The sequence below is a fragment of the Dama dama genome, chromosome 32 (assembly GCF_033118175.1).
Source record: "Dama dama isolate Ldn47 chromosome 32, ASM3311817v1, whole genome shotgun sequence".
Taxonomy (NCBI): domain Eukaryota; kingdom Metazoa; phylum Chordata; class Mammalia; order Artiodactyla; family Cervidae; genus Dama; species Dama dama.
Window position 1 is genome coordinate 20,625,600 of NC_083712.1, and position 60,948 is coordinate 20,686,547.

Genomic DNA, 60,948 nt, shown 5'->3' on the forward strand with positions numbered 1-60,948 from the left:
TTTCCAGCAAAACCTCCTCTTCCACAAAGATGAAGAAAATTAGACTCACAGTTTCATCTCCTTGCTTCATATAGCCTGTTCTTTTTTTTTTTTTTTAATTAAAAACACCAACTGTGGCGAACATTACTTTTAAGACCACCGAGGAGCCTCTGCCCTTGTACAGCCTGGCCCTCCATTCGGGCAGCCAGAGCCCCACTCACTCGCCTAGGCCTCTGCAAGAAAAACACGTTGGCAGACTGTGAGGCCAGGTCTCCCTTGGTGCTCCCCTGGGCTCCTCCGCGTGTCGTGTGTTGGAGCGCAGCGCTGAGATGGCAGCTGGGGCCGGGGGATGGCAGGGAAGAGGTGGCCCAGACCCAGACCGGAGGGCCCTGTGAAATTCTGACAAGTGAGCTGTGAGGTCAGTGCAGTTGACGCTCTAAGCCAGCTGGGAAGGTGGAGACGCAATCTGTTCCATACGGCGAACATCTGGAAACAGGATGCTCTGTCTGCCAGTTCCAGAGACCACTCCTCCACCAAGCAGTATTTCTAACTGTTCCTTTTCTGTGCCTTTTTTGCACAAAACTCCCTGAGGCCAGCTGGCACAGTGATAGCTAATAGTCCCTGCGTTATGCCTGCTGCAGCACACAGGACAAGGAGGCTTTCCAGTTCATTTCTGGAAGTCAGTATCACCTTAACACCAACATTTGTCAAGGGCACGCACACAGACGAGACCAATACTGTTTAAATGGATGCACAAATTCTAAGTACAATACTAGCAAAAGTATACGGAACAAAAGTGAACAATGGAACAAAGCCAAAGTTTCACATGCACCGTTCCCTTTGCAGGGCACCCCGGATGTCCTCTCTGGCTAAAGTTCTAGGGTGGACAAGGGTGGGGAGATCCTTCCATCATTGACCTTGGGAAAGAATGGGCCTGATGAGCAAGCATGCTAAATTGCATCAATCCTGTCTGACTCTGTGACCCCATGGACTATAGCCCTCCAGGCTCCTTGGTCCATGGGATTCTCCAGGCAAGAATACTGGAGTGGGTTGCCATGCCCTCCTCCAGGGGATCTTTCCGACCCAGGCATCAAACCAGTGTCTCTTAAGTCTCCTGCATTGGCAGGCAAGTTCTTTGCCACTAGCATCACCCAGGAAGCCCCCGATGAACAAGGGTGGATAAACTGAGCATCAGGGAAGCCTCCCCAAGCAGAAAGGTGGTCTCGATGGTTCACCCTTTAACTGCAGCATAAGGGGATTGCAGTGCTGCCTTGACAGGGCAAGCACCATCTTTTCCATCCTCTCCCTACACCTCTCCCACCTCGGGAGGAAAGAAAAGCTGAAGTGTAGGTGAAGAGCTCATCCAGATTAAGGCATGCCATCTTTCTGGATGAGAAGACTCAACACTGGGGTATGGCCATTCTTCCTAACTTAATTTCCACGTGTATGGAGGCAGCGATGGGAGCGATGCCAAGAAACACCTGGAGCTGCCAGCAGTGGGAAGGGGCAGGTTCAGGCCATGGATCTGCCAATTCCAAGCCTTTTACAACTTGTCCCAGGATCAGGGATCCTGGCAGGGGCAGCTGAAAGGTTCCTTCCTGTCTCGCCCCACAGGGACCTGCCTCACCTTTTGGAGAAATCAATTTTGCTTCATTAATAAACCTGAGTCAGCCTAAGACATTTGAGTCTGTATTCTGTCATGCCTTTCCCCCAGAAGACAAAATTTTGTAATGTAAATTATGTACATTTCATCACTGGATAAAAAAGCCTGGAGATGCTTCTGTTGGCCACACAGGTGCCAAGCCCCAAGCAGGAGACCCAGATTTGTTCTGCCTCTTAAGGAGACCAGTATTTCTCAAAGTGTGGTAGACGGAGCTCCTGAAAGCCTAGTTTATTTATTTTTTTATTGGCTTATCTGGCTGTGGCAGGTCTTAGTTGCAGCACCAGATCTTTTAGTTGCGGAATGTGGTATCCAGTTCCCCAGCCAGGGATTACACCCAGGCCCCCCAAATTGGGAGGTCAGGATCTTAGCCACCCAACCACCAGGGAAGTCCCTGAAAGCCTAGATAAAAACTCAGAATCCAGAGGCCACGCCCAGATCTTCTAAATCAGAATCTTCTTTGGGTGAGGCTCATGAAATTTTGAGAAATTTTCTCATGTGTGTTTTACAAACACTCAAGTTTGAGAACCACTTCATTAACACATCTGTGACATCCCTTCTCAACTCTAAACATGTGACCTTGGGTGTATTCCTGGGTCTACCACTGCCTGTCGACTGAGCCTCCAAGGTCTTATGTAGAAGATAGAGAAGTCATATGTGCTATTAGGTATGTGTCTAACATCTTTTTGAAATCCTGAGATCAGAGAGGCCAGATAAACATGGCTTTCACCTGCAAAAGGGGCTTCCTTGGTGGTTCAGCAGTAAAGAACCCACACGCTAGTGTAGGAGACATGGGTTCAATCCCTGGATTGGGAAGATCCTCTGGAGGAGGAAATGGCAACTCACTCCAGTATTCTTGCCTGGGAAATCCCACAAACAGAGGAACATGGAGGGCTACAGTCACAGAGTCGGACACCACTTAGAGACTAAACAACAACAGCTGCAAAAGGCCCAGAGTCTGTATTATTAACAGTAGACATATTTATTGCACATTCACAAAGTGCTGCATACTGGGCCACGAAATTCATGTGGATTATCTCATTTTATCCTCATCACAACCCTGGGAGGGGGTACACAGGAGGCAGGCGGGACTTGGGAAGGTTAAGTAACTCACCCAAGTTCTAACAGCTGGTTTCTGGTAGGTCCACTCACCGTTCCCGTCACATCTCCAGCACCATCCTCACTCTGCCCTCTGCTCACCATCTCCCCTTGCTCTGAGCCAAGACCATGCTCTCCTTCAAGGTCCAGACCTAGCCCTTCTCCCCAAGGCACCCTGGTGTCTCTGTCACCTTGGAAGTCCTAAGGTGCCTGCAGCATCCATCTGGCGTTTTTAAGTATTTTATTACATTTTTAAAATGCATACTCTTGCTTCCATGCTTCAAGTAAGCTCCTTGAGAGCACAGACAGTGCCTCAACCGTCTTTGTGACCCCCACGGCCAACACAAGGTCTCACCCATCGTAGACAGTGGTTGGAAGGCCATCTCGGTGGAGCTACCTGTACAGTCCACCAACGTGCCAAGGAGTGATGACCAATATTCATGATGGTGACTAAGAGTCTGTAAGAAAATGGTAAGTTGAGAAAAATGTTTGTAAATGAAATGACCGATAAGGCATGACTATCCAAAATATATAAACATACCACTCAACATCAAGACAAAAAAAAAAACAACCTGATTTTTAAAAATGGGCAAAAGACCTGAATAGACATTTTTTCAAAGAAGTCGTACAGATGGCCAGCAGCCACAGCAAAAGAGACTCAACCTTGCTGATCATTTAGTTCAGTTCAGTTCAGTTCAGTCGCTCAGCCGTGTCCGACTCTTTGCAACCCCATGAATCGCAGCACGCCAGGCCTCCCTGTCCATCACAAACTCCCGGAGTTTACTCAAACTCATGTCCATTGAGTCAGTGATGCCATTCAGCCATCTCATCCTCTGACGTCCCCTTCTGCTCCTGCCTCCAATCCCTCCCCAGCATCAGGGTCTTTTCCAATGAGTCAATTCTTCACATGAGGTGGCCAAAGTATTGGAGTTTCAGCTTCAGCATCAGTCCTTCCAATGAACACCCAGGACTGATCTCCTTTAGGATGGACTGGTTGAGGGAACTGCAAATCAAAATCACAATGAGATATCACTTCCCATCTGTCAGAACAGCTATTACCAAAAAGACCACACATAACAAATGTTGGTGAGGGTGTGGAGAAAAGGGAACCTTTGTACACTGTTGCTGGAAATGCAAATTGGTGCAGCCACTCTGGAAAAAAGCATAGATGTTTCTCAACTAAAAATAGAGCTACCCCAAAACCCAGCAATTCCACTTCTGGGCGTCTATCCGGAAAAAACAAACAAACGAACCAAAAACACTAATTCAAAAAGATACAGGCACCCTAATGTTCATAGTAGCATTACTTGTAAATATCCCACCCTAGGGATGACTTAAGAGGGAATATGGGTTTCCCTGGTGGGTCAGTGGTAAGCAATCTGCTTCCCAATGCAGGAGATGCAGGAGACATGGGTTCAACACCTGGGTTGGGAAGATCCCCTGGAGGAGGGCATGGTGACCTACTCCAGTATTTTTGCTGGGAGAATTTCTTCGGCAGAGGAGGCTGGTGGGCTCCAGTCCTTGGGTATGCAAAGAGTCTGACACGACTGAGCGACTGAGCACACAAGAGGTAATATATGCAGATACGCAGTTGTTATTTAGTCAGTACACTTAATCCGACTCTGTTGCGACCCCAGACTGTAGTCTGCCAGGCTCCTCGGTCCATGGAATTCTCCAGGCAAGAGAATTCCCACTGGAGTGGGTTGCCATTTCCTTCTCCAAGGGATCTTCCTAATCCAGAGATCGAACCTGTCTCCTGCATTGCAGGCAGATTCTTTACCACTGAGACACCAGGGAAGCCCAATATATGCAGAGTCCCAGTCAAAACTATACTATGTGTGTTTGTATATTGTTATGTTTATGTGCTCATAAATTCATTCATATGAGTTAAGACAGTCTCTTGGCCTATTGCTGAGTAGATGTCTGAGGAAAGGCTGTGCTGGGCTGGGCTTGGTCGCTCAGTTATGTCCGACTCTGCCCCATGGACTGTAGCCCGCCAGACTCCTTTGTCCATGGGGATTCTCTAGGCAAAATACTGCAGGAGGTTGCCATGCCCTTCTCCAGGGGATCTTCCCAACTCAGGCATTGAACCCCGTTCTCTGGCATTGCAGGCGGATTCTTTACTGTCTGAGCCATGAGGGAAGCCCCTGAGGGAAGGGAAGACAACCTGTCCTGTCATCTCTGTGGGTAAAGATCAGGGCTGATTCTGATCCTGTTGAACTTTCTTGGGGAGTGAAAATAAGTAACAGTATAAAGTGTAAAGATCTGATAGGGTGAATGGTTTTGTTAGATGCAAATACAGCAATAATAAAACCGAGGAAGAGACAGAGCTAGTTTTTGCGAGAAAGAGAGTAGCACAGTGAATAGAAACTAGCTTTTGATATCGGAGAAGGCAATGGCAACCCACTCCAGTACTCTTGCCTGGAAAATCCCATGGACGAAGGAGCCTGGTAGGCTGCAGTCCACGGGGTCGCGAAGAGTCGGACACGACTGAGCGACTTCACTCTCACTTTTCACTTTCATGCATTGGAGAAGGAAATGGCAACCCACTCCAGTGTTCTTGCCTGGAGAATCCCAGGGACGGCGGGGCCTGGTGGGCTGCCGTCTATGGGGTCGCACAGAGTCGGACACGACCGAAGCGACTTAGCAGCAGCAGCAGCAGCAGGGTTACGTAGTTCCCCCTCCCGCTGCTTCCCACCAGCTAACCCAGAATAGTGAGAAAGACCTGGAAAGGCGGGGGTGAGCCCCAACCTGTGCTTTGGAGGGTTCTCCGCTGGGCGGCGCGGCTCCTCCGCGTTCCTGCTTCGGGCTCCCTCAACGCTGGGGCGCTGGCACTGGCCGCGCGCAGAACCCTCCAGGCTTCAGAGGAGGCGGCACCGCAGTGGCTTAGCAGACAGACTGAAGCGCAGAAATAACTGAAGCCGGGAGCAATCGGCAACTTCCCTGGATTCCTGAGAGCCAAGCAAGAACCGAGAAGGGGTGAAAGTCTCGGGCTTGGAGAAGGAAATGGCAACCCACTCCAGTATTCCTGCTTCAAGAATCCCATGGATAGAGGAGCCTGGCAGGCTACAGTTCATGGGGTTGCAAGAGTCGGACGACTTAACAACTAAACCGCCACCAAACGATCATATTTGGATTAAAGTTGTTATTTCACACACACACACACACACACACACACACACACACACACACACACACACAAAAGGAAGCTTCCACAAGCCTCACCCATCAGAGGGCAGACAGAAGAAGCAAAAAAAAAAAAGGAAAAAAAAAAAAAGAAAGTCTCGGGCTGCCGGGGAGGGAAGCTGAAAGATCCGGGAGTGGGGTTCTATAGACCGTAACGCGACATACTTCACACTTGCGGTTATATTTTACAGTCAGCCTTGGGGTTACTGAAGCTCCTTCTCAGATGTACTAGAAGAGAGCTCTCTGTCCCCAGAGAAAAATGGCCTGATACGGTCAAAGCGAATGCAGTATCATATTATTACTCTGGAACAAAATAAATAGAATGGCATGCCTTATATTTCTATCAGGCTTTTGTTTTGGGGGACATTTCAGTACAAAACACTTAGCCAGCATTATCTTATTGCTTGACCATGCTTCTTTTGTAAAAACAAAAACAAAAAAAAAACCCTTAGAATATTCAAAACCTATGTCTTGCTTACACGAAAGACTTAAGAAAGAACGCTTGTCGGGAATGGAAAGTCAGTTGCTAAATGAAAGAGCCCCCCACCCCACCCCCTCCCAAGGAAGGATTGCAACAGAGCTCCCAGGCCCCTCTGCACTCTCCCCCCTGAGCCCATGCGGGCCCCATTCTGGAATCTCCCGAGGGAGGGCTTTTTCTGAGCCAGGCTGCTCAGGCTGGAGCCAGAAAGGGAATCACACCTTACGTGGCAGCTGTCGCTCCAAACAGATTTTTTTGCCTTGTGTTGTGAGTGGGTCTCCAACTTCTTGCCTTTTGAGCCACTGTGAAGTCCCCACACGATGTTCACTGTAAATCAATGGGTTCCGTGGAGGTGACAGTTTCTTGGTGTCTGACTCAAGGACCTCACGAGATGACAGGCTAACCCCTTCTCAAAATCCAGAGCTGGTAGAAAGAATGCCAGCCTGGAAATCAAGTGCTAGGCACTGCTCAAGGGCCTCTCTGATCCTGTCTCCTGATCTCTCCTTGTTCCCCCAAACGAGGAAAACTGGCATCAGCTATAGAAACCGCAAGAAATAGAATTCCATGATGTCAGAAGAGAATTAAAGTAATTCTTCAAATTTGTTCAAACGGATATATTACATCTCCTCTCTTGGAACCAATAACTAGAGAACTATGACCCTTGTCTTTCAAAGAAAAGATAAAAAAGAAAGGAGGACAGTAGGTCCGGAGCCACCCAGGCAATGATATGGCCAGTCTGAGCTGCAGGACAGTCCAACCCTTCAATCTCCTCATGTGACTCCAAGCTGAAGCCTAATGTCTGACTCCTGTCACATGTTTACTGAAAAGTGCACTCAGATTTTCTGCACAAAAAATGAGTAAATTCATGGCTATGGAGGTAATAGAACTATGTTCTTTTCCCTCCCTGCTTGCTAGTTCTAGTGTCATAATGTCATAAGGCAGTGATAAAAAGTGCATTCTGATCCTCTTAAGCTTGAGCTTGGAAAAATAAATAAATGTGAATAAAAATTGGGCCACTCTCTTCACTCTGTATCAAAGCCCTGTGGAATCAATATCACCACACCAAGCCCTACTGAAATCAATGGAGTAAGCTCCTGAATTCATTTCCATGGGACTTAGCGTTGTAAAAATAATTGGATTGTGCAGCTCTCCAATACTTCTTTCAAGAAATAGAGAAAATGTGGCTTTGCTGGGGGCGGGGGTGGGGGGTGTGAAAACTCATCGAAGTGCTGGTAGGTTTCACCCTGCGTTCGGTATTGTCTGGTCAAGAGGAGCTATAATCAAGTCTCGAATGAGCCTAGCAGTACTACCCTCAATGAGGTGTTTAAAACTGCCTTGCCTAGTGAGAATGAAAACACTTCTTTTGTTCCCATCTTCAAAATTAACTGCATGGTATTACCACTATCAATGAGGTGTTTAACATCAAAATTGCCTTCCCTGGTGAGAAGAAAAACACTTACTTTGTTTCCTTCCTTAAAATTAATTGAGGTTTTTAAAAACTCATCTTTATTCAACCAACACTTGTATAGAAGGGGAGATGGGAAGAAGATGGGATTTTTAAGTGTTGCCTTTGGTAGCCCATCAAAGGCTTCCAGCACATCCTTTCTGTTTAGAACACTTGCTGAACACTTTTCTGCCCCTCAGCTTTATCCCTACCCCAATTATATATTATAACATTGGTCTCATTGGTATGATCCTTGGTAGGGAGTTAATAGGTACTTGCTAGAATGAAAGAATGAAGGGTTGAATCCATTGACCCAGATATTCCTTATAAGCTTGCAGATTTTTCCACACTGCTACTCTACTTACTCAGCAGGGTTAAATAAATTGCTGATTAAAAATTTAAAAGTAGTCTCTAACATTAACATCTGAGGGGTCTTGGTAGATAGGTCAAGGGGAGCCTTACTGACTGAAACTGTCTGCCCTGACCAGGCAAGATGGTAACCAGTTGTATGAGTTATTTTACAACAGGAGGTCCTGGTGAGGAGTGCAGAACTAATAAGCTACCACCAAACTGAAGAATTCGGGAAGGGTCAAGAGGAGAGAGGAGACGCCAGTCCCTGTCCTACCAACCTCCCAGAATCCTCCTCACTGGAATCCATCTTGGCTGAGCAATACGCACACACCCAGGGAGGACCCTGAGTCAGAATGATTGGCCAGAGACAACCGGGAAGCTAATCCCACCACCATAAAACCTGAAACTGGACCCACATGGTAGAACAGTCCTCCTAGGTTCCCTTACCCTCCTGCCTTCCACCTGGGTTCCCCTTCCCAACAAAGCCTCTTGATTTGTCGGTACATGTGTCTCCTTGGACAATTCATTTTCGAGTGTTAGACAAGAGCCCACTGTCAGGCTCTGGAAGGGGGCCCCCTTCCTGCACCAGATATAGCTAAAGATGCTTCCTTTGCCCATTTTCCTCAGGAATTCCAGAGGTGGCTCTGACTTCTGTTACCATTTGGCCAGTTTGTGATGGGGGGTGGGGGGTGGGTAGCTGTGGTCCCTGCCTTTTGCAAGTTGCAACAGAATGTAGAAGGCAAAAGAAGTATTATCAACGTGATCTCATTTATTCCTTATAATTCATATGTACCATTATCCTTGTTTTAAAATTAAGAAAACAAAGACTTGGGGCTTCCCTGGTGGCTCAGTAGTAAAGACTCCAGCTGTCAATGCAGGAGACACCGATTCGATCCCTGCTCTGGAAAGATCCCTTATTCCTCGGAGCAACAAAGCCCATGCTCCACAACTACTGAGCCCGTGCTCTAGAGCCTGGGAACCACAACTACTGAACCCATGTACACAACTACCGAAGCCCCTGCCCTAGAGCCTGCGCTCCCCTAGAGAAGCCACGGCAGTGAGAAGTCCGAGAACTACAGCTAAAGAGTAGCCCTTGCTTGCCGCAATTAGAGAAAGCCCTCACAGCAACGAAGACCCAGCACAGCCATAAAAAAATAAATAAAAATGCTTTAAAAAAAGAAAACAAAGACTTGCCGAAGTTAAACAATTGCCCAAGGCAGCCATGGCGATATATAATGGGACCAGAATTCAACCCCAGGAATGTCCTATCGCCAAATGGTTGTTCTTAACCACTAAGTTAGGCGAAGTACCAGCCTCTCATTTGGCATCCTGGATCCCTCCAGGAATGTACCTTTCTACTTCCTCCCCTGCCCATGGTTTCAAGGCAACCACGCATTCATGTATTGGAGCCCAGGGGATAATGAAGCACACATTTCAGTGGTTCCTCTTCCTAGTTGTCAAATTGCCCAAGAATTAAGTGGAATACTGCTGTCCTATTTTAGTGCCTGGACTTAGCAAATGTTGATTTAGTTCCTATTTCTTTTCAGCCACTACACCTTGACACTTAATCAGAATAAATTAGACTTCACCAAGGAGCAATGGCAACCCACTCCTGTATTCTTGCCTGGGAACTTCCACATACAGAGGAGCTACAGTCTGTGGGGTCGCAGAAAGTCGGACATGACTGAGCACTTAGCAGCAGGGAGCAATACGTGACGGGGACAGCGTCCTAGACCAAAAGTCACCAGGCCGACTGTTTTCCCTAGGTTCTCATTCCTATTTTCCCATTAACCCACTGCTTGACCTTGGGCAATTATTCAACCACTCTCACCGTCAGCTTCCTCACGTATGAAATAAACACGATCTCATCATTCCCTTCTGGTGCTAACTTTCCATGATTCCAAAGAGCCAGGATCAAGTTTATTATTTTATGAGAGCTTGACCTGTGCTTCTTCAAGTACCAACTCTTGTCTGATCTCTATCTGTATCTCACTCCTAGATTTAAACCTAAGGCACAAGGAAAGACGGTCACAAACGTATGGGAGAGTACAGGTAATAATGACCTCCTCTTATCAGCATTAGGAAGAACATGAGGACTAAAAAGATGGAATTTTTTTCCGGAAGGATCTATATGCTCTTTTGTCCATAGGATTCTCCAGGCAAGAATACTGGAGTGGATTGCCATTTCCTCCTCCAGGGGATCTTACTGACCCAGGGATCAAGCCTGCATCTCTTTGTCTCCTGCATTGGCAGGTGGGTTCTTTACCACTAGCACTACCTGGGAGGCTCGGTATTACGTAAGGAACTATACTAATTGCTATGAAAAGGTTTTATCGCTTTGGCTAAAATGTGGAGGAAAGGAAGTAATCTTATAAAAGGGCTTCCCCAGTAGGATTGTCTTGTGCCATCTGAAACTATTATCATCCTTTCTTTAAAATATTTTCTGGTATTTGATGATCGTACAGTGCATACAGCTGTTACTCCCACTTTTTTGAGTGTGAATTCTTTATTTATTGATTTTGTTATTTCCCTTGCATGATATTGATCCTACTCAGATGTTTTATTGTTCTCAGGGTGGACACATGACTCAGACCTGCACAACCTGAATACTTCACATTCCTGGCTAGACTGTTTGAGGAATAAAAATATGACTTAACAGAATGAATGAATTCCCAAAAGGACCTCCGGATGATCACAGAAACTACCAGGAAAGGCTCTTTCCAAAGCCTTTGCTGAGCTCTGGCAGATGTACACGCTATGGGCCGCTGGAAACCATCTTGCCATTATGCAAAAGGAGCTTATCTGAGATTGAGGCTAACACAGAGAAAGCAAAGTCTAGAGATGAAAAGAAACAGGCTTCCTGATTACATTGAGTACCTGAATCCCAAAAGTCTACTTCTTGAAATGTCGGTAATAAAGCCAATAAATTCCCCTTTTTTGTTTAAGCAGAAGCTGTTTTAACTCATAATTATTTTTGTCACGTGCAACTAAAATTAATCAAACTAGAATTTGTGAACCCAGAGAGGAAGCCCACAGTTACCCCACTTCTTCACATCAATAGATACCCAAGAGGCCCTTCTAAAATTGAGGTTATTGGTATGCCACAGGAAAAGAAAGCAGAGTGCTATCATGTCTTATCTGACTTTCATCTTATACGCTGATTTTTAGAAACTAACCCTCATGAAAGATGTAACTTCACAATCCTATTTAATTCTCACAGCAGCAAACACATTTATTGACATGTATTAATGTCGAGGCTTAATGCAAAAACAAAATGGCACAGATCCTACAGGAACACTTTAGAATTCTCTACCTGCTGCCAGTGCACCACTAGGGGCTAGATTTTCCCTTCAAGCTAGATTTTTCTGAATGTCCAAATATCTGCTATGTGGCCTCTGCCCCAGAATGTTCTTACCTTACATGGGAATCAAGAGCTAACCATATAAAGCTGAGAGATTAAGAAATTAAAGATTAAATATAATATTTAATGTGTGACAGGTGGCCAACAGAAGAATACTAAATATATAAAAAACACTGGGCGAGGGAAGAGACTGTGTAAGTGATACAAATTTATCATCTTTCACATTCAGAAGTGAAATGAAATGCATAAAGTTGAAAAATCAAGAAATAATGTAAGTTTGGGCTTCCCAGGTGGCACTAGAGATACAGAATCCACCTGCCAATGCAGGAGATGCGGTTTCCTTCCCTGGGTTGGGAAGATCCCAGTATTCTTGCCTGGAGAATTCCATGGACAGAGGAGCCTATCAGGCTACAGTCCATGGAGTCACAAAGAGTCATCAGACATGACTGAGCGCGCGCATACACACACACACACACCCATACAATGTAAGCATATTATGTGCAGTTATGAAAATAGCCACCCAAAGAAACCAAGACAGAGACAGATATTAATGATAATCTCTCTAGAGGGTGACCAAGCTGAGAAGGGAGGGATGTTTTCACTTTCAATTCTCTTTAGACATTTCCTTTTTGTATGTATGTATGTATAATTTACAATTTTTAAAAAATTGACCAGAACTTACCTGTTTATCTAGGCAGCTTGCTCCCTGTTCTCCAAAATGTCCATTTCAAGCATTCTCTACTCCATCACACAGACTCCATCTCACCTCCCGTCTCCAATCTTTACAAACTTTTTTTTTCTTTTAAAATGGAGGCAAGGTTTCTCCATCTACCTGAGGTTAATCTCTCCTCCTCCATGTTGGATCCCAGACCCTCTGATTTCTTCAGAAATTTTCTTTTAACCCACTTTTCGACAGTATCCTCAAATCCTCTCTCCTTTAGCTCCTCCCAGTCAGCTGGTACACATACTGAAGCTACTCTCATCTTAAATTTAAAAACTGCCTGGATCCATGACCCTCTCTAGCTTCCTCTCTCTTCTCTCTTTCACAGCCAATGTCTCCGCTTCCTACTCCTGAGGTTACTCCAAGACAGAGTCTGCCTCCATCACTCCACCAAAACTAATTTTGCTAAGCCAGTGGTTCTAGTCTCCAATGTGTGCGTTCTGTGTGCTCTGTCATGTCAGACTATTTGTGACCCCATGGTCTTTAGCCCACCAGGTTTCTCTGTCCATGGGATTTTCCCGGCAAGAATACTGGAGTAGGGATCGAATCCATGTCTCCTGCATTGGCAGGCAGATTCTTTACCACTGAGCCTCCTGGGAAGCCATAGGATCATTAATACCAGTATTCCTCTTACTTGATTTCTCCACAGGGTTGACCTAAAACAATAAAACAGTCAGTTATTTTCCTAGTAGAAATGGATTTACTCAGGCACAGCAAAGAATTGCAATTTAGAACATGCAAATCCACAGAAAAAATAGGCAAGTCCAAAAACCGAAGGAGAGGAGGGCTGTTTTATAGAGGAGAAGGAATTGGGTGGGGCTAGTATAAACAAAGAGTCCATTGGAGGAAACTGGGAGTTTGAAGTGTAGTGGCTTTTTAAAAATTTTATTTTTAATTGACGGATAATTGTGTTACAGTATTGTGTTGGTTTCTACCAAACATCAACATGAATTAGCCACAGGTTTACCCATGTCCCCTCCCACTTGAACATTCCTCCCACCTCCTTCCCATTCCACCCCTCTAGGTTATTACCGAGCCTCCCGGCTTGAGTTCCTTGGCTGATTTTCAGTCTCTCATTGACTAGGTTGTTGCCTGGGGAGGAGAAATTCATCCCCCAGCTGGGTTGTAAAGTAATAGCCTGCTTCCTGTTGAAGATGCAAAGACACTTGTTTTCTTACTGGGTCAGCAATTAACCTTGAGTGTATCGGCTTGAGCACACTCCCTTCTGGCCTCCCCACTTCATCTTATTTATTTATTTATTTATTTTTTTTTTTTAAGGGACTGGTGGGATGGCAACACTTTATTAGGCTGGGCCAGCCAGGAAGCAAAGTGGACTGAGCTGATGCATGCCCAGCATCTGTGGGGGATGGGCTCCAGGGCCCAAACTTGGTCTCAGTGCTCCCCACTCAGGGCTGCACCTTAGGTCTGGAAGTGTTCGTGGGCTGATATGTGAGTAGTCTCACGGACATGGTGTCCACGGGCCACCTCTAGCCCCGGCTGCTGGGTGATCTCCACGGTGTGGTCATTAGCGAGCTGCAAGGAGGCCAGCATGGAGCGACACACTTCAAAAGCAGGCTGGCCTGCCAGCAGCTTTGCAAAAGGATGCCGGTGGTTGAGTGAGCTGAACCTCGAGACCACCTGGTCCCCACAGGTGTGGATGTCAAAGGGCACGTGCTCCTCCTGCTCCTGGAGCAGGCTCTGGATGGTGTCCTCCCAGTCCCGGACGTGCTGTTTCAGCTCTGTCTCCTGGATGAGCTCCTGCTTCGAGGTGGTGACGAAAAGCTCCACGTTCTTTTGGACCAGCTCTTCACAGCGCAGGGACACTGGCATGGCTGCCGCTTCCGTGTCTGCGTCTTCCCCGGGCTCTGTGGAAGTCCTCTGCTGCTCCCGGGTCTTCGGCGGAGTCCTTCCGGCAGTCTTCCTCCACAGGCTACGGAGGTGGAGCCGTTGGAGGTGGCGCTGCTCAGCCGCCTTCCTTCTCTGCAGCTTCTGGAGTGTCTCCAGCTGCTCCTTCACATGCTTCCAGCACAGAACCTCCATGGCTGCGAAGGAAGGGCCCTTTCGCCAGGGCCTCCTGCTGTCGGCGTGGTCAGCATAGGCGGCCGGGTACCACTGGTGGAAGTCCTGCAGCTTGACGGCATCCTTCCTCTTACGCTTCTGTCCTGGCGCCTTCTCCACGCGGGGGGCACGGAGTAGGGCCTCCCTTTCCGGAAGGGCTCAGAATACAGGGAGTCGAAAGGCTCCAGGCCCTGCCAGGGGCCTGGGGTCTCCTTCAGCAAGGATGCAGGCTTCAAGGCCTCCTTCCGCTCCCGGAGTGGGCAGCAGTCGGCTCTGGGCTCCTGGGGCTCGATGGGGACCTCAGGGGCTGAGGCCTCAGCAGGCTCCGCGGTCCGCTCTGCATTCTCTTCAGCCTCTTCCGCACCCCCGCTTCTGGGCACCGGGCCCTCTGGAGAGGCGCCTGGCTCCTGGGAGATGCTGAGCACCGGGCCGGGACTCCCACACGCAGAGACTTCCATGGGCTGCTCCTCAACACTACCAGGCTCCTGCTGGTTCCTTGGCGGTGGACACTCCCACCGGCTCCAACAAGAACGTTATTGTTGGGGAGGGGTTCATCCTAAAATCCTCGCCCTGCCGGCTGTGCAGGGGGTCACTATTCATCTCGTCGGGGGCTACCGGGGCATCGGGCAGGAGGTGGATGGGGGTCTCACTCGGGACCTGGTCACCCCTGAGAGCCGCGTTAACACAGGAGTCAGAGAGGTCATCCACCGACGGGAACTTACGCGCCGCCTCGTGGGGGGCCCTAGAGCTGGTCTCCCCAACGGTCCCATCTTCCGGCTCAGAGAAGGGCTGTTTGGCCCGCTTCTTGTTAGAGATGAAGTCGAGATCCTGGTGGACCGGGGAGTAAAGGTAGTCCGCCTTCTGACTGTAGATACAAGCAGAGCCCCGCATCAACTGTGCTGCCTCAGTGAAGTTCATTGTGGTTTGGCCTCTGTCAAAAGAAAGGCAGATCTGGTCCAGCTCCTCGAGTTATTCGCCCAGCTGGGCCACCACGTCCACCTCCCAGTTTCTGCTGAGGTAGCGGGTGGGTGGCAGGAGATGGGCAAAGAAGCGCCCCAATGTCCTCCATGTTCGGGAGGGGCTCGATCAGCCCGGGATCGCAGCGCCGGCTTCTTCGAGAGGGGCCAGTGTGCTCAGCCCGCCACTAGGTCTGGAGCCATTTTCCTCCACTCCATTTTAAATGAAGTTTCTCTTTATTAGTTCACGGGACAGCTTCTGACACAGGGGACTATGCTCTACTTAAAACATTCTCGTCATTGACTTTCAGGACACACACACATCACCACTGTGATTATGTTATCAAAAGCTCGGCCTCCCGGTACACCAATGCTGAATCAAATCCTGGAAACAGAGTTTTGGGAGAAGTAAAAAAGGGTAGATAGCTTTATTGCTTTACCAGGCAAAGGGAGACAGACTAGACTTCTGCCTCGAAAAACTGTGTCTCAACCCTGGAGAACTTGCTGAGGGGGTTGAACAGGAGTTCAAAAGGTGGGGGGGGGGGGGGGGGGTGTCTCTGACAAGATTAGGGCCTGAGCACAGTTTGTGTGTGGGTGTGTTAGTTGCTCAGGCTCCTCTGTACATGGGATTCTCCAGGCAAGAATACTGGAGTGGGTTGTCATGCCCTTCTCCAGGGGATTTCCCAACCCAGGGATCGAACCTGGGTCTCCTGCATTGCAGGCAGATTCTTTACCGTCTGAGCCCCCAGGGAAGCCCTTAATCTTGTCTCACGTGGTGGCCTCCTAATCTTAATAAATTTGTCTGATCCCTTTAATCTCAAGTCAGGTGATTTCTTGATCTTCTCTGTGCTCACTTCTCTCCTAAAGGCCAGCCCAACCTCGTTCAAGGGCACTAGTGGACTGTCTTTTTCCAAAGGTCCAGGTAGAGCCTCCAAGCCAGGCTTTAACAATATGTGAACCGTGAACTTCCAGATGTTCAAGCTGGTTTTAGAAAAGGCAGAGGAACCAGAGATCAAATTGCCAACATCCGCTGGATCATCGAAAAAGCAAGAGTTCCAGAAGAACATCTGTTTCTGCTTCATTGACTATGCCAAAGCCTTTGACTGTGTGGATCACAATAAACTGTGGAAAATTCTGAAAGAGATGGGAATACCAGAACACCTGACCTGCCTCCTGAGAAATCTGTACACAGGTTGGGAAGCAACAGTTAGAACTGGACATTGAACAACAGACTGGTTCCAAATAGGAAAAGGAATACATCAAGGCTGTATATTGTCACCCTGCTTATTTAACTTATATGCAGAGAAATGAAATTTTTATATATATATATATATATCATATATATATATATAAGAAATTTAACTTATATCATGAGAAATGCTGGGCTAGAGGAAGCACAAGCTGGAATCAAGATTGCTGGGAGAAAAATCAATAACCTCAGATATGCAGATAACACCACCCTTATGGCAGAAAGTGAAGAACTAAAGAGCCTCTTGGTTTTTCCTTTGATGAATTGTCTGGCATGGGGGAGATAGCAAGTATGATTCCACACCTAGATATCTGGACATTTTATTATTATTTTTATTTAAAATTTATTGGCATGTAATTGCATTACAATGTTGTGTTAGTTTCTCCTGTATAACCACGTGATTCAGCTATATGTATCCATGTGCCCCTCCCTCTTGAGCATCCCTCCGGAGCCTCCCTCCCACACAGGCTCATCACAGAGCTCCACTGAGCTCCCAGTGCCATATAACCTCTCCTTCCCCCGTGAGTTCACAAGTCCATTCTCTTGTCTGCATCTTTATTCCTGTCCTGCAAATAGGTTCATCAGTATCATTTTTCTAGAATCCATATCTATGCATTAATATATGCTATTTTTCTCTTCCTTTTTAAAAAATACGCAGATTCCACTTCGCCAAAGAGGCTAATGACTTACATTTAATGACTTCAAATTATATGTGTGTGTGTGTATGTATATATAAACTTAGTCTGAGAAATAAAAATGACCTTTCAATGTTCCCAGCTATTCAAAAGTAAATTACTTTTATTTGTAATATAGAGAAAACATGATTGCTAGTTTGGGGTATTTAATAACTTAGTAAATTGAATTATTTGTGGTTTTCCTCAAATAACATAATTTCATATTAGCTTTACTGTAGAGCGCTCAGTCTCTAAGTCATGTCCTCCTCTTTGTGACCCCATGAACTGCAGCCCACAGGCTTCTCCTGTCGATGGGATATTCCAGGCAAGGATACTGGATAGCTGGACATTTTAAACTAAGAATTATTATTATTATTTGCCCTGTAGCATTCCAGTCATGTTGTTTTGAAGGGCACTCAAATAGAGCCTGGATTTCAAAATTGATTGTTGGAATTATAATAAAAGCATTTTGGGGATGAAAGCTGGTGTATTTGTTATTTGCAGGAGCCAGATGCTTGACCTAAAAAATATGTCTTTTTTTTTTTTTTTTTTTTTTAAGGTTTACTTTGCATATGAAGATTCAGGGCATAGACCATGGACCACGAAGTTAACAATAATAGCATATATCATACTAAAAAAAAAAAAAATACCTTCTCACGATAAGGAGACAAAATACTGGACTAGAGGAAGGAAGGATTCAGAGAGAAAAGGAGAGAAGGGAATTTGTGAAAACCAATGACGGTAGGGTGGGCTGAGGGGGAGAAACTGCCAGCTCTGCCTCAGTTTAGTTCCGTTCAGTCGCTCAGTCCAGTGGGACTCTTTGCGACCCCCTGAACTGCAGCACGCCAGGCCTCCCTGTCCATCACTGCCTTCCGGAGTTTACTCAAACTCATGCCCATCGAGTCGGTGATGCCATCCAACCATCTCAACACCGAATACTGGAAACATAAGCAAGTCGGGAGTAATGTTAAGTGTGGCCATTCTAAAATGGAAAAAAATGTAAAGAAAAAAAAAATGCTCTAAGAGGGTAAAGTTGGGGCCGTGTACAAATGCACTTCTCCTTTCCGTCCAGCTAGGCGTTACTGTTTGTAAATTTAAGGAAATACGGAGACAGAAGTTCCTAGTGCAGCGTTTGATACTGACCAAAAATCCACCCAGGAGCAAACAGTACTGCCTGGGTTGAACTGCGGAAACCAAACCCAAATCTGCGGGGTCAGGGGTGGTTTCAAAGACTGGGCTCCACAGGGCAACATCGAACTGGATAAAAGTTATCATTGATCTTTATTAGCACAATTTAAGCGAATATGCACCTGCACATTCCTAAATGCCCCGAGACCCGAACGGCTTCAAAATGCCTCGCTTATCTATACTCGAAACGGCGCTGGTTGCTGTTTTCTTATAAGCAAAAGATGAAAGCGAGCTTTATTTTGGCCCTGCTCGAAACCAGCGTCCTGGGGCCGAGACGCCAGACCTCGCGTTGGGACAGCAACTCGAGTCCGCGGGGACGCGCGGCAGACGCGAGGACTCGGCCGGCCCCGCCCGGCCGCTCCGCATTCCCAGCAGCTCTCGGCCGCCCCCAGGAGCGGCGGGCCAGGCGCGGGAGCGAGGAAGCCGGAGCGCGCGGCGTCACAAAGCCGAACCGGAACGGGGAGGCGGGCGCCGAGGTCGAAGGTACCCCAGGCGAACCCACACGCGAACCGCCCTCTTGGGGCGGGAGGCGCGCGCCCACCTGCCCTCGCTCCGCCTCCCATCCCCCCGCTGCCGTCAGGGCCGCAGCGTCGCGGCAGCTCGCGCGCCGCAAAGCGTCCTGGGAGAGCCGGCTCGCGCCGGAAGGACGCGCGGGCGCTCGGTGGCGACGAGGTTATAAAAGGGAAGGAGCCGGCGGCGGGCGGAAGTGGGCGGTTCAGCTGCTCCCGGCGCTGTTGTTTGGTGTTTGGGCCTCTGGAGGGGCGTACTCTGGAGGGCTGCCGGTGCAGGCCGCAGTGACAGGGCCGCTCGCCCCGTACCCCCCGCCTGCCTCCCGGCTCAGAGTCCGCTCCCGGCCTCCGCGACCCGCAGGCCCAACATGGCGCAGGAGGTGTCGGAATACCTGAGCCAGAACCCGCGGGTGGCTGCCTGGGTGGAGGCGCTGCGCTGCGACGGCGAGACCGAGAAACACTGGCGCCACCGCCGAGAGTTCCTGCTCCGCAACGCCGGGGACCTGGCTCCCGCCGGCGGCGCTGCCCCCGCTCCCCGGGAGGAGGCCGCCGACGCCGAGAGCGGGACCCGCAAGCGGCAGCTGCAGCAGCTCATCTCCTTTTCCATGGCCTGGGCCAACCACGTCTTCCTCGGGTGCCGGTGAGTGAGCCCGCGTCCCCGAGCAGCTCTCCCGAGGCCCGGAGCCCTCGGCCGGGAGGGGGAGTGGTGAAGCGCGGGAATCCGCGGGACCTGCTGCCCTCTAAGGGCGAGAAGGGCGTCTCTTGGCCGAAGCCGACACGATTCACGGTCTGGAGGTGCCCCCGTAGCGTGCGGAGCTGCCATTGGTGTCGTTGGCGATGAGCTGACACCGCTTTTGGGGGAAGAGTGACACTAAATCTAAATTAGGTTTGTAAGAAAGGGTCCCGCCTCCCAGACCCTGGGCGTTTTTGTGTGAAGTTCCAGGAAACCGAAAGTTCCTGGCGGTTGGTTCAGTTTCTTGATTACTACCAGGAAATGCAGTTCCTGTGGCCTGCAGTTTTTGTACCCTAGAGGTGGCAGCGGAGCAAAAACACTTTCTGAAGCGTCTCTCCCTTCTTGTTACAGGTACCCTCAAAAAGTTATGGATAAAATACTTAGTATGGCTGAAGGCATCAAAGTGACAGATGCTCCAATCCATACCACAAGAGACGAACTGGTTGCCAAGGTGAAGAAAAGAGGGATATCGAGTAGCAATGGTTAGCAGATCATAGATGTGAACATACATAGGAGTTTAGAACTTAAGTTTGATGTAATTAGGAATTACCATTATTACTAATTTTTAATAAGTTATTTTTATAATGTTATTAATCAAGTTGGAATGTTAAATTATGTGTTTATGTGCTTTAGGCTTTGAATTTGATAGTTTCCTTTGACTGCCATGAGATTTCGAAGTGTCAAATGTTGCCTATGCTGTTAATTTTTTAATGTTAGAAATTATGTTATTCAATGCTGTTTTAAGAATTAATGAAGTTATTTCACACTTTATAAAGAATCTACAAATCCTGAAGTAACTTCACCTTACCTTGTGCCTTTGTTTGAATATGTGTATCTGTCTTGTACATTTTGAGCTGATGTGTGTGTGTGAAGTAGACTTACATATCTGCTTTCCTTTTTTTCAGAAGGGGTAGAAGAGCCAGCCAAAAAACGATCCACAGAAGGGAAAAACAATTCTGCAGTTGAGCAAGATCGTCTGAAAATTCCTGCTAAAACAACAGCTCAGCAGGAGAGCAGCTCAGCCTGTTCGGGTTCCTCTTCCAAATCAGACAGTGGTGGGAACTCAGCTCGGAGCTCCAGCACCCCGAGTCAGAATAGCAGCGCCACAAGTGATGGAGAGCGCGCAGTTGGCAGCCAGAGCAGCGGCAGCACTGCCTCTCAGGTGACAACGGTAGGGTCTGGGAAAGCTTCTGAACCGGAAGTTCCAGATAAACATAGTTCAGCATCATATGTTTCTTCATTGTTGAAATCCAGTGTGAATAGTCATGTAACCCAGTCCACTGATTCCAGACAACAAAGTGGATCGCCGAAAAAGAGTGCTTTGGAAGGCTCGTCCGCCGCAGCCTCTCAAAGCGTCTCAGAGATTGAGGTGCCGTTGTTGGGCTCCTCAGGAAGCTCAGAAGTAGAGTTGCCATTGTTGTCTTCTAAACCTAGTTCAGAGACAGCTTCCAGCGGGTTAACTTCTAAAGCCAGTTCAGAGGCAAGTGTTTCCTCATCGGTTTCTAAAAACAGTTCATCATCAGGCACATCTTCACTAACCCCCAAGAGCAGCACCTCAGTGAACACAATGCTGACTTCCAAAAGTGCTTCGCAGGTAGCTGCGTCACTGTTAGCTTCCAAGAACAGCTCCCAGACCAGCGGCTCTCTGGTCTCCAAAAACACTGCCATAGCAAGTGTGTCCCAGCTGGCTTCTAAGAGTAGTTCTCAGACCAGCACGGCACAGCTGCCTTCCAAAAGTACTTCACAGTCTAGTGAAAGTTCTGTCAAGTTCTCTTGTTGCAAGTTAACCAACGAAGATGTGAAACAGAAACAACCTTTTTTCAATAGACTGTATAAAACAGTGGCATGGAAGTTGGTGGCTGTCGGTGGCTTTAGTCCCAACGTGAATCATGGCGAGCTCTTAAACGCAGCTATCGAAGCTCTGAAAGCCACACTGGACGTGTTTTTTGTCCCACTAAAAGAACTGGCAGATCTGCCTCAAAACAAGAGTTCTCAAGAAAGTATTGTTTGTGAATTGAGATGTAAGTCTGTGTATTTGGGCACTGGCTGTGGAAAAAGCAAAGAAAATGCTAAAGCAGTTGCATCAAGAGAAGCCTTGAAGTTATTTCTCAAGAAAAAGGTAGTGGTAAAAATATGTAAAAGGAAATACAGAGGCAGTGAAATAGAAGACTTAGTACTCCTCGATGAAGAATCAAGGCCTGTAAACTTGCCTCCAGCATTAAAACATCCTCAAGAATTACTGTAATATGTCCAAAATATCACTGTGTACATTATCTGGTATTTGAAGAGAAAAACTGGCTTACTTTTGTATATGAAACACAAGCTTTCACAAATTTTGTATTGCTTTTTTCCAGTTTTGCAGAAAATTTACATTCTAATTCTCTTCACACAGTGGAAGTTGTAAATAATTTGTGAATGACAGTATACATTAAAAGGTTTATGCATTAACGGCATAACAGTATGCTGTTTTATTTGCTGAAGAAAATACTGTCTTCTATTTTTAATGACACATTAGGTACGATGTGTAGTTCTGTAGTCTTGAAATTTTTGTACTACTTTGAATTTGGTGAAAAATGTATCAGTTGTCTACCATGCTTTTTTTTTTTTCTAGCTGAATAAACTTTCACATCAAAGAAAAGGGGACCATAGTATTTGAATGTCTGAAAGTCCGTGAAGCTTAAGGTTTTAAGAATGTTGCCTATGATATTGAACATGTCTGTTAAAGAATAAAAGAGAAAATAGTTGCCTCAGACTATTTTTATGAGAAGTTGTAAGCATTTTTTAGATATAAAGCAGTGTAAAATACTTGTTTATTTTATTCTGAAGTTGTTTGAAATTCACCATGATTTTGACCTCTGCAGATTCTTTAAGTGGGTTAATTTATGTTTTGAGGTAAACTACAATTTACCCTTTTTCTTAAAGACATAAATGTGGGTTTCTATATTAAGCATATTTTGTGACTACTATAATTAACGGATTGATTTGTTTAGATATTAAATGCTTTAAGCTATTTTACCTTTTCAAGAAGTTGTGGTTTTTTTGTTTTTTTTTCCATTCCCAAAGTCAGAACCAATTCTTGCAAATAGGCTTCCTGTTACTAGTTGTTGTAAGTTACAACTGGGTAATTTTTCACAGCTTGATACAGTTTTCTATGGGTAGTAAGGTTAACAGTTTGCAAATCTAGAAGCAGAACCAGGTGTTTTATTTTTGTTTACAAATCTCAGAAAAACACTGGGCAGGCAGTAGAAAAGCTAAGCTCAGCTCTTTAGTGAGCGTGTTCAATTGAATTACGTTTGTTGGTAATGAAATGAAATCCTTCTGTGTCCTAGGTGATTCAGGCGGGATTACTCTCTGGCCGCCTTCTGGCTTTCTAAAACTGCTGCACTTTGACCATTGATATGATAATGTACTGAGAAAAGTCAGGACATGACCTTTTACCTGACAGTTGTGTTGGAGTAGGAAAATTGGACATAAATAGTAAAATATAAGTATGCAGAAGTTATTTCTATTTTATATTTTAGAAATAATAGAAGACTACATATATTTGAAATAATCATTTTTATTTCACTAGATAACTTTAAAATGATTCATTTTTGAGCATGTTAAATTGGATACTAAAGTTTAAAATCCATATTCTGTGAATGGGTTGCCTTTATATATTGTGAGGAGCAGAAACATGAGTGTTGTGAAAGCAGTTTTAATTACCTGTTTCCTCAGCTTGTAATTTGTGGGTCGGTGATTACAAGAATAAATTTCTGTAATGTACCTAAATTAGATGGTTTAATAATTGCCTAAATTGGCTAAATTTCAAGTTAATATAAAAGTTATTGAAAATGTTTTAAATTACAGTAAACTTTTTGTATGGTAGAACTGGAGGAAGCTGCTTAGTGTAAAAACATTAATTTATAAATACTTGCTATCACTTTATTAAAATTTAAAGAATCCCTGGTTTAAAAGAAATGCATATTTTACAGTTTTTCATAATAGCATGGAGCAGAAGAAAAGAAGCTTTGGAATCTTATTCTTGAGATAGAATCTTGGCTCTGCCTCTTTAAGTAGGCATGTAACTGGGAATTCAACCTTTTAACTTCATCTGTAAAATAGACGAGCTGCCTCAGAACTGAGGGAATCAAGGTAATACAGGCAAAGTGCCCATAACTGAGGAATTGTATGTGTGTGCTCATTTTCTCAGAATCTAATGAGTAGCTTTTATCATTTGGCCCACTTTCAGATGAAGAAACTGAAAAAATAATTTGATCAAAGATCAAATTCAAGACCCTATCTGATTCCAGAGTCCAAGCTCTCACTGTGTTTTATTGCTTAACGATTCTCACTTCTCTAAAGGCTAACATTTCTGAAAATTCCTCAGACTGGTTTCCTACTAGTTTTAAGTGACCACATCATTCCAAAGGCTCATTTCCTTGAACTGAGTCACTTTAGGAGCCCTAATGTTTGTACTGCTTCTCCTTAGTACTTGCATGTCTTGAATATTCTTAACTAGGGAATTGTCCCATGTTGGTGCAGTTGAAGTTTGCTAATAATAAAATAATTTGCAATCAAGTTTACTGAATAAAATGAGATACTGAGATGGGAAATTCTGGTTTTTCTTCTAAATCTGAGATAAGATGATGTCCCAAAACTAACTTCCCTTGATGGTGCTAAAGTCCAATAATTTTTTTTTTTTTTTTTTTATGATAAAGTTGACTTTAAAAAGTGGTATTGTTAAGAGTTTTTAACCCAAATTTTGGGGGCCTTCCACTGCTGCCATTGGCTGAAAGAACTGTCATGAGGATAACCTAATTCCAAGGCTTTTGATACATTATCAAAAGCATGCTCCATTTTAAATTAGATGTAAAAGGGTCATCCGTTTTCCTTGCCAAGTACACCTTTCCTTGGTACAGATTTCTCCTTTCTCTTTGATTTCCTGAGTAATGGCAATGAGAAGGTAACCAAAGCAAGCAGCGGCTGGGAACCAGGTCAGGCTTCCATCTTGGGTTGTTGAAGAGGAATTTGTCGACTTTTGTCTTAAAAAATGGTGCAATCTATTGACTCATTTCCTAGATGCTGGCAAATTGATGGGTATCTGTTTAAGCATGACTTAAAAGAAATTTGTGTGGTTGATGATTAAAGGAATTCTTTGTAGCTTTCTACTGTTTAAACAAATAGATAAAGGTAGGGTTGTCAAGCCACTAATGTTGCTACTCCCTCTCTGCAAAAGAAAATGGATAGAAATTTCAGTGAATGTAGCTTAGTTGCCATTCAGCTAGAACCATTCCTTTCTCCATTTCTTCCCTTATTACCAGCTTTACTCTCCACTTTTTTTTTTTCTTTAAAAAGATGACTGGAGAAAGATCATTGTCTTAAAATACTAATTTCTAAATTTCTCTTTATTCCTTTGTGGTTTATACAGCAAGAAAAATAGTGTATTTAGTGGACAAGGTCCCAGACAAAATTGACTTAATTTAGTGGGGGTGGGGGGAGGGGGGTGGTGGTGCGGGGAGGTGGCAGAAGGTAGTAGCAAACAGGAAGGGTTAGATACAGGATATTCCTTTGAGTAAAAACTAGAGATTTCATATACCAATCCTTAATTGAATATTTGCTGTGATCTTGAAATTTTCATGAGTAGAATCAGAATTCTTGGAAGGTGTTGGGAACAACCAAACAGCATAAACAGTAAGCATACATAGCTATAAAGCTGTACTATGATATAGAAGTGGCACTGTTTTATTTATATATATATATATATATATATATATATATATATATATATATATATAATGTACATAAAACTTAAAGTGTAAATACAAATGTGCAAGAAAATGATCACCTAGTGTTTTCCTTATGACTGTTTTCATGTTTGTCAGTTTAGCAGGGCTTGGACATTGAAATGATAAAATCCAGACTCTGAATATGCAATCAGTGGTTTTCAAACTTTTAGTCATATTTCTTAAAAGATGAAATCCTGTGTGTAAAATTGACAGGAGCCGACCTACTTAGAAAGAGGGCAGCCATATCCCATGGCTGAATTCCTCCACCTTCTGTTCTCAATTCCTTGGCATCTCCTTGGACTGAACAGAAGGGGGTTTAGCAATGGATGAGACCTTGTGTAGATGCCAGCTTCCTTCTGCAACAGGTATTACAATGGATGGAGCAGAAGGCCTCCAATTTACTACGTGGAACTAATCTGTTTAATAATGTGATTAGAATTTGCAATTAGTAGAGACTCAGGCTAAAGGGACCATCACATAAATTAGCACTTAGATAACCCCCAAAATAGCTATCATTTTTTTCTTTTTATGAAATATAATTGCAGAAGTTCATATATAAAGCCCAATAATTAGTAAAGGCCCACATAATGAGATCATCTGGGTCAAAAAACAAAACTAGCAGCACAGCAAGAACTCCCCATGAGGACAGCTACCGTTCATCGGGTGCCTACAACACGCTGATGCTTTATGTACAACTTCAGTCAGTCTCCTTACCCACAGGTGGATTGCTGTTGATGCTGTTTCACAAATGAGAAAACTGATGACCATTTTGACTTGTTCTCCTCAAATCACAGGATGAGTAAATGTTGAAGTAGGGACTCAAATCCAGTGTTCTAGAAGACTAAACAATGTTCAGTTCAGTCGCTCAGTCGTGTCCGACTCTGCGACCTCGTGAACCGCAACACGCCAGGCCTCCCTGTCCATCACCAACTGCCGGAGTCTGTTTGGGTAGACTCCGGGAGTCGGTGATGTCCAACTCAATGTCCATTGAGTTGGTGATGCCATCCAACCATCTCATCCTCTGTTGTCCCCTTCTCCTCCTGCCCTCAATCTTTCCCAGCATCAGGGTCTTTTCAAATGAGTCAGCTCTTTGCATCAGGTGGCCAAAGTATCAGAGTTTCAGCTTCAACATCAGTCCTTCCAGTGAACACCCAGGACTGATCTTTAGGATGGACTGGTTGGATCTCCTTGCAGTCCAAGGGACTCTCAAGAGTCTTCTCCAACACCACAGTTCAAAAGCATCAATTCTTCGGCGCTCAGCTTTCTTCATAGTCCAACTCTCACATCCATACATGACTACTGGAAAAACCATAGCCTTGACTAGACAGACCTTTGTTGACAAAGTAATGTCTCTTCTTTTTAATATGCTGTCTAGGTTGGTCATAACTTTCGAGTTGGTTCTAATTTGGGGCACTGAATGTCAACCAGTGAGACATACTGTCCCATGATACTTGTTTGTATCCTAGAAAATAGTAAGTGTAATCACACTTTGAAGGAAGTTTGAGAAATTTTATTTAACAATTTAAATTAGGAAGCTTCTAAAGAAGTAAACTTAAAAGGAAGTTGCTTATATGTATCTGAAATAATTGTTGGGAAATAGTTTCTAGACATTCTATTTGTAGAATTTTAAAAGGACAGTCTACAGAGACAGTGGTATAATCAATGATGTAACCAATGGTTGAAACAAATTTCATATGTAATGAAACCTATCTCATTACGCTTTACCATTTGTTTGTTGTTATATGTTTTTCTACACAAGTTGATAAAAAAAAAATAGGATTCTCATGAAATAAAAACTAACAACAACAACAACAAAAAACTAACAGAGGCTCACAGAAGCATCTCTAGTCAGTCTTACCTGTGTGTACTATGGTGGATTACTTGATGAACACACATGCTCAGTGGCCTGCAGTTTGGAAACCAACATGGGATAAAGTATGTGTACCTTTGTTGTCACTTTTCATTTCAAAATATTGAATGCAATTAACAGAGATATGATACAGGTAAAATAGGTAAAATCAGAATACTATTTTGAAAACTCATTCCTTTCCCCTGAAATTTGGATTCTCTGGCGGTCATTTCACCATCATGGCTCATATAGGAAAGGAGAGAAGGATAAGGGGACTTCAGGAAAGTCCATACAGGGATTTCAAGGAAGTGAAAATGCACCATTCCAGCCCTGGCAGACTTTGAGCAGGGTCGAAAGATGGAATTCCAGCTGAGCTAAAGATGATGCTGTTAAAGTGCTGCACTCGATATGCCAGCAAATTTGGAAAACTCAACAGTGGCCATAGGACTGGAAAAGGTCAATTTTCATTCCAATGCCAAAGAAAGGCAATGCCAAAGAATGTTCAAAATACTGTACAAGTGCAATCATTTCACACGATAGCAAAATAATGCTCAGAATTCTCCATGCTAGGCTTCAACTGTACATGAACCGAGAACTTCCAGATGTTCAAGCTGAATTTATAAACAACAGAGGAACAAGAGATCAAATTGCCAACATCTGTTGAATCAGAGGAAAAGCAAGAGAATTCCAGAAAAATATCTGCTTCATTGACTATGCCTTTGACTATGTGGATCACAACAAACTGGAAAATTCTTAAAGAGATGGGAATACCAGGCCACCTGACCTGCCTCTTGCGAAACCTGTGTTCAGGTCAAGAAGCAACAGTTAGAACCAGACATGGAACAATGGACTGGTTCAAAACTGGGGAAGGAGTACATCAAGATTGTATATTGTCACCCTGCTTATTTAACTTATATGCAGAGTACATCACATGAAATGCTGGGTTGGATGAAGCACAAACTGGAATAAAGATTGCCAGGAGAAATATCAATAACCTTAGATATGCAGATGATACCACCCTTATGGCAGAAAGCAAAGAGGAACTAAAGAGCCTCTTGATGAAAGTAAAAGAGGAGAGTGAAAAAGCCGGCTTAAAACTCAACACTCAAAAAATGAATATCATGGCATCTGGTCCCGTCACTTCATGGCAAATAAATGGGGAAACAAAACAGTGACAGACTTTACTTTCTTGGGCTCCAAAATCACTGCAGATGGTGACTGCAGCCATGAAATTAAAAGACACTTGCTTCTTGGAAGAAAAGCTATGACCAAACTAGACAGTGTATTCAAAAGCAAAGACATTACTTTGCCAACAAAGGTCTGTCTAGTCAAAGCTATGGTTTTTCCAGTAGTCATGTATGGATGTAAGAGTTGGACCATAGAGAAGGCTGAGCACCAAAGAAATGATGCTTTTGAACTGTGGTGTTGGAGAAGACCCTTGAGAGTCCCTTGAACTGTAAGGAGATCTAACCATCCTAAAGGAAATCAATCCTAAATATTTATTAGAAGGACTACAGCTGAAGCCCTAATACTTTGGCCACCTGATGCAAACAGCTGACTCATTTGAAAAGACCCTGATGCCGGGAAAGATTGAAGGCAGGAGGAGAAGGGGACAACAGAGGACAGACGAGATGGTTGGATGGCATCACCAACTAATGGACATGAGTTTGAGCAAGCTCCAGGAGATGGTGAAGGAAAGGGAAGCCTGGCATGCTGCAGTCCATGGGGTTGCAGAATTGGACATGACTGAGTGACTGAACAACATCATCAAAAGAGGGGGAGCAGGAATTTGAGACAAGTGGATCCTGAGGGACACGGACTTCACCTGTGTCAGTATCGCAGCAGTGGAAGTAAAGACAGTTTCCATGTAATAAGCCTGCCTCATCTATCCCCTGCTTGTAATCAGAGTATGCATGCTTCCTTAGGAAGGTCCAAGAGATTGAAACAAAGAGGGCTTGAGCAAGAAATCTCCATCATCTTACCCTGCCAGAGATGCTTCGTTTTGGGGTGACTTTTCAAAGTCTGGGAAGACAGTATAGAAATACAGATAATAAAGTAAATCAAATTCATAGTATTAATACTTTGGTATGATTTAGGAATACGTTTTATGATCCTTGGGATATTTTGTGTGTTTTTGTTTTTCAAGGTGTTCAAAATAAATATGACATATGGGGGGGGGTGGGGAAACAGCAACCTTAAATCCAAAGCTGCTGAGCTGCTCAACACCGGGGGGGGGGGGGGGGGGGCGGCATTCACGTGGAATACTGAGGGCGTCGTGCAGTAGGCCACGGATCTCCCTGGGGTGTGAAACAAGGTGGCCCTTTTTGGAATCTCTGAGATTGCTGTTCAAGTAAACTTAGAAAACTCTTACTCTAAAAAAATAATTTGAAGGAAACATTGGTGGTTTTATGAAGCACGGCATGAAAATTCCAACAAACTGTTCCTGGGGGCAGCATATGCTAAAGTGACTTGATAATGCTGGGGGCACTATTTATACTTGGTCAGGTATTACTTTGGCCAACACATTCTTCTATGGGAGAAATTATTTCAAGACAGTAGCCTAAAAGAGCATACCAGGTGAAGTAAGGCTACTTGGGTTATGATAAAGAATTGTGCCTTACCACTGAGCAAGACATTGTGTGGCAGGTTGTACAACTTAAAAATGAGTTCTGCAGAGCAGGTCGATAAATTAAGATAATTTACTTATTTAGTGATATCGGATCACAAGTACTTCCTCAACCATTTAATCCCAAAAGTCTAATAAGGGAACCTCTTTTTACTCCATGAACTCTTAAATAAGAGACCATAAGGGTCAAGTAATAGAAGTAAAATGGAAGCTTCTATGGCAAACAAGTTGTTGACAGTTTTTCAAGACTTCGTTTGGAGAATAATAGATAGGACAGAATTGCAAGTTTGCCCTAAAGAGGCTGGAGCGTGTGGAAATAGATGGAAAGTAAGTGCTCTATGGCTGACTTAATTTACCTGTTGCCTGCTTGACCTCGAAATTGTTCAAAGTCAGCTTCTCACTGTTGAGCAAAATACACCTTAACATTGTAGTTCTCAAGTATAGCTGGACAAATAGTCAAAAGGCATGCATAACTATTCAAGCAATCATCTATACATTCTTAAGTATATAATAGTTAAATAATCCTAGGCATTTGAAAAATCACGTTAACTTAAAACATCTAGAACGTCAGTACAAGTATCTAAGGGTGTAAAAGGTTCATGACGAACATGACAGCACACACACTGCTGCAGATAATGTGTAAACTTCTCAAATCAGTTCTATTTAAAGAAAAAACCAAATTTACAAATCCTGATTTGGGGTACTTCAAAGAAAAATTTTATTTGGAAAGACTATCTTTATTCCATTATTTTACCACTTTCAAAACATTTTTAGGGCACCTCGTTTGGAATGGCCTTTTGTTACAGAAGCATATTCTTTTGAATTGCCTTAGCAATTTAGTGGTAGAAAATATTTGTATTTTGTTGATTGACTTGCTTTTTATTTACTTGAGTTTATGGTACAAAGTACACTTATCAGACAGGTCCTTGAATATCCTCATCAGGTTAGAAGATTCCAAAGCCCTCACTTCAGAGTTTAGAGCTGCAGGACCAGAACAAAGGGGAATTATTTCTGAGTTTCCAGAGTTGGCAATAGCTCTCAGACCAGCTAAAGAGGTGGTCTTGAGCTGGGCATGTTGACTGACATCTGAACTGAGACCGTGAGGCTGCGGGGAGAGAGGTGCAAGGGGAGGAGGGGGTGGGGAATAGCACAATAAAGTTCTCAGGGCCTCAGGGGGCATTCTCCAGAGGGATGTTTTAACCACAGAAAGGGGAAGGTGTGCTGGTACAGATGTCCTATAGGTTGACGTCAAGAAAAATGAGCTATTGTGATGCCCAGTAAGTTCTTCCCAGGGCCCACACTGTATGAGGAGGGTCATCACAGCCACCCAGCTACCCAGGTGCTGGAGAACATCCTCTTGGCATTCTCAAAGTCTTTTCCTCCAACAACATCTCAAATGATTATGCCCCGGAAAGAAAAGCGGGCAAGGGCTTTACCTTAGACACTTCCCCAGACAAGTGATCAGGACAGGCTGGTGCTGGAACCTTACCCACAAAGTACTTACCTCTTGTTTTCCTTCCTCCTGGATGTCAAGCTGCTACTGCTCCCAGCTGAAGCGGCTCCTTGCTGTCCATGCTGTTGACACTTTTGCCACCAGATGTCTGCGGATGAAACCCACCGGGCAGTGGCTGCTGAGCGGCGTTCACAATCTCACTTTGCCATCATCACTGGGTTATGATGAAAAGTTGGGCCTTACCACTGAGCAAGACATTGTGTGGAAGGTTAAGTCAGTGTTGGTCGCTCAGTCGTGTCCAACTCTTTGCAACCCCATGGACTGTAGCCCCGCCAGTCTCCTCCATCCATGGGATTCTCCAGGCAAGAATACTGGAGTGGGTTGCCATTCCCTAGTATTTTGGTCATCACAGACTTCCTGGAGAAGACTGTTCTCATTAAAATAACCTCCAATATTTTGTTCCATTCTGATAGTTAAGAGATAGATGGCCATCACAAACACAGTACATGCTCTAAAATCCGACATGACCTATAAAAGGAATAAATTGTTCAATCAATAATATTGGCAAAATATCAGCAAAAAAAAAAAAAAAAGACTTGTGACATAATAACCAGTGGATGTCACACTAATGAAAAGTGGGAGGAGAGAGCCAGTTCTCTCTTTAGAACAAAGTTCATCTCAGGAGAGTCTGATAGCAGCCTAGCTCTCTAAATCTTTTCCCTCCTTCCTTGAGAAAAGTCTTCGTATTGCACACAACCCTCTATCTCCAAGACACAGCATTAGGGCATTGATTTCTCAGGGAATAAACAAAAAACTCAGGAAACACAGGTAAACATGTTATTCATCAAACATGTCCTGGGCATCTTATCTGCCAAACACCTAAGGAGTTTACATTGACTGGACGATGGAATGGTGCTAACAGGGCTCAGAAGCAAAGCTGCATACTTCCAATTCTGCCAGTAGTTCAAGCTGCAACAACATGATCTCTTCCAAATATGTCAGCCTTCGCGTTTTTCTCTTTATTTCTCACTTTCAGCCCCTCTTCCTGTGATCAGCCCTCCCTTTAGATGGATGATAGTTTAGGAAATGTTCTGATCACTTCCAAGTGAAGCAAAAGAATGGTTACTATTGGTTACACTCCTTTCTTAAAATTATAGACAGCAAGACTTTCTCTTCCCAATGTCTTTGTAGGAGTTTGTTTTCCTCTGAGCTAAAATGCCTGAATTAGTCATTATCTGATCCTTTACAGAAGAAGTGTGCTGACCCTTCATCTTACCTGTCATTATCCTTGTTTGAACAAACTCAAAATATTCTAGATGGTACATGAAAGGCTTCTGTCTGCTTCATCGATCACCCTGGCCTCATTCTCTTCCTCAAACATATCATTCTCATCATTTGGGTCTTATCTCAAATATACCTAACTCTTTTCTTTCTATTTTTTATTTTTTTTTACTGGAGTGGGTTTCCATTTCCTTCTCCAGGGGATCTTCCTGACTCAGAGATCAAACCTGGGTCTTCTGCATTGCAAGTAGACTCCTTACCGTCTGAGCCACCAGGGCATAAATATCACTAACTCTTAATAGAGTATCCCTTATCCCAAGGAATCACAGGTCCTTCTTTATTACCTTCATAGTTATCTTATTTTTTGCTTAGTTATTTTTTCCTCGACTAGTATGCAGGCTTCATGAGACCAGGCACTTTATTGTCTTGTTTATCAGTGACTGGCACTTAAGTGGGTGCTCGGTAATTTTAAAAATTGTAATAAAATACACATAACACATAATAAATCATTTTTAGGTGTACGATTCGGTAGCATTAAGTACCTTCATATTGTTGAGCAGACATCACTACCATCCATCTCCAGAACTTTCATCTCCATGCCTTCTACCCCTGGCAACTACTGTATTCTACTTTCTGTCTTTATGAATTTGACTACTCTAGGTACTATATGTGGAAATCTATGTGTCCTTTTGTAACTTGCTTATTTCATTTAGCATAATACCTTCAAGGTTTGTCCCTATTGTAGCACATATCAGACTTACCTACCTTTTCAAGACTTTCTTTTCCTTTCCTTTCCTTTATGTGTACATACTGCACACTTTGTTCATCCATTCATTCATCGATGAACACTAGGAATTTTTTAATTAGAAATCTAAATGAGGCTTAATTGAGTTTTAAAATCACAACTAGCTAACTAATGAACAATTAGTATGTGCTTAATTTTATATCTAAAATCCCACTAGCAAAGCCAAGAAAGTAATCAGCATGTGTACTGAATTCTACTGGGGACAAGAAAAAAGGTAAGAATATATCACCTGTTTTGGAAATATTAATAAGTCCTTTTGCAGCAGACTACTTTTATTGTCAAAGAAGTGTTAGCCTCTCAGTTGTGTCTGACTCATTGCAACTCTATGGACTGCAGCCCTCTAGGCTCCTCTGTCCATGGGATTCTCCAGGCAAGGATACTGGAGTGGGTTGCCATTCCCTTCTCCAGGGGATCCTTCCAACCCAGGGACTGAACCTTGGTCTCCTGCATTGCAGGCATATTCTTTAACATCTGAGCCACCAAGAAAGCCCATTTATTGTTAAAACAGAATACAAATGCAATTTCATTCCATTTTAATTTAAAAATAGCACCTAGATCGGCAGGCAATGCTTTATTAATTAACAGCAATCTTCTTAAAAAATCATTTTGTGTTACCTAGATAAAATTTCAGTTTCACAGTTATGAAGCCAAGATTAAAGGGAAACTGAAAGAACAAGTTGCCTGAACATGAGGAAAATATAATAGAGGAAAATAAAGAGAAATCTGGACTTTATTTATCTAATTACACCAAGGGGTAGTGGAAAATTGAAGAGGATCAGAATATACCACCCCCAAATATGCCACTTTGGCATAAGGATTGTTTTGAGTTGAGGGCAACTGAGAAGCAGCAGATGCAAGAAAAACTCTCTGCTCTCCCCTTTCTGTCTAAAAGCAGAGCACAAGTTTCCTTTTGTGAGGGTGTCACCCTCTCCTGGACCAGGAAGGGAAAAACATTTGCCATGGGTGATGCAGATGGTGCCAAGATGAGTCCACATAAATAAAACTTTACTCAGTAACCCATCTTCCATTACTATCCTCCTATATTTACTTTCCCACCATTTACCACCCACAGAAGTCCAAACCCCTTTCACTTTGTCTTGTCACTTCTCTAGGACTTAGCACCCATTGTTAGGATGGTATATAAGCCCCCTGCATTTAATTGATTCTTTGGGTATTCACTTTATATGAAGGTCTCCATTCATGTGAAAATATTAAAATATTAACATCAAACAAACAATAAAGAAGGCTGAGAGCCGAAGAATTGATGTTTTCAACCTGTAGTTTTGGAGAAGGCTTGAGAATTCCTGGGACTGCAAGGATAGCAAACCAGTTAATCCTAAAGGAAATCAACCCTGAATATTCATTGGAAAGACTGATGCTGAAGCTGAAGTTTCAATACTTTGGCCACTTGATGTGAAGAGTCCACTCATTGGAAAAGACCCTGATGCTGGGAAAGATTGAGGGGAAAAGGAGAAGGGGGCGACAGAGGATGAGATGGTTGGATGGCATCACCAACTAAATGGACATGAGATTGAGCAAACTCTGTGAGATAGTAAAAGACAGGGAAGCCTGGCATGATGCAGTTCATGGGATCGCAAAGAGTCAGAAACGACTTATTGACTGAACATCATCATCAAACAAAATTTATAAGCCTTTTCTCCTGTGAGTGTGTCTTTTGTTAGTCTTACTCACAGGCCCCAGGCACAAAAATCTAAGATGAGAGTTTTCATCCTCTACATAATAATTTGAGAACACAAGCCATTTGTTCAATGAGTTTTCTTTCAATGAAGAAGGAACAGTGGTATAGTAGAAAGAACTTTGAAGTTAGATAAGCCTGGGTTGAAGTCTTGAATATACTGTTTAATATATGACCTTGGGCAAAGTATTTAAATTCTGTGCCTCAATTTCTGTATCTATAAAACAGATAAGACCAACTCAATGTCGTTGTTGTGAGGGTTACGTAAGATGAAATAGGTAAAATATTTTAATTTGTATCTCTATTGTTAAAGATGGTTGGGAAGAGCTAAGAGTTTGGGAAGCAGGATAGATAAAAACTGAACCTTAAGCTTTTCTCTCTTTCTCAACTTGGGGCTAATATAGAAACATATAGGGGGCCCACTCACTGGGTTAGCTGGCTGTTTTGTGCAAAGAACTTTGCAATTGAAAGAGGTATTTGAGAAAAATCCAAGACCTCAAAGAGTACAACATAAAGCACAGAAGGGAAGCAGCTGCTGTGGGTATTGCTGATTGATTCACAGGAGGAAGGAAGAAAGGAAAGAAAAGAGACTGTCTGGCTGAATATCAATATGTAGCAAGAGCTTTTACCCGATAATTCTGCTTTAAGGGGCCTCTATTAAGGACATAATCCAAAATACATAAAAGCAATTGAGCATACAGATGGTCATCTCAATCTTATGAGATAGAAAACCCAAAAACAACCTGAATGGCCAAAAATTATAATGTTTTTATATGGTAGAATATTACTAGGACTTCCCAGGTGGGCCAGTGGCTAAGACTTTGCACTCCCCATGCAGGGGGCCTGGGTTCTATCCCTGGTCAGGGAACTAGATCCCAAATGCCACAAGTAAAGTTTCTGAGTGCCACAACTAAGACCCAACGGAACCCCCCCAAAAAATTATTTAGTCATTACGTACAAATGAGTATAAACAAATATTATCAGCTCAATTATATAAAAAAAAACAAAGGAACAGGTGAAAAAAGACTGGAAGGACATACAAAAATAGTGTTAAAAGTACTCTGGGTGGTAGATTGTGAACATGGAAATTCAATGTATTTCTTTTTAGTGTTGCCTATTTTGAAATTTTCTACCCTTAATTAGTATTATTTTAGTTTTTTCTTTAATATGAACCATTTTTACTGAATTTGTTACAATATTGCTTCTGTTTCATGTTTTGTTTTTTTTGGCCTCAAGGGATGTGGGATCTCAGCTCCTCAATTAGGCATCAAACCCTCACCCCCTGCAGTGGAAGATGAAGTCTTAACCATTAGATCACCAAGGAAGCCCCCAGTGTCATTTCTATAACCTTCCCTCTTTAAAAACAAACAAACAAACAAAACCATCAACACCACAACAAAAAAAATTATTCAAAAACTATATGCAGAAAAATATCTGTAGTGCAGGCAATCTTGGATATTGATTAAAAGGAGATCCAGTCATTTCATGTTTCAGAATTGTAGGTGGCAAGATGGAACTTAAGGAGCCTGAGACTAGTGTTTCCTCCAGGGTGGAGGCATCTCTTCCCACTTCATAGGGAGAAGGCCCACAGGACAGAGCCTGCACACTTTGAACAGTAAATTGAGAGTCTCAGCAGAAGCCTCAGAACTTTGTACTGTAAAGCATGGAAGCGAGAACCCTGGTGAGACTCTGGGGACTATAGTTCCCAATATCCCACATTACCATAAAAAGACCTCAACACGACTACTGGAGAACATTTGATCTAGAACAGGACCATGGGCATGTGTCTGATCACAAGAGATTTAAATATGGTAACTAAATCATACAGCTTCCCATTCCCCAGTTCCAGCAAGAGTTTAAAACTATGTTTTTATATCATAGGTGCTTTTGTCCTTCTGAGAAGGCGACTAGGAACAGATGACTGTACCATGGCTCAGACAATGTATTTTCCTCTCGCTGACATTTCACTGCAAATAGCATTTTCCGTGGTCCATTCCACAGGGACTTTTTTCTTTTTGGAGTTCCATGGTTCCTCAAGGTCAGAATTTTCAACAGTTATAGGCTCTGTGGCCCTCATCTGATTTGCAGGAAATATGTGAGCAACTTCAGGCCAAATGCCAAGGATGGCAAGCTGATCCCAAAGTGACAGCAAAGCTTCCTTCATTCCTACCTTCACAGGAGCTACTCATCTCTTCGTTTTTAAGATTTTCTAGGTGAGTCAGTTAATGGACTATGTCTCCTCGATTTATAAGCAAACATATTAGACCTTCTTGACAGTTCTCACTGAAAGCTCTCTCTCTTGACTTTCTGAACGACTCCACAGCACAGCTAAGTTTAAAGTAATCTTCACATAGCTTCTCTCCTAACTTGTTTTTAATCTTTAGTGTGGCTAAGGGGTCAAGACTCATGTATCCACTCTGAAATTTTTGCATGGTGGTCTGTTTAGAATAAAACACGTAAAGAATTCTTTCCTCAGCTAAAATTTTGATGGAAGAGTCCCACTTAAATAATCTATCATATATACGCATAGAAAATCTCTGGGAAGACTGGTAAGAAACTGGCTTTCTCTGGGAAGAGGGCTGGGGAGACAGGCATGAGACTGTATATACTTACACCGTATATTCCTTTTTACTGTTTGGATTTATCATGTGCATGTATTTTTTAAAGATATTTGAATAAATTTAAAAAATCAGAAATGAAAGATAAGAAATCCTGCTTAAATAGACATTTATATCATGTTCTTGGTTGGGACGACTTATCGTTGTAAAACTGTTTAGCCCTCCCACAATTATCTATGAATGTAGTGCAATTCTAATAAAATTCTAGCAAGATTTTTTACGGGAGTTTGACAAATGAATGTCAGAATATATATGAATAAATAAACCTCCACAAACTCCCTAATTTGAGAAAGAGGAGGGATTCACCTACCAAATATTAAGATGTGGTAATGAGCCAACAAAACTTAAAAACTGTATTTCAGGTAAGGGACAGACAAAACAAACAAGGGAACAGAACAGGAATGTGCATGAGGGTTGAGTCAAGTCATAGGGAAAAAGGATTATTTAATGGATCATGGAAAAATGGTTCACTTCACGGAAGAAAAAAATAAAACTTTGTCTCTACCATACACCATATACAAAAATAAATCCCAGTTGGATTAAAGGTGTAAAAGATTAGAAAATATTAAAAAGAGGAAAGTTTATTTAAAATTTCTTAAAACAAGCCTCTCAATTCACAAATGGATACACGAATACACCAAAATTAAGTAGTTTTGTTCAAAGAAAACATACTGGCAATGTTAATACATAGCTAACAGACTGGGAAGAGATATTTACAGTATTTAAAATCAATAAGGGGGAAAATAGCTACAGAGATATTATGGAAACCAGTAAGAAAAAACAGGAAACCCTACAGGAAAATGGTCAAAGAATTCTCATAAAGAGATTCTCAACCTCACCAGTAATCAAGTCCAAAGTGAAATAATTATGTGTTTTTTTTACCCAGTAAACTGACCAAGATTAGGAAGTTGGATAGAACCAAGTGATGGTGAGGATGTACAGAAGAAACACCCCAAATGTTGTTAACTGAGTGTTACCTGGTGAGGCCCTTTCCAAGATCAATTTGGAAGTATTACAAGAAAGTGATAAAGTCCACATGCTATTACCTAGTAATTTCATTCCTAGATATACCCTAGAGAAAATTTTAAATGGTTCACAGGGTAACTTCAAAGTACTCACTGTTGTGTTGTTTGTGGTGGCAAGGCTGGAAGCAATTACTATTATCCAATAATGGAGAATACTAAACATTTCTCATAAGTTGTAAAAATGCTAAATACATTGCAATAGTTAAGCAAACAAGTGTCACTTTAAAAGAAAGACTCTTCTCTAAAAATCTAAATTTATACAACAAACAAAATGAGAATTTTTATTATTAAATGATTCTTTTAATTTATATCAGGATAATGGAAAAACTTTTATTAGAAGCCAGAATACCTGACTCCACCATTCAGGAGCTATTAAACTTGGGGCTAGAATCTAGCCTAGATACTTAATCTAGTCAAGCCAGTTCCTTCATCTGTGAAATGCTGTCTGCTTCAGTGTCAGTGTGAAGAATAAGCATGAAAATATTTTGTGAAATATGAAATGTTATAAACAAAAACCTAAGGATTCATTAAAATTACCCTTTTGATGTAAAGTAGCAACTCGTTTAATATTTTTTAAATGGATTTATAAGAACAGAATTAACACATGACTAAAAAGGAAATGTGCTATAATACAGAAAACTCTATTTCTGGGTCAATTACTTTCAAGCACAGTAGGAGGTAGAATATATATATATTAAAACATTCTGGATAATGTAAAGATAGAATGAGAGTAGGCTATGGGAAGCTCCTATTTTCTCTTTAGAATAAACTCATTACTTCTTGAACAATTTTTAGAATTCCATTTTAACTGATTAATTTTAGCAAAACTTTTAGGATTGTGTGTGTGTGTGTGTGTGTGTGTGTGTGTGTGAGTGAGTGGTTGTCCTACGGTTTACAATACACATCCTTAACTTTTCAGAGTTTTCTAAAAAATATCTACTTATTTATTTAGCTGTGTTGGGTCTTAGTTGACACAACTCATGTACGATCTTAGTTCCCAGACCAGGGATCAAACCTGCATCCCCTCCATTGCATGACACTCTCTTAACCACTGGACTGCTGGGGAAGTCCTAAGTATCCAGTGTTTTTAAAGCTATATTGTAGCACTTCACATAAAATAGAACACTAAAAATTGCATGCCTCATTCTCTCTTTTCCTTCTAGAACCCTACATGTTAGCTCTTTTGGTATTATCTGATATAACAGGTCCCTGAGGTACTGCTCATTTTTTCATTTGATAGCAATTTTCCTCTCAGATCTTCAGAGTGAATAATTTCTATTGATCTGTCATCAAATTCACAAACACTTCCTTCTGTTCTTAAGGCTATCCAGTGTAAATTTTATTTCAGACATTATACTTTTCAGTACTACAATTACCTTTCAGTTCTTTAAAAATTTCTATACTCTTCTGAGATTTTCCATATTTTCATTCATTACAAATATGCTTTCTTTTAAGTTCTGAGCATAGTTGTGACGGCTACTTTAAAATCCTTGTGTTGAATTCCAACAGCTGATTCATTGTGGGGCTAATTCACCATTGAACTAGGTTTAGGGGTTACCTTTGCCTACTTCTCTGTATGTCTAGTAGTTTTAGATATTATCCTGGACATAGAGAATGATGTACTTTACAGATCTCACTTCTGTTACATTCTCTAAAGAGCAGCAATGTCTTTTTGTCTTTGTATACAGTGGATTTGGCTGAACTCAAACTCCGAAACCAGTGCAGTGTTCTTGGGTTTATCTGGGCTGCTTGCAGTGCACCTTGCACATGGGTAGTTTAGGAGTTAGCTAGAGACGTGGGCAGTTTCTACACAGACTTTAAGGCTCCCTCTCTGTGGCTTTCTTCTTTCTGGGATTTCTCCTCCATTTTCCATTTTTTGTTGTTTTAATTGCCTCTTCTTCATCTCTTTGGTGAGGCAAGGATTCCCAACCTAGGGTTATGGCAATGGCCTGACACACGACACCAAGTCATGAGACTGATGGCAATTTAGAGTCAGTCACACGTACTCAGAGCCTGGCGGAGGATACCAGACACCATTCAGGGCTTGCAGGGAGCTGAAGCCTGCCACTTGGGCACAGGCAGGAAATGTACCTGTCCTCAAAACAAGAAGGGTTGTTTGGCTAGAGGACCTTTGAGGACCATGGGAGCAGAGTGGGGAGGGGAACTTGGTGTTAGGCCATTCATAGCCTTCCTGATTCTACCCAATGTCAAAGCAGCACATGATATTAACTCTAGGCCCTGTATCACACTGTGGTTGTGCTAGAATCCACTCTCTGGCTCTCCAAGCCAATATATCTGCAAGTTTCCAAAGTTTACATCGTCCTATAGAACTGGGTGCTGAAGGCTAAAAGACATAAAAATAGGAAACTTCTGAAGTGCCATTTCATTCTTCTAAGTATTGACTTCCCTCCAGAATTTGCTTTCTTTTGCTTGCTCTCCAGTGCCTCTTGGTATTTTAAAAATATCTTATCCAGAATTTATAGTTGTTATTTGCAGAAGAGTGATTTGATGGGAGCTCTCTGGTTAATACCAGAAGCAGAACTTTCGAAGTTTATTCTTAATCTTTGGCTGTAAGCAGTTTAACTAGATAGCTGAAGAATTTATTGATTATACAATTTATTGATTATAAAAGGAATTGGGTGGCGTCTTTGGAATGGTAATAGTAAAGCATATTAACTCATAGCTGTAATTAATAACTGTAGGGCTCAAAATTATCATCCCATAAGATATGTACATTTTGATTTAGTGCAAATTTTGATTCCACACAAATAATTCCAAGTTCAGTTGGACTCAGCACTGATCAGATAAATCCAAGAAAAAATGTGTTTTTTATTTCACATTTTTTTACATACTGCTACAATAGATATGAAGGGAAAAAAGCCATTATTTAACAACATAGTCCCATATTTCTTCTTGGATATACACCATCTTCCAGAAACCATGATTGACTTCTACCAATTTTCTCTTATTCTGCCTTGCTTCTACATTTATTCCTAATTCGATTTTATTTATACTTATTCTTATAAGCATTTCCCTAACACTGTATATTCGTGCTTCTGTATCCCTACAAGACTATAAATGTCTCCTGGACATGGATCAAATATTTGATTCCGTTTAAATCCATACACAGCACATACTTGTGTATGCCGATTATTCTTTTTTCAGTGAATCCTATCAAGCCTTGAATGGACAAATTGGGTTTTAAATTTCTTCAGAACTCTGGACGTGGCTGTTGTCTTTGGTGAGCCCAGAACCACTCACAAGAGTCAATGGCAGGTTACGAACATAGCTAAGACTTCTTATGGCAAAGGACAGAGAGCAAAGTAACCGGAAAAGATGTACTGGAAGTCCAGAGAGGTTACTACAGGCTTCCAATGTCCTTGGTCTGAAGCTGCAAGGAATCCTCTCTCTCTCTCTCTGTCTAGCAGCAAACTACAGGCATATGTTAAGTATCTCTACCTGTGGAAGCCCATTTGAGTCTCAGGGTCCAAGATTTTTATGGGGAGCTGTTAAAGTACACACATTATGCGGTACAATCAGCTACGGCAACTGAGACTCAGGTCCCCAACTGTGAAACCAGGTGACCGAGTTGTGCAAAGGAACCTGACAAGCCAGCATGGCGTGTTCCATTTCTCCGGGTGTTCACCACAAAATCGTCACTCATAATAAAAAAACATTCCACAGGCCAAATTCCCAGGGCCTGCCAGGTCAGTCATGGTTTCCTTGGAGACATTCAAGAAATAAGCAACCAGACCCGCTGCAGAAACTTTTTCTCCCAAGGGTCTGTATGTCCTTGCTATCTGTTATTACCAACTCCCGGCTTACTGATAGAAGTTAATATGAAGCTAGCTAAGTCCTGGCATGTGGGAAAACGTTTTTAAGACCACTGCACATCTACATCATTTCCTCTAGTCTCTCTCTCTACCATTCCCAACACATTCCCAGACTCCAATTTCTACAATGATCTATTTACAAACAAGTAGGCTACCTCTAGGAAGCAACAGTTAATGATGTTTGGAAGAAGCATACGCGCTCAGTCGTGTCTGACTCTTTGCAACCCCGTGGTCTGTAGCCCTACAGGCTCCTCTGTCCATGGGATTTCCCAGGCAAGAATACTGGAGTGGGTAGCCATGCCCTTCTCCAGGGTATCTTCCCAACCTAGGGATCCAACCTGGGGTCTCATGTATTGCAGGCAGTTTCTTTACCATCTGAGCCACCAGGGAATCCTATTAAATCCAATTGATATTACCTCCTGGAAATTTTCTACATCTAGCTCCTTTGTTTCATATAACTTCACTTCCCTGTTAATTGCTCCTTCCTGGCTTCTCCGTCTCTCTCTTCCCAGGTCATTATTCATTACAGAAGAGCTGTCAGCCCCATTCTTTCTAGAAAGCAACACATCACACACCAAGAAATAGTTTCTGCAAAAGATCCCTTACATGAGGTATTATAACCACTCAGGTCAGTATGTTCAGTTGTTTCCCTGTGTGTTATATATGTAACACATATAATATCAATTTTATTAAAAAATTAATTGATTCCTACCCCTAATTGAAAAATATGCCCAGTGGAATGGAATTTATTTCTTGGAACCCTTTGAGCCATGGAACAGAAATCATAACTGCTTCCTGTATCTCATCCTTTCTCTGCTTTATGACATCTGGACTCTTATCCCAATCTTTTTCCTTTTTCAGCTGCTATATTCAGAGTCCTTTTCATTAGCTACTTCTGCTTAAATTTCAATCATGTAGAGAAGACTACAGCTCAGTAAGGGACAGCAGCAAAGGACTCCTTCTGCGGTAGACACGGTTCATAGGTCCCTTCTGTGGCTGTAGGCACAACTTATACAGAGCATGAATCAGAACATCAGCCTGAATATGAACTTTCAAACATTTAACTTGTAACAATGATAACCTAAGGTATTCAAGTAAGACTGCACAAAAATCAAGAAAGCTCTCAACAAGTTGAGGGCTATACTGAATGAGGAAAAAGCTAAGAGAACTTCTCTTAAACTGTTAAAAAAACTTCACACAAAAAAATGTACTTCTGAGTGAAAACTGTCTAGATCAGTTTCTAAAGGGTGATGTCTTCAAATCTTCAAACTTACCAATTGTGGTATTTCTTAATTTTAACCTTGTATAACAATACATGCACAATTAGAATGCTGTTATGCCAAGGACAGACATTACCAGCAATAGTAGCAGAAAAATTCTCATTAAAAGTGAACTGAAGCTAAACACTATGGGCTCCTTTCCCAGTGAGTAGTATACATATGCATTTTGTTATTGTAGGGTGCATGGAAATCTTTTTGCTTCTTTTATATTAAAAATAAAGTTTATATTTTGTTAAACAATAAATATATTTAAAAAAATCAAATGTGCAAAATAATATTTGCAAAAACAGTTCTCTCTCCAACTCCAGATCCCCGGCTCTAAAGCCAAGGCAACTATTATCATAGATAACACTGGACTATTCTTCCAGAGATATTTTATGTGAATAGTAAATAGTAATAATTCTAAAGCTAACATCAGAGAACTATATTCAGTATCCTTTAATAAACCATAATGGAAATTCCGACTATGAAAAAGAGTGTATATGTACAACTGAATCACTTTTCTGTAGAAGAGAAATTAATATAGCATTGTAAATAAGCTATACTTCAGTAAGATAAATTTAAAAAAATAATAAAGCTAACATCATGTAAGGAAGTCAGTAGGCTCTTTTGAACTTATTTTTGAATCAACATGCCACTTTTCAAAGATTACATTAGATAGGCTATTAGTCCAACCCTGAATTACAACTGTATTTTTTGTAATACATAAAAGTGTTATGAATACCTCCTATAGATATAATTTAAATGTCATGATCCCTAAATCTTAATTCTTATGTTATACCCACCACCATCAATGGCTCAAATAATCATTCCTTTCTCTGATTTTTCTATTTTTCCTATAACAGAAAGGTTTTCAGCCTCTAATACTTTCCACACAAATTTTCCCCATGTCTTTTACATCTTTGTTCTTTTAATCTCTCTAATTCTAGTACTTACTTTCAGCAGATAACAGGAAAAAATATTTCTACTGTCACTTCAGGCATTTCCTCAAGGTTGTCTCCCTGATGATGTCATTTCCATGACCAAAGGGTATTATGCTGAAGGATCTGGAACATACACCAGAGTTAGAACACACGAAAGATGCCACACCTTGGCCGCAGGTAGGTAATGAAGAACACAATCTTGTGTTTTCTCCAGCAGACTGGAACAACTGAGAGCAGTCTAGAAGACAAAAGAAAATGAGATAAATTATTTGTTAAATATTTCCAAAATGTGGCTCTTTTACTTTATAGAACTAGCCCATTTAAAAATACTCTAGCAAAATAAGGTTATAATTTTTCAGAAACATATATACTGAGTAAATCAAGATACACTGGTTTCCATAGATTAAAGAATCAAGAGAACCCCAATTTATGGAAATAAATTAGATAAGCAATTTTTTAAAAATTTGTTACCCTCAGAAGCTAAATCAATATTCATTGAAGTGCTGGATTAAATTGACCATGCCAAGAGCAATTAATGAAACAATAGCTCCAATAAAGCCTCATTAAGTAATCAGTTAGAATCATTACAAGGAACAAAAGATTTAGCAGAAAGCTCCTGGCCAGTAGCGTGAAAGTGAAGTCGCTCAGTTGTGTCCAACTCTTTGTGACCCCAGGGACTGGAGCCTACCAGGCTCCTCCGTCCATGGAATTTTCCAGGCAAGAGTACTGGAGTGGGTTGCCATTTCCTTCTCCAAGGGATCTTCCCGATCCAGGGATCAAACCTGGGTCTCCTCCATTTCAGGCAGATTCTTTACCATCTGAGCCACCTGGGAAGCCTGGCCAGTAGCATGAGTTTCATTTTTAAAAGACCATTCTTATTTTAACCAGAGCTGAAGGCATGAGGCATTTGCCCTTGAAGATAAGTAACAGTCTAAAGGATTATAGGAGGATTTCTCATAATTTTGATTTTGTGATTATTTGGATAATTACCATTCAGGAAATTCTAATTTTCATTTAGAGGTGATTTTGTCAAATTCACTGCAAGACTTCTCAGAAAAAGTAATTTTAGAATATCCCAAGTTCTTAAAAATTTTTCCCCCTCTGTGGGTACTGTTCTCCTTTCCAATGATTATGAGGTAGGATTAACTAATATTTGTTTTACTCTTAAATTTTTAGGTGTGTACTTATTTCATGTATGCCGTGTGACCTTGGGCAAGTTACTTAGCTTATCTGGGTCCCCATATTGAAGTGAAGTGAAGTGAACTCTTTGCGACCCCATGGACTAGCCCATAGAATTCTCCAGGCCAGAATACTGGAGTGGGTAGCCTTTCCCTTCTCCAGGGGATCTTCCCAACCCAGGGATCAAACCCAGGTCTCCCTCATTGCAGGTGGATTCTTTACCAGCTGAGCCCCAAGGGTAGCCCATGGTCCCCATATTATCACCTATAAAAAGAAGTTGGTCTAGAGTTGATCTTTAACAGGGATTCTCAACCTCTTCACCATCCTTCCCTACAGACATTGCTAGGGGAACCACTGACTGAAACTGCCTGCCCTGGCCAGGCCAGATAGTAACCATTTGCATGAGTTACCTTAAACAGGAGGTCCTAGAAAGGAACGCAGAACTAACAAGCTACCACCAATCCGAAGAATTCAGAAAAGATCTAAAGGAGGGAAGAGAAGCCAGTCCCTGTCCTACCAACCTCCCAGAATCCTCCTCACTGGAATCCATCTTGGCTGAGCAATGCGCACACACCCAGGGAGGACCCAGAGTCAGAATGATTGGCCAGAGACAACCGGGAAGCTAATCCCGTCACCATAAGATCCAAGACTGCGGGCCACGCACATAGCAGAGCTGTCCTCCTGGGTTCCCTTACCCCTTTGCTCTCCACTCGGGAGCCCCTTCCCAATAAAACCTCTTGCTTTGTCAGCATGTGTCTCCTTGGACAATTCACCTCCCAGTGTTAGACAGAGCCCACTCTCAGACCTGGAAGGGGTGCCCCTTACTGCAACAACACAATGGTTATGATGAATTAACATCAGTAGCGGCTCACCCAGCTACTGGGTGAGGGTGCCTGTTGCCTGTCCTCTCTTTCTTTGGGGGACACCACTGATCTAAGATTAGTGTTAACTATACAAGTCTGTGGAGAAGGAAATGGCAACCCACTCCAGTATTCTTGCCTGGAAAATTCAATGGACGGAGGAGCCTGGCAGGCTGCAGTTCACGGGGTCACAGAGTCAGACACGACTGAGTGACTTTTACTTATACAAGTCTGTAGTAATTAGGAGATTAAAAATGACCATCTGAAATTGTGTAACCTTGAGAGCAATTTTTTGGTTTTTCCTTCATTCAACATATATTTACTCAGCACTGTGCAGGGCTCTGAGACAACTGGCACAGTTCTTGAATAAAATCATCTTTTTTGAGGTACTTAGTAAAAAAGAAAAAAAAAACACATAATTTAAAGAGGGTGAAGCCTATGCTACCATGGCTTTCAATACATTACCTCTTTAACCACACTTCTTTGTCCATTTGATGAAATTAATAGGAAAACCTCTACAACAAATTAAACATACCCATATGTCAAGCACTGCCCCAATCTTTAATCTCAAACTTGCAAAAGTAAGAGGTCAAAACTTCAGTTTACAGGTTTTGGCTACTCTATGATTCTAGGCTATTGTTGGGTTTATTGCTTATCTGCAAAAACATTTTAAGGTACGGTACCACTCACTGAGATAACGGAGTATGGACGAGGACAGAATGTGTTGGCATGCCTTTTATCACACTTATGGATCAAGCTATTTCATTATTTGTACAGGTTAAATGATTTACACCTGCAATATCAACCATTTAATTTTGGACAGATTTACTAAGTTTCCCCAGCAAAATTAGGCCAGAGTTCCAATTGTGAACATAAGTGTAAATCTCTCTTCCTTAAATTTTAAACCCTTTCCCCTGCTTTTAGGAAACATAATTGCATAATTCAAACTCCTTCAATACTGTGACCTAGTTCCCCCTCTTGGTGTTATAAACGGCTTGTGTAACTATGGTAACCATCCAGGGAATACTGAATGTTTTTCTGGTCAGCAATATGCAAAGTATACCATATGTTTTGTTTTTCTCTCTGGGATAACCAAAGTGGATAATACATGCTTGCTTTTCTTCTTAGTTATGGGAATGACATTTTATCATACTGAATTTTCTATAATGATAGACCAAGTCATTCACAGTAACTCCGTTAAAAGGTTTTAGGATCGTCTCTTGCTGTTAGTGGTCATTCTAATTGCTGCAGGCACGATAACCCATAGTAGGACTGTGTACACCAATCTGTGCTGTTTACCTCATAAACTAAACGTACAGGCTAACAATACTAACATTAGCAACATTCCATCCTGAGAATCTGGTTATTTTCTTAACTTCGTCCTTTAGTCCTAGACAAAGTGTTTCCTTAAAGCAAAAAACTAAAATGGAATCATCTTGGGGGTCTACTCAGATACCAAGAAGACTTATTTCCAGTTTTTAGTGATATTATATGTCTTCTTTTTTGCTGTTTTCCTACAGTTAAGGTGTGCTCTTGTGCTCTGTCGTGTCGGACTCTTTGCGACCCCAAGGACTGTAGCCTGCCAGGTTCCTCTGGCCATGGGATTCTCCAGGTAAGCACACTGGAGCAGAGTTGCCCTTGCCTCCTCCAGGGGATCTTCCTGACTCAAGGATTGAAACTCCATCTCCTGTACGTCCTGCATTGGCAGGTGGATTCTTTACCACTGAGCCACCTGGGAAGCCCCACAATTAAGGTATACTACTTACTTGATAAAGCAATCAAAAATGCTTTAAAATTGAGCTCACTGGAGACATAGATTCTTAGTATTTGCAGTTATTGTTGTTGCCTATTGTACTAATGAACTGATTTAAAGTTTTAGGTTTTTCTCAGTATAATTTAAAATGCTTCATGTGGACTTCTAGGACAAATTATACTCTAAAACAAATGCCTAGATCTTTAGAAGATTTATTTGCAATAGATACAATTACATTTCTACAGGGGGCTATCAATTAGTAACCTTTCAATATGAGGATTTTAAAAGTGATTTCCTTGCATTTCACTATATTTTACATAATGCTTTCCAACAATCCAAACATCTTTCTTAGAAAAACACTGCTATCTGCTTCACTGAATTAAACAGGGAATTAACTGCCTCTTAGTGGTTTAGAAAAGGCCTCACTAACCAAATGCAGTGTGGAACAACTGCGCCAAATACACTCGTCAAACAAATCAAGTGTGAAAAGGCATCAGTTAGGCAATAGGGAAATTTCAATTGTCTGGATATTAAATGATAGATAATTTTTGGATGCAATAAAGATGTTGTAGATTATCTGTTCATATTTAAAGTATTTATGGAGAAAAATCATAATAATGCATAAAGGATAAGGGAGTGAAATATTATGGGCCATATATTGATAAATGTTCGAGCTGGATGAATGGTATATTTGGATTTATTGTACTATTACCTCTACTTTTGTGTGTGCTTGAAATTTTCCAGAATAAAGTTTTTAAAAATATTAAAAAGTAGAAAAAAAGAAAAGGATTTCAAATTTAATTGGCCTGACTCAAGCAGTAGCTGAGTTTTCTCAAGAGGTGTCTTTAGGAAACCTTCAGCACTGCTTGCTAGTTACAGTTTTCCATCAGATTGCAGGGAGTTTTTTTTTTTTTTAAAGAATAGTTGTGTGTGTTTAGTTGCTCAGTGGTGTCTGATCTTTTTGAGACTCCATGGATTGTAGCCCACCAGGTTCCCTGTAACGGGATTTTCCAGGCAAAGAATACTGGAGTGGGTTGCCATTTCCTTCTCCAGGGGATCTTCTTGACCCCGGGATTTGAAGCTGTGTCTCTTATGTCCCCTGCATTGGCAGGTGCGTTCTTTACCACTGTACCACCTGGGAACCCTCCCTCATAGTTTGAAGTGTTCTCCCGCATACCCTGCCAACACTTTACAACGTAAATAAGGGCCTCCAGGGACTGCTTGGGCTTCCCTTGTGGCTCAGCTGGTAAAGAATCCACCTGCAATGCAGGAGACCTGGGTTCGATCCCTGGGCTGGGAAGATCCCCTGGAGAAGGGAAAGGCTACCCATTCCAATATTCTGGCCTAGAGAATTCCCCATGGACTGAATAGTTCACGGGGTGGCAAAGAGTCGGACACGACTGAGCAACTTTCACTTTTTTCCAGGGACCTCTTAAAAATTTCCTACCAGGAACCTCTTACAGTAACAGATTTATAAATTAATGTTAACCTCAGACAGTTCTACTAATTTGAAGGTGTCAGTAACCTCTTTTTTAAGGTGACCTTTGTACTTTTTCACTTTCATACTAAAGAGCAAATAAGATGCCTTTTTTCTTTACTTATACAATTAAACATCACCAATTAACTTCTATATTTTGGAGAATCGGGGACTTTTAAATACTGCATTTAGCAGGGTGAAGGAAAAGACCCCAAATTTCCAGTTAAGTGACTAGTGAGAAGAAAAGGACATGAGAAATAACCAAGGTCAAGGGCTGAGTTTGGGGAGTACAGTGATTTTTTTTTTAATCTCCCCCCACACTCCGCTTTCACAACTATGGTAGGAATAAATGTTGATTATCTTTTATAAATCAGCACAGCAAGAAAGCACATCTCTAACAATTCACATACACACATATATTACCATATCAGAGTGTTCTTTATAGGTTTAGAGCAACACAGGCTGAAAAGTCATTATTTAGATTTTTTGCTTCCTTTCAGCCTGTTCAACAGAATTGTGAAAGGTGAAACTAATGTTTTCATTTCCATATTCATCCTTCCTTCCCCTCATCCTGTTCATAGTTCCTGGAGGGAGTGCTTTAGGTATTATGAAATCATTGCTTTCTCTCACTTCTAGTTTCTAACCTGCAAATCACTTCTTAGGCTGAATAAAACCCATAGGCGCATTTTGTGTCAAATCTGAATCAGTAAATTATAGGGCATCTTGTATTATTTGGGGCCTTCATTAAAAACTAGCTGATTTAAATATATTAGTACACAAAAATAGCAGAGTTTAAGTAAAAGGTGACTAAAATTCAATTCTTAGCGGTGACTTTTATAAGTCCTGGCCACTTAATCTGAAAGACTTCCAGTATGACAAGAAAATACCTAGGCAGTCCTCAGAAATATCAACACAATACACTGTACTGCCTAGGCTGACTTAATATTCAAGTGATCAAACCTTGAAGCCTCACAGCACAAACACACACCTGAGTCCCGAGCCATGTTATCTTGTTCCCAAGACTCAAATTTCCAAGAGTGCTTCTTTTTCGGTTTGAAATTTAAAATATCCTCAAGATCAAGGTCTAGATTGCTCTTTGCATGTTAGTGGTTACATACTATTAACAGCTGTTTCAAAAGGGCTCTAAATAGGTCACCAGACAGGTGGCCCGCCACTGCGAACCAACTGGGTATAAGGAGAAATCCAAGTTTATCGCCCATTCAGGTTTTCTTTTTAACGCAGAGGTACTACTCACAATAGTGCTTGTTTACACAGGCAATTGTTAAAGTTTCCCATGTATTTGTTCTCTTTACACCCATTTCTTTGAAAAAATACACGCTGTTATATACACCGAGTCCATACGGAACTCAAATCAACTCCTCTGCTGGGCATTTCATTTAACACCAGACAGGAATTTAAACCGTGAGAGCCGATCAAGTAAGACCAGAATAAGTGCCTGACTCCTCATTAAGTTTATCCTGGCGTCTCCATCACCCCTGCAAGCCGGGTCCCCAGTGGTTTTCAGTCTTAGGTCGAAGATGTTAAGTTGACCGTGCCCCTCTCGCCGCCAGGAAGCCGTCGCCGCCGACGTTTCAAGTTTAAACATTCTGATTCCCCGTGGGTAAAACACTTTATTTTTTTAGAAAAAGGCTGTCTGTTGGACAAACAGGTACAGGGTCGAGTTTGCCTAAAATAAACGCGAGTCTCCAAAAGCTGGAGGGCGGACCAAACCCGCAGGTCCTGGGGCGGCGGGAGAGCCCCCGCAAGGGCGGAAGCTGGACAAAGCCGGGAGGGAAAAACCCAAAGGCGGGCGGCCTAACGCAGAAAGAGACGCAGGGGGCCGCGGGGTCGCCGCCGCCTACCTCCGCGATCGGCCCCCGATGCGCCGGGAGCCTGAAGGCCGCGGCGGGAGGAGGACGGGGCCCGAGCGCGGCGCCGGCCCTGCGGGCACACCGCCGCCGCCGCCGCCGCCGCGCATGCCCGAGAGCCGCGCACGCCGCGTAGTCCCGGCAGGCCTCCCTCAGGGTCGCGGCGGGAAGCGGCCGCCCGCTGCCGCTTTCTGAGGCTCGCCAGGGGCCGCGCTAGGCCCCAGCTGAAGGAGGCGGGGGCGGGGCGGAAAGTCGGTAACACTGGGCTGAGGGAGCGGGACCCAGCTTCCCCCTCCCTGAGGGAAGGACGGAAGGAAGGCGGTCGCCCGCCCTCACGCTTCAGTCCCATTCAGACACTGAGCGGAGAGGCGGGCCGGGCCGTGCTGCCCCTTTAAGAGGAGGCGGGGCGCAGCCTGCCGTTTGGCCGCCCTCCGTACCCTCCCCCCGCCCGGGCCGAGAGTTGACAGACCAATCGCCCGGGTGGCGAAGGGAAGGCGGGAGAATGCGAACCCTGCGGTAGGGCGGTAGGGGCGGGCCCCTGGGCCTCTCAGGAGGGAGCCCTGCGCAGGCGCAGAGGCGGCCGCAGCCGGAGGGGCGGGGGCAGCCCAGCGAGAGAGACTCTCCGGCAGGCGCGGGAGGGTGATTGGGAGAAAAGCGGACAGCGAGAGGCTTGTCAGGGGGATCCGAGTTACGGGGCGGCATTGGTAGCATCTGGGGCCTCCCGGGGGGACCGGAAGTGTCAACGCCCGGGACCCCGGCGCCAGCTCCGCTAGGGGAGGTCGGGGGTGGGGGGGGGGTCCCTGCTGCTCTAGTCCTGGGGAGGGAGGGGGGGGAAAGGAGGGAGCCGCGATCTCGCCCCGCCCCTGGGCTTGTTACGGCGGGGGCGGGGAGTGAGGGCTTCTGTGGGGGGGGGAGGGAGCGGAGATCGGGGGACTCGGCAGTGCCCTCCGGAGTGGCGGCCGGTGTCCCCGCGGTGCCGGGCTGCCGAGCCGAGGAGCCGCGGCGGCCGTGGCTGTTGCATGTGTGGCTGCTGGATGCGGAGGCGGCGGCGGCGGTGGCGGCGGCGGCGGCAGCAGCGGCAGGATGTTAGGGCAGCAGCAGCAGCAGCAACTCTACTCGTCGGCCGCGCTCCTGACCGGCGAGCGGAGCCGGCTTCTCACCTGCTACGTGCAGGACTACCTCGAGTGTGTGGAGTCGCTGCCCCACGACATGCAGAGGAACGTGTCCGTGCTGCGGGAGCTGGACAACAAATATCAAGGTAGGGGCCGCGGGTCCTCCCCCCCGACTCGGGGCCGCCGGGCACGGTCGCTGGGAGCCTGGCCCGGGGAAAGTGCCACTTTTCCAGCTCCCCGAGTGCACAGTGTGTGTGGGGGCCTGGCGTGTGGGACCCGGGGCAGCGGGCCCCCGTAGGTGGGGTTCGCGGCCCTCCCCCCGCTGCGGACTTCTTGGCGGCGGGGGAGGGGTGGTCTCGACGGTGGAAGGGAGCGGTGGCCGCTCGTCAGCCCCCGCTGCAGACCCAGCGGCTGCAGCCTCTGTGGAGACGAAATCAGCCATTTTTTAAGCAGCAAGCTCGTTTGTTCCGGGTGTTCGCCCGCCGGGTGCCGCAGACCCCTCGGCGCCCCGGCCCGGGGAGCGTGCAGCCGGGTGGGTGGGTGGGGTGCCGTGGGGAGTGAGCGGCCGGCCGTGGCCGGACTCCCGCGGGCCCACAGGGCCGGGCTTCCTTCAGCCCAGCCCGTCTCGGGCCCCCACCCCCTGAGCGCAGATGCACTGGAACGTGCTGGGGGGGAGGGGGCGAGGGCGGACTGCGAAGGCGGCCTCCGGGGAGGTCCCTCCCCCGGTGCTCCGGAGCTCCGGGCTCGGGAATCGAGTCTTCCCCCGTCTCTTCGCCCCAGGGAAAGTTCCGGGCCTCAGCCTTTCCCGGCTGCTACAGCCGAATGGTTGAAAGGCTAGGGGGCTCCCCGCGGGGGAGCCGAGGGGTGTGTGTATGTGTGTCTGTGTGTGTGTTGGGGGGGGGGGGCGAGGAGGACCCCCACCCCTCCTGGGGGCGGGGCTTGCAGGGGTGACGTAGGGTGTAGGCGGGGGGCGGGCACGCGCGCTCCCGCCCGTCCGGAAAATGGCTGGTCGCGGGAAGGCTCGGGCGGGCGACGCCGGCTGGTCGGGAGGCGGCCGTGCAGGACGTTAGCTCGCCCTCGGCGGAGTCAGCGTTGGGATTTGGGACACGTTTGTCTATGAATTTTCGACTTTCCCCCCCCAACCACTCAAATCACAACAGAGACACAGTCAGCCTCGGGGACCGTCGCCGATCCCGGCACCGCGTAGGTTCCGGACCTTGCGTCACTTCCGGGTCCCCGAAGGGTGTGAGTTGGTTGACTGGGCAACCGCCTGGCGTCCCTCAACCCCCGGGTCCCTCCTTCGCCGAGTTTAAATGCTGTGGCAAAAGCCGCCCTTTGTGGTCAGACCCAGACAGCTAGGACAGGGAATCGACCTTTCTTACAGAGTGTGTTATTTGTTATTTATCATTGGTGACCCTTTCGCCTGCAACTGCAAGGGGAGGAGTTAACTTAAATGGGGAGCCGTTTGCGGTTAATAATCCCGAATCGAGAAACAGACCTTGGACCTGATGTGGAATCAGTCCTCTGAACTTTAAAAAGATAACTTCTTGGACCCATTCTCAGTTTTTCGACCCGTCGCTAATCCTACAATTTAGTGTCTTAACGCATTTCTGGGGCGGTATTTTGGGACCTGCAGCCTGATAGAATATTTAGTTGTCTCTGTGTCTTGTTTTTTAACCTATAGTTTATTTCTGCCTTTTGAATCCATATTGACAGGACTGGTCTCTGTTGGGGTGGGGGGAGTGACTAATACAGATTACTTACTGGTTGTCAGTTGCTGCACTGAGTTCAGAACATTATCCTATTTAATCTTCACAGCTCAATGAAGTAAAAATTGATTTTGCAGACAAATTTAAATTTACAAGGAGTTTAAGTAACTTGTCCAATTAAGTGGGGAATGTTTGACTCCATAGCCTGGCTTCTTCAGGTGCACATGGTCGTTTTTAAAGTATTTAAATCTTTTTTTTTTTTTTTTTAATGCTCTCCAAAGGTGTTTTTTTAGACATGGAGCACATACCTGAATTGTAACCTAAAAATATTACATGTGTGCTTAAGAGTTGTATGTTGAACCTTTTTAGTTTTTCAAATGATAACTCTTAAGTTTGTAAAACTTGCACGTTTTTACATTTCTTTAAAGACCTGTTTGAGTTCACAGAAGTTAAGATGCTTTCTTTTAATTTGAATTGGCGAGGAATAATTTGTTAACAGGAAATATGCAGTTTTGACCATCTAGAATTGACAGAAGTGGATTTGACAACGTGAGAAACATTATTGGGCCTTGAAAGACTGAGAGATTATAAAAAGTAGGTCCCTTAAGACTATAGTTCAGTTTCAAAAGTAATACAAAAACAGTGATCTGGTTTTTACTCTATGCGCATGCTTACTAAGCTCAACTCTCAGTTTTCTATTAGCTTTGTATACTTGTGTGGTTTTGGTTTTTCATGTCTTTAATTTCTTTGCTAGTTCTTAAGTATTTTCTGCTTTTTGATTTAATATTTACAGTAATAGTGATATAAATTATTTAGACAGTCAAATTTCTTTCCTACCTATTTCATACATTTTCAGAAATTACTGAAGAACCCGAAAAATAGACTTAAGAATTTTTAAAGATAGAGGAATGAAGAAAACAATTGCATAATTGAATGAAGTGTTATTATGTGTGTGTTAGTCGCTCAGTCATGTCTGACCCTTTGAGATGTCAAGGACTGTAGCCTGTCAGTTTCCTCTGTCAGTGGGATTCTCCAGGCAAGAATACTGGAATGGGTTGCCATTTCCTTCTCCAGGGGATCTTCCCGACCCAGGGATTGAACCCGGGTCTCCTGCATTGCAGGCAGAATCTTTACCATCTGAGCTGTCAGGGAAGCCCAGTTTATTATGGGGTGTTGTTATTAGAGAACCTTAATTTTTGTTCCAGTATTCTTGTTCATAATTTCCTTCATAATCAAAGTTTGTTTACACCTTAGCTAAAATTTCGTATTTAATACACAGTGCCTTCCATGTAGGTGTGTAGAATGTGCTTAAAGGGCAGAGCCAAATTGACAGGTCTGGCACAGTTTAAAGACTAGGGTGGTTACCTGTTGAGCTTCAATGTCTTCACATGCAGACATGGTGGCTTCCTCACGGGATTGTGATTCATGAGAAAGTTGCATGTAAGGGACTCAGTAAGTGTTAGTGGCCTTTCTTCTGTCACTGTGTAATTAAGGTGTCTTGAAAATGTGAATATTTACCTCATATATAGTATCTGTGTTGCTATAATTAGCTTCTAATTCCTGATTATTGGATAAGGCTTGCCTTTATTTTTTAAACTTCAATTTTTGTGTGTCTGAGGGGAAAATATATAGCTTATTTTTCCTGGAAGAAAGTTGAGTTCTAAAGAAATCCATGTATATATCTAGCTGGGAAAATGGGCAAGATGTGAACATTATTTTAAAATATGCTGTGTAGGTGTGAGTACCCTCAGACGTGTGGGGGCACATTGTCGGGTAAATAGTTGTCCTTTGTGTGAGTACCTACAGTTTCCAAGGAGGTTCTATTTCATAAGTTGTGTTGAATACATGCTCTGTGTTACCTTACTTGCAGACACCCCCAATGTATGTTACTTATCTAACGTTTTTGTTCTTGTCGTTAGAGTAATGATATTAGAAGATTAAACAGTGATGTGGTATGTGGTGTGATAAATTCCAAGTTAATTTTTGTTTCTGCATCTTTTCTAAGAACTCTTTCAGATAGCATTGTGTCTCATAAGGACAAGAAAGAGGACAGATTTGAATAAGACATTTATGTAAATTTTGGTGACATCTGGAACTATATTTTCAGATTTTTGTATGTCTTCTAATGACTCAGCCATTTTTAGTTGATTTAAGTGTGTCCCACATTCTCTACAGTACCTAAATCAGCAGATAAAAAACTGAGGATCAAATGCTGACTTATCTACAAAAGCACAGTGACCCAATGCTGACTTAACTCTAATTTTGTTAGTAGCTTAGTCAGTTGATGCCAGAACCTGAACCTAAACCTGTTCTGGAAATAGTTTGATTTTCAGAGTCTGCCATGTGATGATATAAAAGAGCCATTCAAGCTAATATCATGGAAAGCTAAGAGTTACTTGTGTTTGCTTTGCTTAATGTCCAGGGGATGATATGAAAGTCAAGGTAGAGAGTGTCTCTGGGGCCATGTAGCAAGTCATGTATTGAACGGTAAATCCTGTAAACATAGTTGGACAGTAATCTAGCCTAGTCCTGGTGAAAGACTTTTGATTTTTAATTAGCCACAGATCTTTTATGCTTTCTAACATAGATTAATGAGTATTAGAGAGGGCTCATTCTTTTTATTAGCTTACTTCTAAATGTACTTTCATGTTGGATAATGTGTGGTCTTGGAAAATAAAATGTTTTTAATGTATTCATACTATACAGGAAAGTGGTTTTATGGCCGAGTTCTTTTTTTTTTTTTTAGTTCTTTCTTACTGTACCAGTTCTGGGAAAAAATAACTAACTTGAAAAATGTCATATGTGCCACCATGCATATTCTTTTTTTTTTTCTGATTTTTATTCTTTCCTTTTTTTTTAGAAACATTAAAGGAAATTGATGATGTCTATGAAAAATACAAGAAAGAAGATGATTCAAACCAGAAAAAACGCCTCCAGCAGCATCTCCAGAGGGCATTAATCAATAGTCAAGAACTGGGAGATGAAAAAATTCAAATTGTCACACAGATGCTCGAATTGGTGGAAAACCGGGCAAGGCAAATGGAGCTACACTCCCAGTGTTTTCAAGATCCTGCCGAAAGTGAGCGATCTGCGGATAAAGCGAAGATGGATTCCAGCCAACCGGAACGATCTTCGAGAAGGCCCCGCCGGCAGCGGACCAGTGAAAGCCGCGACCTGTGTCACATGACGAACGGGATTGAGGACTGTGACGATCAGCCCCCCAAAGAAAAGAAATCCAAGTCCGCCAAGAAAAAGAAACGCTCCAAGGCCAAGCAGGAAAGAGAAGCTTCCCCCGTCGAGTTTGCAATAGATCCCAACGAACCTACATACTGTTTATGTAACCAAGTGTCTTACGGGGAAATGATCGGATGTGACAATGAACAGTGTCCAATCGAATGGTTTCACTTCTCGTGTGTTTCACTTACCTACAAACCAAAGGGGAAATGGTATTGCCCAAAGTGCAGGGGAGATAATGAGAAAACGATGGACAAAAGTACTGAAAAGACAAAAAAGGAAAGAAGATCGAGGTAGTTAAAGGCCATCCACATTTTAAAGGGTTGTCTTTTATATAATTCTTTCAGAATTTAATTTCAGAAAATGTTTTAGGGTAAATGCATAAGACTATGCAATAATTTTTAATCATTAGTATTAATGGTGTATTAAAAGTTGTTGTACTTTGTCTGTGACCTTAATTTTCTGCACTGAATTACCAAATATTTTTAAACCAGGTAGTCTTCAGATCGCCTGATGAAAGGAGCAGGGACTAGAAAAGGGTGGCTTGAACATGATAAAAACTTCACACACCATGCCTATTTCATCTTCACTGAAACTGCAATGCTAATTTGGGGGGAAACACCAAAGTTTTGCTAGCATTTTAGTTCTGTGTGCTTAAAAAAGTTTAGATACAGTTGAGAGTTCTCTGTAAGCCTTCAGATTATCTTGGATAATTTAAAATATGAACACTATACCATTCAGAACTTCTTTCTCCCTAGCCGCATTTACACATACACTTGTTGATCTCTAGTCTTCCAAGAATTTAAGGAACTAGAGGTAAGAATTTGGGATTCCATGTGGAATACTGTGCTCTTATCAGAGTATTTGCTGCTGTATTTTCCATAGTAGCGTTTTGATACACTGTCAGTAGCCCATTTATAAATACCTGCTGCTGCTTCACAGCTGCATTCAGTCTAGTCCTTCATAAGGGAGTTGTTTTGTTTTAATTGAGGCAGGTAGGAGCAATTAGAATACCAAAAATGCTGCCATGGGCTTATATTGGCAAAATTTGGGTTATGCAGTATCATGGTTCAAGGCGCTTGAGCAATTTTAAAAAAGCATCTTTGTTAACAATATTTTTCATGTTGACCCATGGCTGGGATGCCTGGTCACAGGCCTATCAGTGGGAAAAAGGTATATACTAGTCTTTAAATATTGCCTTTATGTCAAATAGTAGTTTAAGTGGTTTTGCTAGTGGCTGTAGTTCGTTTCTGTCCCAATCAGAAATTATATATTAAGTAATAGTGTATTTACTTTCTTAACTTTCTGGTATTGGTGCTGTTTGGTGTCTTCATGTTTAATGAACTAATTTCATTATAACAATGCAATTAATAATGTATTTGTAAATTGAATTTTCCAAGATTCTAATATTTTAAGGGTAAGCATCTTGATAGATATATATCCATATATTTGGAGAATTTTTGGTTTTTCAGGGGTGGGGGCAGTGGATTGACTAGTCCTTAAATCTATATGTAACATACTTTTTATTCCTCATTTCTTCCTAATCTGATGATCTGGATTCTTTTTGATTAACATGTGAAAAATCCTGTTTGCTTGTTTGGAAAAAAGAAAAAAGTTTTTTCTCTTCTAGTTCTCCTGTGTGACTTTTAGGCATAACATTTCAGCTCATCTGGGTGTCAGGCTGCTCACCTGTAGTATGCAGTTGACTTAAGTATCTCTATGGTTCGTTTGAAATCTATAGAGTATTTTCTGTTGTAGTAATGGGCTTCCCTGGTGGCTCAGAAGGTAAAGAATCCACCTGCAATATAGGAGACTCAGGTTTGGTCGCTGGGTTGGGAAGATCCCCTGGAGGAGGAAATGGCAACCCACTCCAGTATTCTTGCCTGGGAAATCCCATTCACAGAGGAGCCTGGTGGGCTACAGTCTATGGGGTCACAAAGAGTCAGACACGATTGAGCAACTAACTCAGGGATTTAAATAATCGAAGGACTTGCTTTTCACTAGTTTTGTCCTTCATTCTGAGGTTTGAGGACAGTTCAAAGGTGAGCTTAGAGGCGGGTAAACACGCAATATTTGATTAGCTTCTGTCCTAAGGATATTTTGATTGATGACTACAGTTATGTTGAGCAAGCAATATTGAATTGTGGAGAAATCCCTTTCTCTCGTGAGATACAGCATTTGGTGTTAGTGATTATGTCCTTGTGACTAGGGTAGAGCTGCCTACCCGACACCGTTGAACATAGCAGTATATGCAAAGCCCCCCAAAACCCGCAGGTGTGACTTTATGAGGTCAGCACTTCTGTGCATCAGTTTGCCTCAGCATGTGGGGGAAAAGAAGAACCTACAAACAGAAGCCCCCAAATTTGGATTAAGCTTGACAGGAAAAGCAACGGAAAGTCCTGAAAGATGTGTTCTCTTTCAGACCAAATGTTTGAAACCCTTATTTTTATGAATTTCTTTTTTATTTCCTGTACCACACAGGAAATAGAAGCTTTAAGTTGGTATAACATTATGACTGGCATTACTTTGAAGTATCAGATTTCATATACTATTTCAGTCCATGCTTACCAACTCATGCTATGTACCAATGGTTCCCCAACTTGTCTCACATTGGAATTAACCTCAGGAGCTTCACAAAATACTGATACTTAGGTCCCACCCTCAGCAGTTGTGATTTAACTCATTTGTTATTAAATGTAGTTTTAATATTAGAATTTTTAAGACCCTAATGTACAGAAAAGTAGAGCTTCTGCCATGCTATGAAACTTGGAGCCGATTGAAAACCACTAGTGGATTCTCTGCATCTAGGTTTGTGTGCCTGAAGCACAGGTAAGTGTGGATATGTACCTGGGAGTTTTGTCCCTGGACCCCTAAAATTACTCCAACAATACTTGAAGAATCAGTACTTGAGTGCTTCTTGTTTTCTCAGTAGTGATTGTTAGAAGAAACAGTTC

At 43.1% G+C, this 60,948-nt stretch overlaps 2 protein-coding genes, 1 long non-coding RNA gene and 1 pseudogene across 4 annotated transcripts; 2 read left to right on the forward strand and 2 right to left on the reverse strand.

Annotated features, from left to right (window-relative positions):
* Nucleotides 1-13,684: 13,684 nt before the first annotated feature.
* LOC133050528 (condensin-2 complex subunit H2-like) lies at nucleotides 13,685-18,468 on the reverse strand (annotated as a pseudogene).
* Nucleotides 18,469-19,126: 658 nt separating this feature from the next.
* On the forward strand, nucleotides 19,127-22,397 carry CDKN2AIP (CDKN2A interacting protein). 2 transcript variants are annotated; one of them, XM_061134489.1, is made up of 3 exons: nucleotides 19,127-19,552; nucleotides 19,997-20,096; nucleotides 20,551-20,693. In XM_061134489.1, the coding sequence occupies exons 1-3, from the start codon at nucleotides 19,281-19,283 to the stop codon at nucleotides 20,557-20,559; spliced, it is 381 nt and encodes a 126-aa protein (XP_060990472.1). In that variant the 5' UTR covers nucleotides 19,127-19,280; the 3' UTR covers nucleotides 20,560-20,693. The 2 variants fall into 2 exon arrangements, with proteins under 2 accessions (XP_060990472.1, XP_060990471.1); XM_061134488.1 differs by having other exon boundaries at nucleotides 19,135-19,552; nucleotides 19,997-20,127; nucleotides 20,551-22,397.
* Nucleotides 22,398-30,593: 8,196 nt separating this feature from the next.
* Nucleotides 30,594-52,022, reverse strand: LOC133050514 (uncharacterized). The gene is made up of 4 exons (XR_009691634.1): nucleotides 51,934-52,022; nucleotides 44,816-45,040; nucleotides 31,393-31,869; nucleotides 30,594-30,869 (listed from the first exon to the last, which is right to left on the reverse strand). It is a non-coding gene; the product is annotated as an uncharacterized LOC133050514 (long non-coding RNA).
* Nucleotides 52,023-52,864: 842 nt separating this feature from the next.
* ING2 (inhibitor of growth family member 2) lies at nucleotides 52,865-58,439 on the forward strand. Its single transcript, XM_061134563.1, has 2 exons — nucleotides 52,865-53,197; nucleotides 57,621-58,439. The coding sequence occupies exons 1-2, from the start codon at nucleotides 53,023-53,025 to the stop codon at nucleotides 58,289-58,291; spliced, it is 846 nt and encodes a 281-aa protein (XP_060990546.1). The 5' UTR covers nucleotides 52,865-53,022; the 3' UTR covers nucleotides 58,292-58,439.
* The last annotated feature ends 2,509 nt before the right edge of the window (nucleotides 58,440-60,948 follow it).

What these genes read in the sequence shown, in the direction of transcription:
- CDKN2AIP (XM_061134488.1), top strand. Translation starts at nt 19,281, where the DNA reads ATGGCGCAGGAGGTGTCGGAATACCTGAGCCAGAACCCGCGGGTGGCT. An exon ending in CACGTCTTCCTCGGGTGCCG is followed by an intron (nt 19,553 to 19,996) that starts GTGAGTGAGCCC and finishes TTCTTGTTACAG; the next exon opens with GTACCCTCAAAAAGTTATGG. An exon ending in AGGGATATCGAGTAGCAATG is followed by an intron (nt 20,128 to 20,550) that starts GTTAGCAGATCA and finishes CCTTTTTTTCAG; the next exon opens with AAGGGGTAGAAGAGCCAGCC.
- ING2 (XM_061134563.1), top strand. Translation starts at nt 53,023, where the DNA reads ATGTTAGGGCAGCAGCAGCAGCAGCAACTCTACTCGTCGGCCGCGCTC. An exon ending in GCTGGACAACAAATATCAAG is followed by an intron (nt 53,198 to 57,620) that starts GTAGGGGCCGCG and finishes CTTTTTTTTTAG; the next exon opens with AAACATTAAAGGAAATTGAT.